Consider the following 72,089-nt stretch of genomic DNA (forward strand, 5'->3'; position numbering starts at 1 on the left):
ACCAGCAAGAACAGCCAAAAAGATCCAGCCCTTGTTTATCAAAAGGCTTCTTAAACAGCAGATATTTAAACACAGTTCCATATTTGTTGTAAATCCCTATTTGGAAACTAAAGAATCATAAATTAATCCCTTTAAGTCCTTAGTTGAAATATCAATGAGATCATCTAAGAGAACTTTCATAGCTCAGCCAATTTCCTGAACATTTTGTTCACTTGGAAATGTTTTGTACACTCTCCATTAATGTTTGTCATCTACATGCACTAGGTGACTTGTTAACAGCTTGAGAAATGTGTAAGCAGAACTATGATCAAAGCAAACAGTGAGGCCATGGCGTAGTAATATTGTCACTGGACTAGTGATCCAGAGACCCAGGGTAATGTTCAGGGGACCTGGGTTTGAATCCCATCATGGCAGATGGTGTTGGCGAAATCCAAATTCAGTAAAAATCTGGAATGAAAAGTGCGCTGATGACCATGAAACCATTGTTGTTAAAAATCCACCTGGTTCACTAATGTTGTCCTTTAGGGAAAGAAATCTGTCATCCTAACTGGTCTTGCCTCCATATGACTCCAGATCCACAGCAATGTGGTTGATTGTTAACTGCCCTCTGAAATGCCACTCAGTTCAAGGGCAATTAGAGATGGGCAATAAATACTCCCAGCGATGCCCACATCCAATGAATTAAAGGCTGATTGGCTGATAAAGTGCCACTCCTGCTGAAATCAAGGTCTAGAATACAAGCCTACTGTTTTGATTGGTAGTGGTTATGTTATCGTTTAATATTATTGGCTATTTCTTACCAAAAGAGGAAAATATTAACTCAGAATATTTTTAAAATCCTAGTTGGCATTGTGCTTGAAGGCGGATCTTAAATGCTCATGAGAAAATGCAAATTAAATCCAGTACCCACAAATCAGCTTTCTTGTGTTTGGTTTTTGAGTACAGTTTTATAAATACATTTATCGCTTATTATGTTATGTTCGATAATGTTATAGTTCTAGTGCTGCAATATCAGCCTTTCAGAAGTTAATTTTGCATTGATGCCATCTTATTTAGATTCCAGCAACCAGGCATCTGAAACTCATGTCCCAGCAGTTTTTTTGCTAAATCCAACTCCCTTATCTTGGCAGCAGACTCAAATACTGGCAAAACACTGGGTATGCAAGACTGCCATTGGGATAAAGAGAGCTGCATTTACCAGAGTAAATAGATCATGGATGACAGGCTCCTGGAATCCAAATTAAAACAGTACTAAAATAAAAGCAGCTATAATGAGATCAATGCCGCAGTACAAATGTGAGTGCTGCTTTCATTCTAAGAACATAAGAATGTAAGAACTAGAAGCAGGAGTAGGCCATCTGGCCCCTCGAGCCTGCTCCACCATTCAATAAAATCATGGCTGATCTTTTCGTGAATTCAGTTCCACTTACTCGCCCGTTCACCATTCTGCTTTCTGTCTTGTGATAAAATGACATCCTTCCTTTAAATCTTTTCAAAATTAATATATTTACTAGAGTTTGCATCCATCACTATCATCATCTTTAGTCCTAATCATCCATTCAGTATAATGGAAACATCACCCATGCCTTTGTCACTTCCAGCCTGGTCTATTCGATTGCACTCCTGTCTGTCAATTCATTCGTCATCATCTGTAAACTAACTCATTCCGAACTCCACTGACTGTATCTGTTCTCAACAAATCCTCAAAAATATAATACTGAGGATGCTGGAAATCTGGAATAAAATCAGAAAATGCTGGGAAAACTCAGCAAGTCTGGCAGCATCTGTGGAGAGAGAAATAGAGTTAACTTTTAAAAATGTTAACCCTGGCCAGGATATTTTGCTCCTGTTCACGGCGGGCCGGTTTGGGCCGGGAGAGCAGAAAATATCGCGAGAAGCCCTTAGACGTGTTTTCCAGTGGCATAAATGCAAGCACAATCGTCCCCTCCCCCTGTCAGTGGGGGCCAGCTCCTGCCGTTGAAGGTCATTATAATGCATTAACATATCATTATCAGGCCCATACACTGGAATCATACCCTCCACGTCAAATAAAGCAATTGAGGGAGGCATCAGTGAATTTGGTTGCAGAATGTTTCCCAGGTCTGGCAGCCATGACTTCCCAACCAATTCTGAAATCTGCTAAGTGTATGCAAGGGCGGCCTTTAAACATGGCACCCAGATTATTGAAGCACTGAGGTGATGGCAGGGTGGGCGAATCAGCGGCCATCTGCCCGCAATACAGTGTGGAACTTGTGCTGTTCATTTTTTTCTCTAATTGGTGCACAATATGGCAGAAAAAACTGGCATTACTGTCAACAACCCCTGCTTTCAACCAGACTCTACTGATTTGTGAGACAATTCCACCCTCTGCTCCTCACTCCACAGAGGCTCCCAGAGCTGCAGGCCGGGACTTTCCATGGTGTGTTTTGCGGCACCGTTAACTGGAGGCGGGTTCATCCGGCCACGTCGCTGTCAACGGAATTCCCATTGTTCACACCCTCTGCCGTCGGGGAAGCCATGGCATGGACCATGGCAGGACCAGAAAATCCCACCAGTAGGAATGACCGGAAAATCTCACCCGCTGAGATTTTTTCCAGCATTTTCTGTTTTTGCTGCAACAAATCCTGCTTGCCCGGGCAAGCTTTGCTGATTTAAAACATCGATTTTATCTCTGCGGCTTTTAGCGGGTTTTTGACTGCAAAATCAGGCTAAGGCAATTTGACTTCCAGGCCCCATTTACAACACTGGATGAGAAATGTTTGAGGGCCTGTGGAATACTAAACAATTCTTGGTTGCCTGTTATTTTGCAGGTGGCTGTGATGAAGGGGATTCTGGGATGGTTGGTGGAGGCTGGGGTTTTAATCTAGGGCTAGACAGGCCTAGATTTTCCTTGTGGGACTCGAAGGAACATTTCTGCTCCTCATGGCCCCACAAGGAAAGTAAAATCCTAATCTTAAATGGGAAAGGCAGAGCTGCCCGCCACTTAGACTGGCATTAAAATAGGAATCATGGTCAGATGGTGTCTCTTCAAAGGCCTCAGCAACGCTGAGTAAACAGATCATTCATCTAATCAAAGAGCTGCAGGATCTGGGTAAGCAAAACATTTGAACTGCTCATGCAACTTGGTTACTGCTGAGTGGATATGGTTAAAATCTCCCGCCCCTATATTGGATGTTGGAATCATGTAACACATTAATCCTAAATGGAAGGTTTTTTGTTGTGCTTGATGATTCAGAATAATAAATTTAGTAATATTGAATTGTATTTTTCATTAGCCACTAACAAAATTGCCGTTTAGAGATTTTGGACGGGATATTCGGGCCCTGCTAAGGTTGAGAATGGGAGGTGGATGAGGTACAAAAGTACCGGTGACAACTGGCTCTCCCTGGAATGGCAGGTAGCCTATCAGGCTGGTTAAGAGCCCTGTGAAAGGTGAGGTAAGGAAGTGAGCTGGCATTTTCCAGCTGGATTTCAGTTTCCTGACACGGCGGGAGGGGCAGATCTTGGCCGGAGTTCTCTGGTCTCTCGCAGCCCGCCACTGCTGCTCAGCTAAATCTCCATTCACAGCAGTGGAACTGGATAATCGCAGCCGCGGGCGAGGTTGGAAAATTCCGGCCCAACTCTCTGGAGGCTAGCACTCAGTGGCAGACTGTGGTGCGAGAACAGTGGGCAGGCCAAAAGATTTTCCTTGTGGGACTCGAAGGAACATTTCTGCTCCTCATGGCCCCACAAGGAAAGTAAAATCCTAATCTTAAATGGGAAAGGCAGAGCTGCCCGCCACTTAGCCTGAATCTCTGGATGGGGATAAAGTCAAAGGTTATACTTTGGATGGATTCTACCCATCCATTGAAGCAGTCCACTGGTGGGAGGACAATGGGCCCAACAACTCGAAGGAGATGAACAATGTGACAAGAAGTCACAAATAGAGTCAGCACAAACTTCATGGGGTTGATCTTCATTTGGAAGGCAGGGGGTCCCCATGACATGATCGGCATGAGGCCATCTGTTTCAACTCCCAAGGTTCATTAACATTTAAAGGAGGGTGAGCCCTTGTGATATTCTGTAGAATAGGGTAGCCCACCTGCAACTGACCCTATTGTCCCGAAATAACAATCCAACTACTTCATTCTCACTTTTCAGTTCAATTTCAGGTATCAGTTCTTGATAAAACTGAATTCAAATTCTCAAAGTGCCATAGAGGGATTTGAATTCATGGTCTGTGAATTATTAGTCCTGTCCTCTGGATTAGTAGTCATTACATAACCATTCCACTGCCATATTCCAGGGACAAGAAACACAATATAGTCTTTTGTATTGTGCAAAACCAAAGGTTAATATATGGGGCACGGCTTTCCTATTAGTCGATAAAGCAGGCAATGTCTACAGAGCTATTGAATTCTTTTTCTCAATGCTGCATAAGCAGTAACTTCTGTTCTGTTTGCAGGCAGATGACATACAGTCATAGAACTGCTATTCATGCAATGCCAATATACCTACCAAATTATTACTGCGTGAAAGAATAGAGGAAACTCAATCAACTCCATTCCTGTCTTCAAAGCAGACTGAATGTAGTCTGAATGGTTCCTCAAAGTCATACATTTTACTATTAACATTGAATAATGAGTGAAATAAATGATGGCAGTGCATCTATCACAACAGAGATACAAGGATTGCCATGGTGTTACAAATGTTGATTGTTGATGAGCTGTGTATTAACCACTTCTCCTATCCTTCTTCTCCGTGTTTGCGATGTAAATTGGCATAGCTTTTAAATTTGAAGACATACCTCTCAAGCTCTTAGTTTCAATTACATTTGAGGCCACTTTAAATGGGACTTCTATTCCAGCAATGGTCATTTTCCCTGCACTGCCATAGGCAATAGTGTCCAGACACGCATATACACAAGCCTTTACTCAAGGCAGCATCCACCTAGTTTCCCACTCACTGTACTGCTTTCAGTCTGCTGGCCTGTACCAGACCTAACCCCAGGCATCGGGGAAAAGTTGCAGTCAGAAACAAAAGTCTCAATTGTGACTTCCAAGCAGCTACACACATATAGGCAGTGCACATACACAGTTGTTTCTATGTTATCACCAGCCTCTGGAATTCACTCCACAGTATAATGGAAGCTTGTTTCAAAGCCCCAGCACATTACAGAAGCATTCGAAACGGAAGTAGCTTTGCAAACTCAGTAAAAGATCAATATGGAGCACAATGGTCAAATATATTGTACATTTTTTAATGATTCATCACAAGTTTATGAATATGTGTGAGATATCATTTTCAATTTGATAATGGTCCATTGCTGAGAGGAGATAGAAAGGAATAGACATGAGACATGTCTCAGCAGTGCCCTTACTAACTAACTCACCCTGGGACTAGAACATTGAATTAGATATTAGGTGGCAAAATCGCTCAACCCTTCCAGCATAGTCCAATGGAACTGTGCAGAAAGGCCAGAAAATTAGCTGATGTTGTCACTGTGCTTCAAAAAGTGGCTAGATGTAAGAACTCAACCCATTCCAAGGTTTGAATTTGCAGCAAGCTCTTGTGAAGGTCCATGTCTGAGTTGCAAAGTGCATGAACATAATCATTGCCTCACCCAGTTGTCTATCAGCCATGTGCGCAACATATCAGCAATACCAGAACTAATTCGGCAACATCATACTCACAGAACATATCCTCATATTCCAGGTGCATGCTCGACTGATTAAGTAGGCCTTAGTGCCCAATTTGCAAGGAAGGTGCCACATTGCAAAAATATTCAAATTTTTGATTCCTCATTAGGCATCTTAATTTTTCTATCAACTGTATTTAAGTTGGCCCAATGCCAGAATTAGTCATCTTTTTCACTTGTTAATTCATCCTGTGCTGCTTGTCATTTGAAAGCGAGTGCTCTTCTGGTCTTTCGAAGTTTTAATTTTACATGCCAAGGAGTGGAAGCAGCATGCAGTGGACAGGGTTATGCAATCCCACAGCCAATAGATCAGATCTAAGCTTTGTACTCCCATCATCGTCAGTCAGGAATGGTGGCGGACAATTAAAAAAATAAGAACTGGAGGAGGAGGCACCACAAATATCCCCATCCTCAATGATGGGGGAACCCATCAATGCAAAAGACAAAGCTGAAGCATTTGAAACCATCTTTAGTCAGAAGGGCCAAGTGTATGACCAATCACAGCCTCCTCCTGAAGTTCTCAACATCACATATGCCAGTCTCCAGTCAATTCCATTCATTCCAAGTGACATCAAGAAATGGCTGAAGGTACCACATACTGCAAAGGTTCTGGACATTGGCAACATTTCAGCAGTAGTATTGAAGTTTTGTGCCCCAGAACAAACTGCACCACTCGCCAAGATTTTGCAGTACAGCAACAACACTGACATTTACCTGACAATGTGGAAAATTGCTCAGGTATGTCCTTCCACAAAAAGCGGGATAATTCTAACCAAGCCAATTATCACCTCACCAGCCTACTCTCGATCATCCACAATACAGTGGACTACGTCATTGACAGTGCTATCAAGTGGCACTTACGCAGCAATAACCTGCTCACTAACAATTTGGTATCTGCCACAGCCAATCAGCTCCTGACCTCATTACAGCCTTGGTCCAAACATAGACAAAGGAGCTGGACTGAAGAAATAAAATCAGAATGACTGCTCTTGACATCAAGTCAGCATTTGACTGAGTGTGGCTTCAAGGAGACCTAACAAAACTGGTATTAATGGGAATAAGGTGGGGAACACTCCACTGGTTAGACTCCTACCCAGCACAAAGCATGATGGTTGTAATTGTTGGAGGTCAATCATCTCAGTCCTGGGATGTTGCTGAAGGAGTCGCAAAGGGTAGCATCCAAGGTCCAACCGGCCCTTATCCAATCCTGCCACTGTGATCAAAGATATTACAGCAAAGCACTTGGAAAACAGTGGCAAGATTGGACAGAGTCAGCATGGATTTATGAAAGGGAAATCATGCTTGACAAATCCACTGGAATTCACCAAGAGTATAACTAGTAGAGCTTTAAGGGGGTGCCAGTGGATGTGGTTTATTTGGACTTTGAGAAGGACTTCGACAAAATCCCACATAAGAGCTTAGCATGTAAAATTAAAGCACATGGGTTTGGGGTAGTGTATTGAGATGGGTAGAAAACTGGTTGGCAGACAGGAAACAAGAGTAAGGGATAAAGGGGTCATTTTCCAAATGACAGGCAGTGACTATTGGGGTACTGCAGGGATCAGTGCTGGGACCTTAATTATTCATGATATATATTAATGAACTATATGAGGAAATTAAATGTAATATCACTAAATTTGTAGATGACACAAGGATGAACGGGAAGGTGAGCTTTGAAGAGGATGCAGAGATGCTTCAGTGTGATTTAGACAAGTTGAGTAAGTGGGTAAATGATTGGCAAATGCAGTATAATTTGGATAAGTGTGAGGTTATCCACTTTGTTAGCAAAAACAGGAAGGCAGATTACTGTCTGAATGGCCATAAATTAGGAGAGTGGAATGTGTAACAAGAACTGGGTGTCCTCGTACACCAGTCATTGAAGGTAAGCATGCGGGTGCAGCAGGCAGTAAAAAAGGCAAGTCATAAGTTGGCCTACATAGTGAGAGGATTCGCGTACAGCAGCAGGGATGTATTGATGCTATTATACAGGGACTTGGTGAGGCCAAACCTGGAATATTGTGTGCAGTTTTGGTCTCCTTATTTGAGGAATTTGCTCTAGAGAGAGTGCAGAGAAGGTTTACCAAACTGCTTCCTGGGATGGCAGAACTGAAAAGTTTTAAATGTGGCATTATCCACTCAGTATATAGAATTGTACTGCCCTTGATCATTGGGGCAACGACAATAATGTTCACCTGGATAATACTGTCCAGTGATCAGAACATCCTCAATTCATGCATTGGACCCATTTAAATTGAAAACCAGGCTTCTACAACATTTCTGAACTTAACACTTTCAGAAGAACGTACAGGGTAAATGGTAGGACTCTGAAGAGTGCAGTTGAACAGAGGGATCTGGGAATACAGGTACAGAGTTCCCTAAAAGTGACGTCACAGGTGGATAGGGTCGTAAAGAGTGCCTTTGGTACATTGGCCTTTATAAATCGGAGTATCGAGTATAAAAGTTGGAGTGTTATGGTAAGGTTGTATAAGGCATTGGTGAGGCCGAATTTGGAGTATTGTGTACAGTTTTGGTCACCTAGTTACAGGAAGGATGTAAATAAGATTGAAAGAGTGCAGAGAAGGTTCACAAGGATGTTGCCGGGACTTGAGAAGCTGAGTTACAGAGAGAGATTGAATAGGTTGGGACTTTATTCCCTGGAGTGTAGAAGATTGAGGGGAGATTTGATAGAGGTGTATAAGATTTTGATGGGTATAGATAGAGTGAATGCGAGCAGGCTTTTTCCGCTGAGGCTAGGGGAGAAAAAAACCAGAGGACATGGGTTAAGGGTGAAAGGAGAAAAGTTTAAAGGGAATATTAGGGGGGGCTTCTTCACGCAGAGAGTGGTGGGAGTGTGGAATGAGCTGCCGGATAAAGTGGTAAATGCGGGGTCACTTTTAACATTTAAGAAAAACTTGGACGGGTTCATGGATGAGAGGGGTGTGGAGGGATATGGTCCAAGTGCAGGTCAGTGGGACTAGGCATAAAATGGTTCGGCACAGACAAGAAGTGCCAAAAGGCCTGTTTCTGAGCTGTAATTTTCTATGGTTCTATGGTTCTAATGTATGCAATGTAAAATCAGCCGGCAGTGGCCAAAGAGGATCTCGAAGGGTGGCACAGTAGTTAGCACTGTTGCCTCACAGTGCCAGGGACCTGGATTTAATTCCGGCCTCGGGTGATTGTGGGAAGTTTGCATGTTCTCCCTGTGTCTGTGTGGGTTTCATCCAGGTACTCCGGTTTCTGCCCACAATCCAAAGATGTGTGGGTTAGGTTGATTGGCCATGATAAATTGCCCCTTAGTGTTAGGGGGACTAGCAGGATAAATATGTAGTGTTACGGGGATATGGCCTGGGTGGGATCATTGTCAGTGCAACTCGATGGGTTGAATGGCCTCCTTCTGCACTGTAGGGATTCTATGATTCTAATTTTTTGTGATCTGGAGGCCTATGAGTTTCCTCGTGGTGCTTGATCTCTCACAATGGGAATACCAGACGACCAGCTGACACACTTTGCTAGCCAGGCAAATTTCAGTCAGGAGGAAAGTCCATCCCAGACTTACCAAAATCTACTTTGCACTTTTGCTGGGTCAATTGCAATCAGGAGACTGGAAGGTGATCCACATTTACTTTCATAAATGATTCTTGATTTAATGGTGACCCTCTTCTTTTCATGCCTGCTGCTGTCATTAAAATGCACTCGTCTCTAGTCTTGTTGATCTGGGAAGTTGCATTGATTGTGGCAGTTGGTTTTCTTCCAGGTTTTTTCAATGCATTGTTGGGTTTGAACTTGGCAATGCCAAACAGCTTCACTTTGTTCTTAAGAACTTTCTCTATAAGGTCAATCTCTGAAAACAGGCTTTGTTTTCTAACTCCACTCTGGACTGTTGCCAGAAGAGCGAAATGCATGAAGAACACTAGAAGTCCCAAGCTTCGTTAGCATGTAATTTTTCATACTAATTATGGGATTTGCACTGGGATTTAATTGGACAACATTAAATCTGCAGTGGAACAAGTTGTTCAGCTGAAGAAAAGAAGCGCGTCTATTCATATTAAAATCAAAGCAAAGTATTTTAGTTTTGAGTCAGAGATTGCATTAAGATGTTTCTAAAAACATAAACTTATACTGGAGAATTAACAAAAAAACCACACTTTCAACCCATTTTCTGCAAATGGAGGTAAATTTGAAAATGAACTTAGATTTGCATGACAATCAATTGATGTAATGGTAATATCCTAATAGGCTGAATTGTATTATCACACTAATTAAACATTTTATAATTGATTTCTGCCTATGGATGCAATTAGAGAATGTAACATGGATAGCGTTACAAAAGTACATTGAACTGCATTTCGTAAGGCTAAAAGTCATAAAATCCTATCAACATACTCCTACACACAGACTAATTATTTTCCTATTGTCAGAAACATCTTTATTTGTCCAATTTCCCATGCTTGCTTTTGATTTAAATTTCACAACATCCTCCTTTGAATGTTTAATAGTCAAATCTTTCATCAGTCTCATTAATCCTTTCTTTTCTATTGTGGATTTCAATGTCTTTAATATTTTAATCTGACTAAAGCATTTACAGAGCAATCATATGGTATAGTGGAAAAATATGATGGTAGTGGTTTTGTTTTGAATCAAAGTACAAGCATTTCAACCAGTATGAATGGAGTCAATTTCCAGATCCGAAGCATATTTACTATTGATACTGTCAGATATCAATTGCACATGTCCCTATGTGCAAAATTATAATTTAGTGTTACACACATTTGTTGCAATAATTGTGCTTTGCGGTAAGAACATAGCTGCAGATGCAACGCTTTGCCATAAACTATATAAGGTTTTCTAGAAATGCTGAACCCTAATGCATACCCCTCCAAAGGAATGCAAGTTATTTTTAATACTGTGCAGTTTTTGCCTGTTGACATCCATCTATGAATTAGGACTCAAAAAATGTTGCATCAGCAAAATTTCCAACAGAGATTTTCATTCAATCTGCATTACACTTCAAGAGCACTTCATTGGCTGTAAAGCACTCTGAGGCATCCAGTGGTCCTGAAAAGTGCTATACAAGTCTTTCTTTCTTTCTGTCTTTCAATCAGTCTGGTCTAGATTTAGATCAGGTCTCAGAAGTGAGGACAGACATCACGGACTCAGTTTTTGCCATGGAGGTGCGAAACAGGAGCTTTTTTCCAGGTCAGAGATCCAATTCTGACAAAAAACTGATCAAAGTTAAGATATCCAAGGGGGCAAGCCCTTAACTGATGTGGAGACGATTTCCTGTCCATTTAAGGACGATGGGGCGGCTCTTGAAGCTGGGAGGCCAATCAGAGGCCTTGTAGTTTCAGAGGAGCATCCAGCAACTGTACAAGGTAAATAACTGGGAGAAGGGGAACCAATCTGTGCCTGTACCTCCCCACCAAGCAGGCAGGTAGGGAGGGCCTGCAAGAAGCATTAGGATTTCAAGCACTTGATAGTTGGGTTAAAGTGAGCCCAGTCTAATTAGAAATCCCCTCAATGTGTTCGTTGTGAAGATTAGGTTTTGTTGCCTCAGTCGAATCCAAGCTTCAGTTATTTGGGGAAGAAGTCATTTGAGCATAGTGGCTATTCTCAGAGAGATCACACATAGAAAATTTAAATTTTGCACTTACACATGCTTTCCATTATTTTTCTATTTTCTTTCCTTCCTCTAAAGCTTTTTGCAGCATGAGCCTTCATTAGTCAAATGGTAACCCTCTCTGAGATCTTTGCAATTTAGTGATTTTTGTGTAACCTGTTTGTGATCTGATGGTGCACAGTCCCACTTGCAGGAGTTCAGTTAGAGAATTAATTATTGCTGAACCAAGTTTCCACAAGTGTCCATGAAACAATGGACCAGAACTTCCATGGAGTGGCAATCATTGTCAGATTGCTACTCCGCTCCTTTATACTTGGGAACGGTATGTTTCGCGCATGGACTCCATGCTGGGCTTTGTGAGAAATGTGCAGTGCAGCAGCTTCAGAGTTTTTTCTGTGCAGTGTAGCAGAGTGGGGCAGAGTCGGGGGGATGGGGGGTAGCAAAGCGCCTTGTCCCTTTTTAACAGCACTAGCTGCCATAAACTGGATAACTTTAAAGGTCATAACCACTGCCAGGAAAGAAGGTAATTGTGTAAGGTATGTGGATGCAGGGGTAGGGTCATTAGAAGATGGGGTGCATTGGATGTTAGTCAGGGGTTGGTGGTTTAGTCAAGGAAGAGGTTATTAGGGGTGAGGGATAGTCAACTGCTGGGAAGAGTAGCTGGGGCAGTGGGGGGAGTCAGCAGTGATGGGGTCATCAGGGAGGGTTGTTGGGGATGGGGGAGTTAGTTCGAGGGGTGTGGGGTGGTTGGGTTTTGCGAGGGTAGACAGCAGATGAGAATGGTTGGGGTTGTGAAGGTAGTTGGGGGTGGGGGGCTAAGGGGTGATGTGGGGGATGGATAGGGGAGGTGGCAGGTTATTCAGGGAGTCCAGTGCGTATCAATACCATAGTTAGTCAAGAGTCAAAAGTGGTTTGAATCCTTCTAATTTTCATGAGTACCTACTCTGCTAGTAGAGTCGAAACTATCTGGAATCTCCAATTTTCTGGGGCATCTCTGGAATACAACCCGAAGGGGAATGGAATATCTGGGCCAGCTGGGACATTGACCATGGAGAAATGGGATGCCAGTGCAATGTTCTTATACATACCGTAGGAATTTGAGTATTTGACTGAATGGCTACAAAAATATTCACAATCAATAGCTAGTAGCAAAAAGGAAATATTATAATACATATCAATTTGCCTTCTTTCAGCCAACTGTGATGTGAAAGCCTGAAGCAGTTTGAAAGCTAAGCAATACAAAATTCTTTGCTAACATTATTCCAACAGAACATCAAGATGTACATTTAGAAAGACAATCAGAAACAGATTTGTGTGCAATAAAATCTTAACTGTTGTTAATTTTACAATAAACATGGCTTATATGTAATCCTGTGGTATTAGTTCCTGTATTCTACAGAAGTCAAGTCTTCCCTCCACAGTGGTAGAAATCTCAAATGGAAACCAGAGTAATTTAGTGCTTTGATTACGCATCCTGTGAAAATTAAGTAGCGGTGCACACATCACGGGTAAATAATTCACAATCATTCAACTTCAGTTGGCAATACTACAGCACAATAACATCTGATTCCTTCAAGCCTTATGTCTTCACAGTATTTAAGAAAGGGCAAGAAAACCATGAAATGTACCTATAGGATTTTGTTCTCTTATCAGTGCATTATCTTTCAGATTAGGCTGCATTCCATTGAGTTCAAATGTGCTTAAGAACACAGGAAAGAGCAGCAGGAGAAGACCAAATGGTCTGCTGAGGCTGCTGCACCACTCAATACAATCGCAGATGATCTTAGGTTTCAACTTTACTTTTCTGCCTCCTCCCCATATTCCTTGATTCCGTGAGAGACCAAAAATCTGTCTATCTCAGACTTAAATGTATTCAATCATCGAGTATCCACAACATTATCAGGTAGAAAATTCCAAGGATTCACAACCCGTTTGAGTCAAGAAATTTCTCCTCATTTCAGTCTTAAATGAATCCTTATCCTGAGATTGTGTTCCCCTGTTCCAGATGCCCGTGCCAGGTGAAACAACCACTCAGTATCTACCCTGTCGAAACTCCTCCATAGTCTTGAATGTTTCAATGAGACCACCTCTCAGTCTCCTAGAGAATATAGATGCAATGTACTCAGCATCTCATCACAAGACAACCATTTCATCCCTGGGACCATTCTAGGGAACCTTTGCTGTGCCGTCTCCAATTCATTTGTATCTTTGCTTAAATATGTAGACCAAAATTGCACACAATTTCCAGGTATGGTCTCACCAAACCTCGTACAATTGTTTCTTTATTCTTTATTTCATTACTTCTTTATTCATTGTACTCCAATCCCCTTGCAATAAAAACCAACATGCCATTTGCTTTCCTAATTGCTTGCTCCACCTGTATGTTAACATTCTGTGTTGCTTGTACGAGTACAAAAATCTCTCTGAATATCAAGGTTTACAAGTTTCCCCTTTTAAAAATTATTCTTCTTTTCTACTCTGAGGGTCAAAGTCAATAACCTCACACTTCCCCACACTACACTCCATATGCCACCTTGTTGCCCAGTCACTTAACATGTCTATGTGGCCTTGTGTCCTTCTCACAGCTTGCATTGCACCTAGCTTTGTATTGTCAGCAATAGATAGAGCACTCTCCATCTCTTTGTGTTAGTCATTAATATAGATTATAAATAGTGGAGGCTCCAGCAATGATCCTTGTGATACTCCACAAGTCTTAGCCCAACAAATTCAAAATGCCTAATTTCTGCTTTATTCCTACATTCTACTTCTGTCCATGCTAATATATTACCCATAATTCTATGAGCCCTTATCTTGTGTGGCAATTAACACTTTGTCTTATCGAATGCCTTTTGAACATCCAGGTATATTACATCTATGGTTCCCCGAAACCTACCCTCCTAGTTACATCCTCAAAAAACTTTAATATATTTGTCAAACAACATTTCTCTTTTGTAAAGACTTGTTCTAATCATATGCTGCTTAAGTGCATTGTTGAGACTTCCTAAATAGTAATAGTGCCCTTATTGGAAGGAGATCCACCACCCTTACTTGGTCTGGTCTGCATGTGACTCCAGCCCCACAGCAATATGACTATTATATGCCCTCTGAAATGGTCAATAAGCCACTTAGATCAATGGCAATTAAAGTTGAAAGTTTATTTATTAGTGTCACAAGTACTTTACATTAACATGCAATGAAGTCACTGCAAAAATCCCCGAGTTGCTCCGGCACCTAATCGGGTACATTGAGAGAGAATTTAGCATGGTTAATACACCTAACTAGCACGTCTTAGGGATAGGCGACAAATGCTGACCTTGCCAGTGACATCCACATCCCATGAAAGAATAAAGAAAAAGATTCCAACATTTTCCTGATGACTGATGTCAGGCTAACTGACATCAGTCAGAATAGTAGTTCCCTATTTTCTCTCAACCTCCTTTTTTGAATAGCAGTGTTACGTCTTCTAACTTCCAATCTGCTGTGACCATTCCAGAATCTAGGGAATTTCTGAAAAACATAACCAACCCATCCACTATCCCTGCAGCTAACTCTTGTAGATCCCTTGGACATCAGATCCTGGGGATTTGTCTGACTTTCTCCAGTACTTTTCCCATGCCAATATTAAGTACCTTAATTTCCTCACCTTTATTTGCCCCGTAGGTTACTGTAATTCGGCGAGATAATTTATGGATTCTACTGTGAGGACAGACACAAAATAATCATTAAATGTCTTTACATGGTTTGAAGTAGGAAATGTGTGGTGTATTTCACAAATTTCACCATGGAGCGGCACGGTGGCACAGTGGTTTGCACTGCTGCCTCACAGCACCAGAAACCCGGGTTCGATTCCTGGCTCGGGTCACTGTCTGTGTGGAGTTTGTATGTTCTCTCCATACCTGTGTGGGTTTCCTCTGGGTGCTCTGGTTTCCTCCCAGAGTCTGAAAGACGTGCTGGTTAGGTGCATTGACCCGAACAGGCACCGAAGTGTGGTGAATTGGGGGAATTTCACAGTAACTCCATTGTAGTGTTAATGTAAGCCTACTTGTGAGTAATAAATAAATTTTACTTTAAAAACTTTAACTTTAAATTGGAATATACACACAGATGATTCATTCAGTACAATCCTCTTTTAATGGGATGATAAACATGAGCCATAGGGATTCTGCTGTGGGTTAATCATTGCCGACAATTCTATTATATCTGTGGTCATCTTAATTTCCATGGCATAAAACATTTGTGTTTTGGGCCAATATTAGAGGAGTCAGTGCTGGCAGCTTCCATAATATGATTTCAAGTCTTAAGGCTAGTTTATGTAAATAACTAAATCAACTGGATATTTAATATACATGGAAACCATCATCGCGTTTGAGGATCTCTAAACAAAGTTACAGAGAAATCCATCATGTGGAGCTTTGGTTTGCTATAGAATCAAACTCTTACCCCATCTGCATCCCACTTCCTGAGGCTCAAAGAATTAAGGCACATTGGAAAGACCAAAACTTAGAGACCCTTAGTTTATCACAGTTATACGACTGTGCCATAACCAACTCAAACATTACTGGTGGCCATCATTGAGATCTACCTTACCTGTCTAGTTTGACCTGTTAGGCCTAGCTGAAGCACAGCAGGAAGAATTCTAGTCCTCAACAACTATTCTGCCTCTCAGGTTGTATTAATGTGCCAGACCGGCTGGTCATTCATCAACAATGCTCTGGAGTATTGCAGACCCGTCTGATTCAGGTATCAGATGATCAATTGTGTCACATGACAGATGACTTGGTAGTCTGAACTTCCATCAGCAGGAATGCTTGTTTGGATTCATCTCAACCAAAACCCCCAAGGAATTTAGCTGGGTTTGTGATGTGGCTAGGTGGATAGTCAAATCAGGATTATTCAGCCGTACACCTTAATATTTTGTTAGATCTACTGGAGACTTAGAGAGTAACCCAATCATTGGATACCTTTAAAGAATCATGGAGTACATTTTCCTCAGATGCATGAAATATTCTAACAATCAATTTTAATAAAACTACTGAGTTGTTAGTCCATGATATCTGGACTTAAACTGTACTAGCTTGGAGGTTACTCCAGGCTGTGCTGTTTGATGTCTGCAATCCGCCAACAGCTGCCGCCCCCCCCCCCCCCCCCCCGCCCCCCCAGAATCTGTAAACCTGTGCAAACGATCACAGAATTTCAGGAACAAGTTACTCCCATCACAAATTGAGTTCTCACCATCTTTTGCACTAGTTTAAAAAGTATCACCCTAGAAGCCAATCTCTGTCCACAAAACCAGGCTTCCCCCAATTGAATTAATTGCCATTGTGAATTATTGGTGGCTTTTTGAGAGGGCTTGTCGTCTTCTTTAGGGGCAGGGACATTAATAGACAAATGTTAAAGGCTTTAGAATATTTATAATTTATGAAGAAACTTACCACTGTACATGAACATAACCAGGAAATAGTCCTGGGTGTTTTTTTAAAGTAATTCTCAGTTATTTCAAATTGTTCACTCACAGGTACTGAGCTGGACACCGGGTGGGATTGTCTGGCTGTTCACGCCGGTGGGATCTTCCAATCTCGCCGATGGTAACCACCACGCACCCCAACCCTCTGGTGCGGGATTTGTGGTGGTGAGGGGTGCGTTCAACAGGAATTTCCGCTGACAATGGCAGGACCAGAAAATCCCACTTCCAGCCAACTGCGAGCTGCCTTTCGGCTGTGTGGAAAATACCAACTCCTGATTTTATAGAACATAGAACAGTACAGCACAGAACAAGCCCTTCGGCCCACGATGTTGTGCCGAGCTTTATCTGAAACCAAGATCAAGCTATCCCACTCCCTATCATCCTGGTGTGCTCCATGTGCCTATCCAATAACCGCTTAAATGTTCCTGAAGTGTCTGACTCCACTATCACTGCAGGCAGTCCATTCCACACCCCAACCACTCTCTGCGTAAAGAACCTACCTCTGATATCCTTCCTGTATCTCCCACCACGAACCCTATAGTTATGCCCCCTTGTAATAGCTCCATCCACCCGAGGAAATAGTCTTTCAACGTTCACTCTATCTATCCCCTTCATCATTTTATAAACCTCTATTAAGTCTCCCCTCAGCCTCCTCCGCTCCACAGAGAACAGCCCTAGCTCCCTCAACCTTTCCTCATAAGACCTACCCTCCAAACCAGGCAGCATCCTGGTAAATCTCCTCTGCACTCTTTCCAGCGCTTCCACATCCTTCTTATAGTGAGGTGACCAGAACTGCACACAATATTCCAAATGTGGTCTCACCAAGGTCCTGTACAGTTGCAGCATAAACCCACGGTTCTTAAACTCCAACCCCCTGTTAATAAAAGCTAACACACTATAGGCCTTCTTCACAGCTCTATCCACTTGAGTGGCAACCTTTAGAGATCTGTGGATATGGACCCCAAGATCTCTCTGTTCCTCCACAGTCTTCAGAACCCTACCTTTGACCCTGTAATCCACATTTAAATTAGTCCTACCAAAATGAATCACCTCACATTTATCAGGGTTAAACTCCATTTGCCATTTTTCAGCCAAGCTTTGCATTCTAGCTATGTCTCTTTGCAGCCTACAACAGCCCTCCACCTCATCCACTACTCCACCAATCTTGGTGTCATCAGCAAATTTACTGATCCACCCTTCAGCCCCCTCCTCTAAGTCATTAATAAAAATCACAAAGAGCAGAGGACCAAGCACTGATCCCTGCGGCACTCCGCTAGCAACCTGCCTCCAATCCGAAAATTTTCCATCCACCACCACCCTCTGTCTTCGATCAGACAGCCAGTTACCTATCCAATCGGCCAACTTTCCATCTATCCCACACCTCCTCACTTTCATCATAAGCCGACCATGGGGGACCTTATCAAACGCCTTACTAAAATCCATGTATATGACATCAACTGCCCTACCTTCATCAACACACTTAGTTACCTCCTCAAAAAATTCTATCAAATTTGTGAGGCACGACTTGCCCTTCACGAATCCGTGCTGACTATCCCGGATTAATCCGCATCTTTCTAAATGGTCGTAAATCCCATCCCTAAGGACCTTTTCCATCAATTTACCAACCACCGAAGTAAGACTAACCGGTCAATTATTACCAGGGTCATTTCTATTCCCTTTCTTAAACAGAGGAACAACATTCGCCATTCTCCAGTCCTCTGGCACCATCCCCGTGGACAGTGAGGACCCAAAGATCATTTTAAATGCTTATTTTTCATGATAGACCCATTTTTAGCTAGATTATTGAAAGTCGCACTTGCTACCACTCTTAAATTTCCCAACAACTGAATGCAATTTTCTTTTTAAAACCATTCTCTCAAACGGTACCCAATCGCAGTAGTTTGTGGCAGATTCTGCATTCAGCAAAATAAAAATGTGTTGGAGCAGCAAGTTGAGAGGAAAAAACACTTCTCAAAACCAGAGTGCAATTTGCACCCAGGCAGCTGATGGCACCCAGAGTGGAAACTTTGACGGAAAGTTTACAAGATTCTCAAAAATTTTACAGAGAAACTGATCTGCTCATAATGGAACTAGCAGCGTGTCATATTTGTTCAAGGTTCAAGATTGGAGCTAATAAATAGCGTACACAATCAAGACAAAATATATAAATGAATTTCACTGTATTTTTAAAAGTCTGTAACTTCCCTCCACATCCATTTATTCAACAGAGTGGCTTTTCACATCATAAGATAATTATGATTGAGGTAGGTCATTTGACCCATTGTGATTCGACCATCCTAAGGATCTAGACTTTCCCACACTTCAGTATCAGTTCTTTCTTAAATTCTTCCAGGATTTGTGTCTTCCCTATCCTAGCTAGAAGTTTTGTCCACAGGGTGGAAATTCTTTGAACAAAGAAGAAACTACCTGGTGGTCATATGTGAGCTGAAATCAAAGAAGCAAAGCAGCAGGATCAATGTCCATCCTAGTCCTCTGCCTAATACAAGTTTGGTCTGTGCTGCCACCAATTCTCTGCTGCTCATCCGTGCTCTGTCACAATCTGTGACCCATTAATGATAAGTTCATTATCGGCCTCTAGGTTGTGTATCTCTAAGCTGATGTTTGTTTCAGGTTGCCACCGTGCACTTTCATGATACTTAAGTGTGTGAAGACCCAACCTTTTCTTGCAAAGGTTCAGCCAGGCTGGGAAAGTATCCTTTTAAATGTGAAATTTTAGCAGATGCAGGAAAGCAGTTTCACTGTGTAAAGATGTGGCTGTGAGGGAGAAACCCCTTTGTGCCAAGGTGTGATATGTGGCTATAAACAGAGCAGCCTCTGATGAAGATGTGGTCTGTGGTCTTCAAGAGCAGCCTCTTCAAATATGTGCAGCGTCTTCGCCTGTGCCTTGACTTCACTCTGTCAAAAGAACAGATGGCACATTGTTAGTATTTTGATTCAGTTATGTAAAAAGCAGCAACACTGCCAGAACTGGTTGTATCATGCAAAATTGTTTTATCATAGATGAATGCAAATGTTGCTCACAGTGACAAACACTACTCACATAGCCTGTAACTTAGCATCTTACAGTAGCACCTTTCCCTAATTTCCCTTCTGTAGCTTACTGACTGATTACATGCTTTCTTCTTCCTCGCGGTTCAGGGTTTAACACAGAAGAGTTTAACAGTGAATGCATATTCAGATTCATTGCTTATTCCAGCAATTTCTCTTGAATCAGATCCTTTCTTTTTGACTTGTTCCCTAGTTCATGGCATGGTGTGTGTGTGTCTCTCTCTTTTACTTTCATGTCAAATTTCCTTCTGTTTGTTGGCTGCTTTTGTAAAATCTAATGCATTGTTGCAGTCTCACTTCATCCATAAAAGCACAGAGAGCATTATCTTTCCTTGATATTTATTCTTCTAATGCAGTTGGCACAGTCAACATATATTGCCCATGCCTAGTTATCACTGACTCTTTCCCTCTTTGCCTTGTTTTATCCAATCTCTCTAGATCACGGCTGGAATGTAAGCCTTAAATGTGAGCCTTGTTAATGCACGAACAAGTAACCCAGTGGCTCATTTTGCGCTTTTCTATCAGCCCATCACGCAGCAAGTTGTTCTGGTAAGGAACCAACTTTAGTTTTTGGGTTGATTTGACCAGGCGAGTAGGAAGAGGAGGGTACCATCTGTGGAAGGCATGGTATCTGTAGCTATTTTGGAGTATTGTTTCATTATGTTTTGAGCATCAGAAAAATGTTATGTACGGCTTTGCTGTGAAAAATGAACTAGGCAAGCAGACTGTATGATAGAGTAGTTTGTACATTCTCTTAACCTTCACTGGCCAAAAAAGTTTATGTTGCAGCCTTTAAGTTGCATTTGTGTAAATATCATATTTTAAATTGTTTAAAGGCTGGTTTGAGCTAAAATATTGTATAGTGAAGATTACTTTTAACATTTTTAACAATATATACTATTTGTTCGAATGAAATAAAATTGTAAACTCTTGCCCCCCCATGCTGCACGAGTGTATTTGTCCTTCAGGTTAAAGCTTTTGGGAAAGTAATGAGGAAGGCTCTGCTGTTAACTAAGTTGCTTTACGAAATGGCAAAAAAAATCAGACTAACAAGCCTGCAAGATTGTTCTGTCTACAGTGGGGGCAGTGTGAAGTTTATTTTAAATACTTTACTTTAGAATCATAGAATCTTAGAATCACTACAGTGCGAAAGGGGGCCATTTGGCCTATCATGCCTGCTCCGCCAACAATCCCACCCATGCCTTAATCCCTTAACCCCGCATTTTTTACCCTGCTAGCCCCCCTAACACTAAGGAGCAATTTGGCATGGTCTATCAACCTAACCCACACATCTTGGACTGTGGGAGGAAATCAGAGCATCCGGAAGAAACCCATGCAGACACTGGGAGAACGTGCAAACTCCACACAGTCACCAGAGGCCGGAATTGAACCCAGGTCCCTGGCGCTGTGAGGCAACAATGTTAACCATTGTGCCACCATGCTGCCTTTGTCTGCACCAAGATGGCCACTTTGTCACTTCTTGTATTTCCCAACTGTTAAGGTTAAAATCCCAATGAGACGTCCATATTCAACCTAGTCGGCACTGTATACCCACAATCCTTATTCACAAAGAAAACCTCCGAAGGATCTCAGAGTTATTGGGTTACTTTACACCATGCTCATGGCTTTAAAGGTAACGCAATCCTGCCTGTGTGGCTGGAGTCCACCAGTACAAAGCTTTTAACAGGGACTAGATGTACATCATAAATCACAACCACATCAGAGGATTGGTGGTACAGGTCTGAACAGCTGAGCATGATGCCTCTTCTGTGTTGTTTATCCAGCTAATGGCAATCACCTCTAACCACCTGCTGGCAAAGGGCAAGAACAAAATTGTGTTTTTAATTAACCTTTCTAAACAACCCATGTCCTTTTTATACTCGAGAAAGGAAATGCATAAGGCACCTGTTTAAATTGGTAACCTTCTAATAATGGTGTAGAAGTCATTTTCTTTTGCAAAGAACAGTTTCTTCGAAGCACTGAATTCCTAATCCTTTGTTCAGCATTTCAATGCTGATAGAGATGATACAGAATTGTTCACTGAAGTATGCCTATTAAAAGACTTCTACTAAAAACAAATATGGAAAACATACTTTTTCACGGGCACATTAGCTTCTTGGATAAATTGTTTCCTTTTACCACAGTTTCATGAAACAAATAGCATTAAATGTACATTTTCTGGTCATTTATCCCAAGCAGAAACCTAGAACTAAATTCTAACTGGAGTTTTCCATTTAGTTCCTCAGGCCTAGGTCTCTTTCATAGTAATAGAGAAGGTATGAATTAAGCTTCAGCTGAAGTATTGTGTTTAAGGCTCGGCACCACTTTTTCAGAATGATGTTGTAGACCGAATGCTCACGTGGATGCTGGGATGACGCGGGTACAAAAGGGGTCACGTATCGAGAGCGCAGGAGTTCTCCCCTGGGTGCGGGCAGACATGCTGCACGTAGGATCTGCCGAGTATATTTAATAAACCTTTATTGCTGTTAGTCCCTAGTCACCAGTTATTACAACCCAGTACTTCTACAAATGTCTAGGTCTTAGAGAGGGAGCAGAAGCAAGTTTTAAGACTTGTATCAGGAATCACGAGCTTCAGTTAAGTGGAACGGTTGGAGAAGCTGGAATGAAAACAGAAAATGCTGGAAAATCTCAACAGGTCTGTCCGCATCTGTTTCAAGTCCAGCATGACTTTTCTTCAGAGAAGCTGGGTTGTTCTCCTCATAGGAAAGAAGGTTAAGAGGGGATCTGATTGAGAATAGTTTTGGGATAGTCTATAAGGAGGAACCAGTGGGAGAAGGGTCAGCAGTCAGACAGTACAGATTCAAGATGATTGGTAATAGAACGACACTCAACAGAGCAAGTTGTTATGATCTGAAATGCACTGCACTAAATGGTAGTGGAAGCAGGTTCAAGAATAACTTTCAAAAGGGAATTGGATAAGTACAAAGTGAGGTAGGGGCTGGTGAAATAGAGCAATGCAAAAAGAACAGGCGAATGAGACTAAACGGATAATTCTACCAAATATTCACACAGGCACAATGAGACAAATGGCCTTCTTTTCTGCTGTGTTGTTCTATAATTCAATGACATGGCACACTAGCCCTGCTGTCTTACCCTCTCCTATATAAAATCTCCAAAGTCCCAGTGCTTAGGAACTACCATAATTTACTTAGCATTTCTGGATTTTCTTGAAACTTATCTCTATAACCCTAAGTCTGGTTCCTAACCACAAAATTGGACTCAAACATATTGTTGGGCTAGGGCCAAGATCACATCAAAGGAATCTTCATTCTCATAACCTTACTTCCACTATCTGCCTTAGCCACACTAGCTGCGCTCTCTGTACCACGACTGATAGCTCTATGCTTACTTCCAAGTGCCACCAGGGAGTCCTTCTAATATTAATTTGGTGAAACTTGTTACCACATGTGTAGAGGAAAATTCAGGTTCATAAACATTTGCTGTACCAGATAGATGTGGCTTTGAAAAGGATTAGGTTATTCAGTTTAACACAAATTATTTTCGTAAGCTGCTGTCTGAAAAAAAATCGTACACTTGTAATATGTTTACTGTAGTTGTCCTTGATTGTACTGAGTTGAAAAGAAAAATATAGTGGAATATGATGAATGTTTATTAGTGTGTCACCAAACTGCTTGTTAAGTATCTACTGCATATAGTTTATAAAACCATTTTATGAGAATATTTTTCAATGCATGTTATGGTGAATAAGAAATATAGCTACACCCTTTGAAACACAGAAATAGATTTCTTTAAATCAGCTGGAGAATATTATAATGTGCCCCAGTGTGGTATAGACAGGAAATTAGGCCGAGGGTTTGGAAGACTTGAGCTTTCCTGCAGAATTCATTGAAAATGCTAATCTCGTCTTTTAGGCCCTGAAAGAAAGCAAGTTTACGCAATGAAGGTGTCTTTGTGGTAATTCTACATGATTATTAGTGCTTGCTTCTTGTTATAAATTTTGTTTTCTAACAGACGGACAAGCAGATGACTTGTTTCCAGGCCTATGTCCATGCTGCTCCGAATCAACCACTAGAGGACATTCTAATTCTTCCACCCCTGATCCCTCAGGGAAAATAGTTCTGCTCTGTTCTCACCTTCTAGGTGCAAATCGAGAAATCATCACATCAGAATCACAGGAAAGAATCAGCATCCTGTCACTCCATGGTACACATCAGAATAGAAATATGCAAGAATGTAAGAAATCAGCAAAAGAGCGAAGACCATTCTGACGATCACGTCTATTTCTTCCATGATATTATGCACGATCTGCCTTTCCATACATTCCATCCACAATATTTTACCTCCTGAAAAAAATTCTGCAAAGTTTCTCTTTGTCTCTTAAAAGTAAGTTCATGCAAAAACTCTAAACTATGGTCTAGATTTTGACGTTAGCAACAAAGCAATGATGCTAGTCACTCTTTAAGAATGCTTCCTACAAAGCTCTGATAATCTCTGTGGCACAGGGTCTCCTGCCCCACCCCCTCCACCCCACCCCCACATCCCTTACTACAACAGTTTGTACCAACTGCAGAGGATTTCCAGGCATGCAGGAGCAATGATGTCAGTGTACAGGGTAAGGAGCCAATTATTTTGAAGTATTCTCACAGACAGCAAATCGGGAAGTTAAAAGCAGTTAATATAGTCTTCACTTCTAATATAAATGTTTAGATAGCAAAACAAAACTCCATGATTAGACCTGGATATAAACTAAAAATGTAATAAAAAGGTTTACATTTTTTTTTAGGAATGGTTGGAAATGTTTATCATAATGGAGAAATTTGACATTCCAAGTTGACATTTAAGAGCCAATAAGAATGTTTGCAGTAATTATGAAATTAATGTACTGTAAAAAAAAAATTCCAATTACACATCAATCAAAAAGGTGCAACCTTTTGAAGTGTTTTTAGATGTGTTTTTAGCAGCATAAAAATGGAAGTTTTAGGATTTAGCTCTTGCTTGGGATTACAATCTGGGACGATCTCAACATTGCAGTCTTGAGGAATCGAGAGTCACTAACAGCAATTCCCGGATTTCCGCTTTACTTTGCGCATGGGCAAACTCCCACAGTTGCTGTCAGTTTCAGTAAATGGTGAATGCTGACAGTTTTGTCATTGTTACCACTGCAAAATGTGGATCCATGTATTGAATCTTACATTTTGCACTGTCCATTCTTTGCCTTTCCTTCCTGCTAATTCTAGTAGTCTAGGAACAGCATGCTCCACCAACTAATGGCTTTCTGTCTTAGAGGTAGGAAAGTAAATGGGATCCCTTTGGAGTCAAGTTGCTTCCACTGTGGCAGACTGCTACAGGTACATAGTTTTCCAGGACACTGGTGATTAATTACCAGGCAGCATTTTTGAGAGGTTGTAGAGTGTTACAGCTGTTACTGCAAACTAATGTACTAATGAGTAGGATGGGCCTCATTGCACAAGCAGCAGGAGCTTTGTGATTGTAGCTGCATGGAGTTAGGTTAAAATCCAGTAGTTTTTTTTCTGTGAACACGGAGGTGGCCTTACTACTTAGCTTTTGCAAATCATGCCTCGGTTTACTGTGCTCAAATATGTTCACCCATTATCAAGTAAGTAAAAAAAACCATGTGTAACTGCTTTTTCCTTCATTTTAAGGTTGTGGGTATCACAGGCAAGGTCAGCATTCCTCACTCCTAGTTGCCCTGGGATGGTGATGGATTTTTTTTTGAATTGCTGCAGTCCATGTGATGAAGATTACTTTCACAGTGCTTGTTACAGTTGATTGGTTTGCAAGGCTGCTAGGGCAATTAAATGTCAAGCACATTGACATAAGAGTGGAATCACATAAAGGGCCAAAAGATCTTCTGGACTACTTTTCAGCTTCATAATCTCATTTACTGATACCAGCAGTTTATGATTTTTTTAAAAATTAAATTGAAATTTTTAAACTACCTTGGTGTAATTTGGAGCCTGAAGTTTAGCCTGGAGATAAGTTGTGTGTGGGGTTAGGAGCTTTTGTGAGGTTGGGAAGTACAGAATAGGTATCCAGAATGTTCCGTGGAATTCAACTAGAAGGTGTTGCATGGTGTTGGGTACCATTCAAGACTTGATGAAGTCTCCATAACGTCTTAAGTACGTTAACTGTATATTTTTATTAACTACAAGAACTGTGTACATATATGGAATAAAGGGTTCAAGGTAGGAACTACCTCCACGCTTGCTTGTGCACACAGTTCTGTCCAAAACTAGACTAACCCTTCGGTGTGGGTCATGTCTTCTCTTACTGCATGGGCCACATTATACTCAGTCCCATGTTGGCCCTATATATGCCAGACCTCTACACTACACCTCTGACAAGTCTTTGTCCAATGTATTTCAAGTTATTCTCGTTTACCCATGTATTTACATTCTGAATTTGGAGGGGGTTGCTTTGCACCCACAGCCATCCTGATTAAAGGCTATAGAAATTTCAACTGGAAAGCCTACATCATGAGGCTGAGCGATAGAAACCATGGCAGTGGGTCCAGTTAACAGTGAGGGATTGGTGCCCAGAGCATGGGAAACTTGCATCAAGGGCCGGGAGGGAGGGGGACGGCAGGTGAGATGTAGATTGCAGGGTGGGTCCCAATTGCTGAGGGTTCTGATTGTGGGAGTGGGGGGCAGCTGGTGCTATGGTAGCCAGGGTGGCCAGGACCAGATGTTGGTTGGGAAGGGGAGGAGATGGCGATTGGTCAGGAGGGGGGAGCAGATGATGGTTGGTGCTGTGTATTCATGTTTGTTTCCAATTGGAACAAGTTCAATCAAAGAGTAAGAGTTTTACTGCAATTGTATAGGGCATTGGTGAGGCCACACCTGGAGCATTGTGTGTAGTTTTGGTGTCCTTATCTGAGGAAGGATGTCCTTGCTATAGAGAGAGCGCATTGAAGGTTTACCAGGCTGATTCCTGGGATGGCAGTTCTGCCATATGAGGAGAGACCAAGTCAGTGAGGATAGTATAGAAGAGCAAGAGGGGATCGCATAGAAATTTATAAAAATCTAACAGGATTAGACAGGGTAGATTCAGAAAGAATGTTCCCAATGGTGAGGGGGGTCCAGAACTAAGGGGTCATAGTTTGAGGTAAACCTTTTAGGACTGAGGTCAGGAGAAATTTTTTCACCCAGAGAGTGGTGAATCTATGGAATTCACTACCACAGAATGTAGCTAAGGCCAAAATGTCGTGATTTCAAGAAGAAATTAGATATAGCCTTTGGGGCTAAAAGGATCAAGGGATATGAGGGGAAGGGAGGATCAGAATATTGAATTTGATGATCAGCCATGGTCAAAATGAATGGCGGAACAGGCTCGGGGGGCCGAGTGGCCTTCTCCTGCTTCTATTTTCTATGTTCCGATGTTTATTTTGTGATCTATTAATGATGTCATCGGCTGTTTGCACAGGAAAACCGGCATTCTATCCTAACAGCATGTAGAGTAAACACCTTTACAATTAAGCTCTTGTTTGTGGTCTGCAAACCTATCCTTTAAAAATACTACAAAGAAAACAGGTGTCAAGGAGGTCAGAACCACATTGGCAGAGAAATATTGAAAAATTGTCGATCCATGCTGCAGATATCGAAAAGGATTAAGATGATAAAAACATTGCTGCACCAAAGCTGGCGATGGAGGAGTGTTTCAAATATGGGTAGCAGCCATTGAAGGAAGCAAAATTTAAACCAGGAATTTGAGCAAAAGGAAGCTTGCCACGTGCTCTGCCTGGAAAGATCCTGGAATAGTACAGGGAGCATGTCAGTAAAAACACGACCCTGCAACAATAGTTTAGAACTGGGGGTGTTGCAAAATTCAGAAAGAAACAGGCTGAGCTCAGGGTGACCCTGTTTGAAAGAAAAAGAAGCGAGGTAATACTAAAAATGTTGTGTCACATTGTGCTTGCGCAAGTCTTTCCCATAGTAAAAACTGTGGGGGCTTTTGTGCTCTGGGACCATATGATGAGAACACTGAGTGGTGAAGCTCATACATTGAAAGATTTGAATACTTTGTCCAAGTGAATAAAATTGTGGCAGACATAATAGTTCCAACTTTCCTATGCATCGTGGGGGGAAACATTCAACCTCCTGTGAAGTCTGGTGCAGCCAGAAAAACCAGGCTCGAAAACCTACGATGAGATTGTGGAGATATTTCAGGGTCACTTCTCACCTAAACCTTTGATCATCGCCGAGAGATTCAGGTTCCATAAGCGTAACCAACAAGAAGGTGAATCAACCACATAATTCATAGCTACTTTAAAGAAATTACCTGAATACTGTGAATTTGGAGATGTCATGAATGACACCATTAGAGACAGACTAATGTGCGGGTTAAGAAGTGAAACTATCCAGAAAAGACTGTTAACAGAAAGTAACTTAAACCTAAAGAAGGCTTTAGAAGTCATGATCTCTATGTAATTAGTAGCTAAGGAAGCCCAACAATTCAGCTCGAGCACTAAAGTTCATTAGATATTGGCTGAAAGCCAAACACGGACACAGGTTCGAAATTGCCACTGATGTGCAGAAAAAGGCACACAGCAGTAGATTGCTGGAGCAAAAATACAAATGCAGAAATTGTCATTAAAAGGGGCACATCGAACAAGTGTGTTAGAGAAAGAAAAAAGTTCCAAACAAGAATTATAAAAAGCAAGAACCAAGTGTATCAAATGGAAAACTGAATAGAGGGGAAATGATCCATAGGATACAAAAAAGGCATGAAAAAGGGCCATAATCAGTCAGAGGATGAATTGTCATTGAATATACTGGAATCCATTATTAAAGAGGAGATAGCAGGGCATCTGGATAGAAATGGTTCGATCAATCAGACGCAGCATGGATTCATGAGGGGAAAGTCGTGCTTGACGAACATGTTGGATTTTTATGAAGATGTGACTAGGGCGGTTGATGGAGGAGAACCGGTGGATGCGGTGTTTTTGGATTTCCAAAAGGTGTTTGATAAGGTGCCCCATAAAAGGCTGCTGAAGAAGATTAGGGCACACGGAGTTGGGGGTAGTGTTAAAGTGGATTGGGGACTGGCTATCCGGCAGGAAGCAAAGAGTCGGAATAAATGGGTGTTTTTCCGGTTGGAGGAAGGTAACTAGTGGCGTGCCGCAGGGATCGGTACTCGGGCCGCAACTGTTTACCATTTATATAGATGATCTGGAGGAGGGGACGGAGTGTAGGGTAACAAAGTTTGCAGACGACACAAAGATAAGTGGAAAAGTGAATCGTGTGGAGGACGGAGAAGATCTGCAGAGAGATTTGGACAGGCTGAGTGAGTGGGCGAGGATATGGCAAATGGAGTATAACGTTGAGAAATGCGAGGTTATACACTTTGGAGGAAATAATAACAAATGGGATTACTTTCTCAATGGAAACAAATTAAAACATGCTACCGTGCAAAGGGACCTGGGGGTCCTTGTGCATGAGACGCAAAAGCCCAGTCTGCAGGTACAACAGGTGATCAAGAAGGCAAATGGGATGTTGGCCTATATTGCGAGGGGGATAGAATATAAAAGCAGGGATGTCTTGATGCACCTGTACAGGGCATTGGTGAGGCCGCAGCTGGAATACTGTGTGCAGTATTGGTCCCCTTATATGAGGAAGGATATATTGGCATTGGAGGGAGTGCAGAGAAGGTTCACCAGGTTGATACCGGAGATGAGGGGTTTGGATTATGAGGAGAGGCTGAGGAGATTGGGTTTGTACTCATTGGAGTTTAGAAGGATGAGGGGGGATCTTATGGAGACTTATAAGATAATGCGGGGGCTGGATAGGGTGGAGGCGGAGAGATTCTTTCCACTTAGTAAGGAAGTTAAAACTAGAGGACACAGCCTCAAAATAAAGGGGGGTCAGTTTAAGACAGAGTTGAGGAGGAACTTCTTCTCCCAGAGGGTGGTGAATCTCTGGAATTCTCTGCCCACTGAGGTGGTGGAGGCTACCTCGCTGAATATGTTTAAAGCGCGGATGGATGGATTCCTGATCGGTAAGGGAATTAAGGGTTATGGGGATCAGGCGGGTAAGTGGTACTGATCCACGTCAGATCAGCCATGATCTTATTGAATGGCGGGGCAGGCTCGAGGGGCTAGATGGCCTACTCCTGCTCCTATTTCTTATGTTCTTATGTTCTTATACTGGCCATTGTAGGTGCAACAAACCATAACTGGGTTATTCCTTTACTGGATAGACAACCAGTAAAAATGGAAATGGATACCAGAGCAGCAGTTTTGTTGGTACCAGAAACTGTTTACCTAGAGAAAGTATGACATATTGCCTTAAAACCCTCAAACATAATGCTGAAAACCTATACTGGGGAAGGGGTTCTGTTCAGCGGCCGCATTCATGTAAATACAGTAAAACAGACAGATGCAGACTTGTCCCTGAGCGTTGTTAAAGATAACTATCCAGCCCTAGGAGAGGGAACCTGGCTACAGGGAATCAAACTAAACTGTGCCGAGGTGAATCTTACCTTGGAGTCCGAGCAGGTCTAACAAGATTTTAAAGAAATATGTTGGGAAGCATGAAAGAGATCTCAGTCAAGCTAAAGATCAAAGATGAAAGCCAAGCAAATGCTTAAAGGCTAGGTCAGTGCCATACACCATCAGGCCTAAGGACGAGTCAGAATTAAAGAGGTTGCTCATGACAAATCCGTTGATGTAAGTGATTGTGCCACACTGATAGTACCCACGATGAAGAAAGATGGTTTGCTATGCATATGTGGCAATGTTAAAATCGCTATCAATCCAGTTCTGTGTGCAGAGCAGTGCTTTCTGCCTTTAATTGATCATTTGTTTGCTGGGTTGGCTGGAGGCCAGCATTTCAGTAAGGTTGACTTAGTCAAGCTTATCTCAGAATAAATGTGGATCCTGATTCACAACAGTATTTGACAATTGTGACTCATAAAGGGCTATTCAGATATAAAAGGCGTCCATTTGACATTATGTCCTCGCCTGCATTGTTCCAATGTGCCATGGATCAAATTCTAAGCAGGTTAGAATGAGTCCAATGCTACTTACAGGTTATCTTAGTTACCAGAAAGAATGAAGACCAGCATTTTCACAATTTAGATGCGCGCCCACAGACAAGTAGATAACGGACTGCGAGTACGGAAGAATAAACGTGAATCCTTCAAATCTTCATTAAATACCTGGGGCAGATGATGGATTGGCCATGCTAAATTGCCCCTTAGTGTCAGGGGGACTAGTTAGGGTAAATGTATGGGGTTATGGGGATAGGGCCTGGGTGGGATTGTGGTTGGTGCAGACTCATTGGGCCAAATGGCCTCATTCTGCACTGTAGGATTCTATGATTTCACCTCATAGATGCAAAGGGACTGCATAAATCACCTTCAAAAGTAAAAGCCATAATTGAGGTAACTGCATCTTAAAATATAAATCAACTTTGGTTATTTTTGGTCTTATTAAACTATTATGAAAGGTTTGTCCCTAATCTCGCAACTATTTTCAAACCTTGACAACTTATTGTGTCAAAACAGGAAATGGAAGTGGGTGGATCAGTGTGAGAAGGCCTTCAGACAAGCTAAGGAGGCATGATTAAAGTCAGACGTACTGACATAGTTTGACCTGAAGTTACCTTTACAACTGGCTTGCGATGCATCACCTTACGGGGTAGCAGTAATGGTTTCTCACGTAACGCGCTATGGTGAAGAGAAACCAATTGCTTTTGCATCAAGAACTTGAGCATGCACACATAGGGAAGGAAGCTCGAGGCATCATTTACAGGACCAAACATTTTTACCAACACTTATATGGCGGAATATGGATCATTTGACTACTGACAACAATACTCGGGCTGCACACTGGTATTCCATCTCTAGCAGCAAGCCAGATGCAGAAATGGGCATTGCTGTTGGCAGTACGTACATATACAATAAAATATCTTCAATCAAATCTCCATGGGAACACTGATGGACTCAGATAACCTTTACCTAATAAGTCATCACTGAATAGTTCGAGTGTTAAAATGTTCTATTTCGAAGAAGTTGTTAGCACTCCTACAGCCGCAGGATACGAAGCATAACAGGAATGATCCACTACTGTCAGGAGCTATGGACACGGTACTCTGTGGTAAAACTGCGGAAACAAACCCATATGTTACCCAAAGGTTCAAACCATCTGTGTAGACTGGATGTCTCCTCTGGGGAATAAGGGTCGCCATTCGACCATTGTTAAGGAAATGTGTCCTAAATGAACTTCATGAAGGTCATAGTGGGACAGTAAGGATGAAGGAGATAGCCAGAAGCTATTTCTGGTGGCCAGGGCCCGATAGCAAAATTGAGGAGGAGGCTGGTATGTGTTCACCTTATGCAAAATTCGAAGCCTGCCGCCACTAGCACCATTACATCCATGGGACTGGCCAGAAGGGCATGGCAAAGGGTTCATATAGATTATGCCAGACCATTCGAAGGATGAATATTTTTCATTGCGGTAGATGCATAGTCAAAATGGCCTGAAATCGTTATTATGGAGACTGCATCCTCAGAAAGAACGATAGAAAGACTGGGTGAGATTTTTGCAAGATTATCCTGAACAGCCTGTGAGTGACAATGGGCCACAGTTCATTTCATAAGACATCACAAGTTACCTCAAGGAGAACAGAATCCAACACATCCAATCCGGTCCTTATCATCCTGCCACAAATGGGCTGACTAAATGGTTTATTCAGACAATGAAGCATTCCTTGAAGGTAACTCATGAGCTAGGATCATTGTCTAATGAACAAAACCAATTCCTGATGACACATAGGAGTACAACACATTTGACAACCCAAAGTTCTCCTGCGTTACTCACGTTAAATTGTCAGTTACGCATAACATTTCATTTGCTGAAGCCGCCTAAGGCAAGAGTTGTTGTTGAGAGGAAACAGCGAAGTCAGGTTTTGCGACGTGAGAGCAGAGTTAAATGTCATGTTTTTCAGAAAGGTCAGGAGATATTGGCAAGGAACTATACCACCAGTGTGAAGTGGATACCTACATTCTATTATTACAGACAGGACCAGTCTCCTACACGATTCAAATTCAGAACGATGTAGCGTGGAGAAGACATGCTGATCAACTTTGAGCAACTAGAACTAGTTTACCAGTGACAGAGTCAGCCAAAAGTCCGCAACAAATTGTGCCAAGTGAAGACCTAGACATTCCTGAGAACCTGACAATACTAGAAACAATACCTCAGCTGAGGACACTTCAACTCCAAGTAACCTTCAAATCCTACATCGACTCTGGTTGAGACAACTGCGAACGATGTCCATACGAAACCAAAAACGCCAGAAGTTGCAGTCAACACAACAAAACAAGTGCCCGAGGTTCACCAATAACCACACAGGAATCAGTGTCCTCCAAAGTGTCTAACTCATTGACTGTTGCGTTTATTAATTGTTTATATTGAAAATTTTGATTGTTAACGTTATGTTGGGGGGAACTCCCCGACTGTTCACACTGGCAGGATTTTTCTGATCTCTTTGGTCCCACTGGCAACACAACCCCTCCCGTGAGTTTTGCGGCAGCGTTGGGTGACATCAGTGGGAAATCCCATTAATAGGGGCGGGACCAGAGAATACCGCCGCCAGTAAACAGTGTGTAACCTCGCACTGCCTAGTTAACATGTGGCTGAAAGGCCAGAGAATTCCCCCCATTATGTTTCATTGCAGGAACCTCAAATGTACAAGGGGGAGGAAATTGTTGTGCATTCTTGTTTGTTCCTATTTCCCCTTTAAGAGACCAATCACATGATGTATTGATGACATCATCGGCCAATCGTGCTGGCAAACGGGCAATCTATTTTAAGAGCCTGTAAACACCTTTCCAATAAAACTCTTGTTTGTTCGTACTTTCGAGGTATGCAAGCATCTTCTTTAAAAATACCACAGTTGGAGGGTCCATACAGGGGAGGGTAATAGAGGGATAGTTTACTGGATAATGTGTTAGGCTGAAAGAAGCATTCTTGCTCCTCTTGCAGATGTTATGTTATGTCACATTCAGCCCTTCTCACCTTCTTTCAGCTCCCGAGTTTTCCAATCCGGGAAACCTGGCCACCTGTGGTTAAAAATAGTCTGACTGTTAAAATGAAGGCCTACAGCCTCATCATAATATTTAAACATCCAACTCATTTCCTGTGAGCAAATTGGTTATGTGTCCCTCAGCCTGCCTCTGTTAAAACTGAGAGTGAGCATGTTCAAGGCAAGTTCAGTTTCAAACTTTTCATATTCTAACCTGTAGCACATCCCCAATGCACCTGTTTTCAGGAATTAAGTTTCAGAGCACATTCTCTTGAGTACTAGTCCAATCGTGTACTCCTGACACTATCATGCCCAAATTGTTTTGTGTCTGTCAAATGCCTAGTGAATCAAAAAAATATATATAGCATACTGTTTAACTATATATGTCTATTTATTATTTTGCCTCTCAATACTTCCCTATATGGCATTGCATTGAAGTCTTTCATTTTTAAGCTGTTAGCTGATGCAGCATTAACTGCCCAAGATCAAAGTTTATTTCACTATATCCATACATTTGTCACAAAGAGAAGATTCTAATCTCAGCCTTTGACATGGGTTCATTGTAAATTGTACTTTAGTTCTATGCTCACATCTTAAAGTAAATAATATGACTCTATCTATATTATCAATTCCTCCCAACACATTAAGAATCAGGTACATGTCTCCTCTCTATTGATTTGCTGCGCTGTCGGGGTAATTGTATTTGGTATTTACACATCTTAATTAATGGCACTCTTGTCTGTGAGTCAGAAGATAGTGGGTTCAAGTAACACTTTGGTCTGGCATATATATTCGAGGAAAGAGTACAGCATCATACTGCATTATTAGAGGCAGACTCTTCCAGATATGTGGTTAAATTCAGGCTCAATCTATGTGGATATAAAAAATACTATGGCACTGTGTGAAATAGCACAGAGTTTCTCTAGTTTCATGTCTAAAGACCCTCCCACACCATTCAGTTTAACTGATCATTCATCTCATTGCTCTCCATAACTCTTCCTGTCATGTAATTGGTTGTTGTATTTGCTTGTGAAAAAATAGTGACTGCACTTTAAAAAAGGATTGGTTATGAAGTGTTCTGGCATATTCTTAGGTTGAGTTAAAGTGTTCTAAGCTTTTGATCACCTGTCGAAATATCTTCTTACACGGTATACTGTCATTTTTTTTGTCTCGTAACACTTCGGGGAAGTGACTTTGGAACGTTTCTGTGGGAATTACTGACCACTCATTGACCCTATTCTGGCTAGTTTCCAGAGTATAAGCAAATCATGTTTGGGTGACAACCATTCAGCAAACCTACCAATGGAAGAATTGAACTGATGAGGCAAACAAAGTAGTAGCTGGACGAAGGAGATATTTAAAGTACAGAATCACAGAATTATTATGGCACAGTAGGAGGCCATTCAGCCCATCGTGTCTGCAGCAGCTCCCTGAATGAGAGACTGACCACGTACCATTCCCCGGCCTTCTCCCCGTAACCCTAAACATTCTTCAATTTCAGACGACAGCCTGACTACCTTTTGAATGCCTCGATTGAATCTACCTCCACCACAGCAAAGAACAAAGAAAATTACAGCACAGGAACAGGCCCTTCGGCCCTCCAAGCCTGCACCGACAATGCTGCCTGACTTAACTAAAACCCCCTACCCTTCCGGGGACCATATCCCTCTATTCCCATCTCATTCATGTAATTGTCAAGACGCCCCTTAAAAGTCACTACCGTATCCGCTTCCACTACCTCACCCGACAACGAGTTCCAGGCACCCACTACTCTCTGTGTAAAAAATCTGCTTCGTACATCTATTTTAAACCTTGCCCCTCGCACCTTAAACCTATACCCCTTAGTAATTGACTCTTCCACCCTGGGAAAAAGCTTCTGACTATCCACTCTGTCCATGCCTCTCAAAATCTTGTAGACTTCTATCAGGTCTCCCCTCAACCTCCATCGCTCCAGTGAGAAAAAACAAGTTTTTCCAACCTCTCCACATAGCTAATGCAACATCCTGGTAAATCTTTTCTGTACCCTCTCCAAAGCCTGCACATCCTTCTGGTAGTGTGGCGACCAGAATTGAACACTATATTCCAAGTGCGGCCTAACTAAGGTTCTATAAAGCTGCAACATGACTTGCCAATTTTTAAACTCGATACCCCGGCCGATGAAGGCAAGCATGCCGTACGCCTTCTTGACTACCTTCTCCACCTGCATTGCCACTTTCAGTGACCTGTGTACCTGTACACCTAGATCCCTTTGCCTATCAATAGTCTTAAGGGTTCTGCCATTTACTGGATATTTCCTATCTGTATTAGACCTTCCAAAATGCATTACCTCACATTTGTCTGGATTAAACTCCATTTGCCATCTCTCCACCCAAGCCTCCAACTGATCTATATCCTGCTGTATCCTCTGATGGTCCTCATCGCTATCCGCAAATCCACCAACCTTTGTGTCGTCCACAAACTTACTAATCAATCCAGTTACATTTTCCTCCAAATCATTTATATATATTACAAACAGCAAAGGTCCCAGCACTGATCCCTGAGGAACAGCCAGTTTTGTATCCGCCTTGCCAGCTCACCTCTGATCCCATGGGACTTCACCTTCTGCACCAGTTTGCCATGAGGGACCTTGTCAAAGGCCTTACTGAAGTCCATATAGACAACATCCACTGCCCTACCCTCATCAATCATCTTCGTCACTTCCTTGAAAAACTCGATCAAGTTCGTGAGACACGACCTCCCCTTCACAAAACCATGCTGCCTCTCACTAATACATCCACTTATTTCCAAGTGGGAATAAATCCTGTCTCGAAGAATCCTCTCCAATGATTTCCTTACCACTGATGTAAGGCTCACCGGCCTGTAATTACCTGGATTATTACAAATGTGTTGTTTGTATCTTAAAGACTTGATTAGCTGTAAGTATTCGCATTCCAACCATTATTCATGTCAATTGAGTTTGTATCTTTATATGCCCTGTTTGTGAATAGAATTCCCACTCACCTGAAGAAGGGGCTTGGAGCTCCAAAAGCTTGTGTGGCTTTTGCTACCAAATAAACCAGTTGGACTTTAACCTGGTGTTGTTAAACTTCTTACTGTGTTTACCCCAGTCCAATGCCGGCATCTCCACATCATGACCTCCCCTGTAGCCAGTGAGGATACAAAGATTTCTCTCAAGGCCCCAGCAATTTCCTCCCTTGCCTCTCTCAGTATTCTTGGGTATATCCCACCAGGCCCTGGTGACTTGTCTACCTTAATATTTCTCAAGAACTCCAATACCTCCTCCTTTTTGATCTCAACATGACTCAAACTGTCTACACATCCTTTCCCAGATTCATCATCCACCAAGTCCTTCTCTTTGGTGAATACTGACGCAAAGTACTCATTTAATACCTCACCCATTTCCTCTGCTCCACACATAGATTCCCTCCCTTGTCCTTGAATGGGCCAACCCTCTCCCTGGCTACCCTCTTGCTCTTTATATAAGTATAAAAAGCCTTGGGATTTTCCTTAATCCTGCTGGCCAATGCTTTTTCATGACCCGTTTTAGCCCTTCTTACTCCTTGCTTAAGTTTCTTTCTACTTTCCTTGTATTCCAGACAGCAGCAGACAGTGCATTCCAAACTCTAACCACTCACTGCTTCTTTGACTAATGACTTTAAATCTGTGCCATCTTGTTCTTGATCTTTTGACAAGTGAGAACCGTTTCTCCTTATCTACTCTGTCCAGACCCCTCATGATTCTGAATACTTCTATCAAATCTTCTCTCATCCTTCTTTTCTGAAGGAAACAATCCTAACTTCTCCAATCTATCTTCATAACCCAAGTTCCTCATCCCTGGAACCATTCTTGTGAATATTTTCTGCACTCCCTCTGGCGCCTTCTTCTTGCCTGTATAGGTTGGCCTGAAGCATAGTTAGCTGCATAGAATTATCCACATTCCTTGAACTTCCAAAGCTATTTATTTGCTTGAGGCACAAGGTACCAACACTTTTTTAAAATTTATTTTCTTGTGTCACAAGTAGGCTTACATTAATACTGCAATGAAGTTACTGTGAAAATCCCCTAGTCACTACACTCCGTCGCCTGTTCAGGTGCACTGAGAATTTAGGATGGCCAATGCACCTAACCAGCACGTCTTTCAGACTGTGGGAAGAAACTGAAGCACCCACAGGAAACCCACGCAGACACAGGGAGAACGTGCAGACTCCGCACAGACCGTGACCCAAGCCAAGGATCGAACCCAGGTCCCTGTGAGACAGCAGTGCTAACCACTGTGCCGCCCTAGAAGGGAGAAAATCAAGTGGAGGAATTCCAAATCACAACGATTTTTTGGAAACTTCTCCCAGTGGCAGGATGAGAATTCTATCTGCCCATGAGACTCTATAGAAGTACAGTCACTATTTTAAGGTTAGTAATGCAGGAGCCAATATATACATAGGTCCCCCAAACAGCAATGAGGTAATTATCAGAGTCTTTTTTTTGTTCTGCTGATAAGGAACACTGGGTGAATTACCCTGCTCATCTTCAACGTAAGGCCACATGAGAGGGCAGATGGAATCTTAGAGTATTGTGTAGGGTAGCATAGTGGTAATGTTACTGCACTCGCAAGCCAGCAGTCTAGACTGAAGATCTGGAGATATGAGTTCAAATTTCTTCAAAACAGCTGGGAAATTTAATTTTAATTAATTAACTAACATTTGTAATTAAAAGTTAGCAGCAGTTATGATAACCATGGAACTACTGAATAGTCATGAAAATCCATCTGCAAAGAAATTGCATATACGTTTGGCATATATTTCAGATCTGAACCAATAAATTGACTCTGAAATGGCCTAGCAAGCCACTCATTAATATTCAAGAAAGCTTCTTAAGGGCAATGAGGAATGGGTAATAAATGCTGACCATACCAGCGATTCCCACACCTGTGAATGAATAAAAAAGTTTTAACGTTTTCTCCGAAAGGTAGCATCATTTGAAATGTGCTCAGTACTGCACTAAACTGTCAGGCTAGATTTTATGCTCATGTCTTTGATGTGAGAAATAGGGCTGGATTTTTATCTCCATGAGCACTGGGAGGATAGAGAGAATGGGGAAGAAATCTGGAGAGTGAAAGATGAATGGAATAAGTCTGAAGTGACATCCAACTCCATAAGCTGTGCAGCCCAGGGAAGTGTTCAATCTGAATCGGGTCGTAAAATGTTGAACTTAGCTTATTTTCCTGGAAAAAAGGTTTACCTGTGCCTTCCTGACCAAACATCACTTTCACTTGACTTTTGGCAGATGGGGAAGGTCTTGAATGCAAAATGCACATGCACCTTTTCTGAGGTCAATTCCCCATTGTGAAAACTACAGGAAAACTGCATTTCCTCCCGCATGGGCTATTTTAATGTGCTGGGTTTGGTAAGTTCTAAAGAGAACATTTCCTTGAAAGATTTGTGACCATTGGGGAAATCTGCTGAGGACTCAGGAATATTCCAAAAGGCAAGTGTCAGTTACTTGGACACATTCAAATGTCATTATTAGATGCTGTATTAAATTGCAGATGTGTTTTAATGCAGTGATTCATCATGTAGGGTTCTGTCCTGTAAGGTAAGTTGGCCCTTACATTGAAGTGTTATCATGCATTACAATACTTTTCCATTGTACAAATTTCCATAATGCATTCAAAAATGTTTTTAAAAAGTCCTACTAGCCACTGCTGTCATGTTTTGTACTATGATTTAAATTGACTGGCTGTTAAAGAACCTTGCTTTTAAAAGCTGAACAAATTATTTACATCTGCTCCCTGCAATGGTTGACAGGCACACTGCTTTGAAATGGAAATGTGATACGATTCTGTTTTGTCAATGTCAGGCCAGGTAGCTGGAAGCTTTTGTCATGATAGCTGTAGCCATTATGAATATCTGGATGGGTTTCTAAAGCTGTAGTGGCATCTGTTCAGCAGATGATGTATCCATCCAAGAATGATTGCAACTTTCAAGAGGGTATAATAACAGAATATGCCAATGATGTGGTTTCCTGTTTGTTTACAAACCCAATAGGGATTTAAAGGATTACAATTTTGCACATGACTGTTTTTTTACAAGTACCAATAATAATGTGTTTGAAATCTGGATTTTATTAGATTTTTAGAGGATTTTTTCCCTAATGATTTTAAAATAATACTCATTGCTATTGCATGACTCCTGACAAATGTACAGAGTACATCCTAGGTAAGTGGCTGTGGAGGATACAGGGAGGGCATGAGGTAGCATGTCATAAATTAGAGGCATTGGCTGGCATGGGGGGGTGAGTTGGAGATGAGGTGATGGGTTGGCATGGAGTGTCTGAGAGGGCACGAGGTGGCAAGGATGATCTGAGGAGGTAGGGAGTGGTATTGGAATGGATGGTGGTATGTGGGGTGAGGTTGAGGCAGTCTTTAAACAGTATTTGGAGCTAGACTGCTGTGTTGGAGAACTGAGGTGGGCCTTCTAACCAGCCAATCTTAACACATTGCTGCTTACAAAATGCACTGCGAACAAGATACCTGTTTGAAAAGACAAACATCACAATGGGCAAAGTCATAGTCAGATTGTCACTGCTGAGCCAATGCTAACACCGATAAGTTGTATCCTTCCTGTACATCATTATGTTGTGGGAATAGAAGTCATTCCTCTCCCTATCTTCAGTGTCCCCTTCAACTTCAGAAAGCAGCAACTGTTTTTCCATTGTTATTTGTACAGTATGCCTCAATGATTTTGAGACCTTTTCTGAGCTCCATTGTAGGCCTCTACCTGGAATGAGATTTCAGAATGCCTATAGGCCATTCCATGACACTTGTTATACGAACCTGGTCTCATTATATCTGTTGTTGCTCTCTTTCTGAAGATGTTTTACTGCATTCATAAACCATAGCTACAGGAATTAATTCTGATCAATCATTCACCTACATTGTTCTGACACATCTGGATTGTTTCAAAAATTCTTTCTGGATAAGATAATTGGCACTACGCACTAACTACACATTAACTGAATTAAAGCTACCTCTGTTCCTATAATTGAGGAGACTCTTGTATGGGCCTCTGATCTTCAAATGCATTCCATCAATTGCTCCTAGCGCCTGTTAGAATCTTTGCAGGATGTAAAAGTTCCTTGCTGCATCTGTAATTCCACTGGGACAGGTCTGAGTTGTATGACACTCCTCAAGAGATCATCAGTGATCTTTAATGAAGCGGTGATCTACTGCCTGATTAATGTGGCGAATAGTCACCAGTTGTGATTTCTAGATAGGTAATTAGCCATAGTCCACAAGAGACCACAAACATCTCCCTCCATTAGAGAGAGACTATTGCTTTCATTGCTTGAGGGACACCATTCTGAATTAAGCATGGGGTAGGTGAGGAGGCAGGCCCTTGTAGATGGTACATACTGCTGCCACTGTAGTGGAGTGAGTGAATGTTTGTGGATGGGGTGCCAATCAAACAGGCTGCATATCCTGCCTGGTGTCAAGTGACTTCCGTCTCGATGGAGAGTATTCCGTTACACTGCTGACTTGTGTCTTGTAGTTGGTGGACAGGCTTTGGGGAGTCAGGAAGTGAATTATTCACCACAGGATTCCTATCCTCTGAACTGCTCTTGTAGCCACACTCTTTATATAGCTAGTGCAGTTAACTTTCTGGTCAATGGTGATCCCAGGATGTTGAGAGTGGGGGATTCAGCAGTGATAGTGTCTGGGACATTATGTATAAGTATGATTCTGTGAGTAAGACAATGTCAGGCTGTTGCTCAACTAGCCTGTTGGACAGCCCCAGATATTAGTTAAGAGGTCTTTCCAGGGTCAACAGGCTGAATTTGCCATAATTATTTCTGGTGCCTTGGTCGATGCTAAGTGATTGGTCCTGTTTCATTCCTTATTGACTTGTTTTTAATGGTTTGATACAACTGAATGGCTTGCTAGGCCATTTCAGAGGGCAGTTAAGATTCAGCCAAATCACTGTGGGTCTGGAGTGACATGTAGGCCAGGCAAGTTTAGTAAATTTCCTTCCCTAAAGAGCACCAGTGAACCAGATGGGTTTTAATGATAGTGGATAATGGTTTCATGGTCATTGTTAGATTTTGAATTCCAGGTATTTATTGAATTCAAATTCCACAATCTGCCAAGGTAGATTCAAACCTTGATTCTCCAGAGCATCACCCTGGGTCACCAGTCCAGTAACAATACCACTTTGCCACCTACCAGTGGTGTTTTTTTTATGGTGGAACTGGGCTGCGGGATCTTTAGCCAGCAGCTGATACAGATCTGATCAGCAACCTCGCTTAGGCTGGGGTCGTGGGATCATGAGGTAGGATTGTGTTGCTTGGATGAAGCTGAATGTTGGGGAACAAGAATTTGCCTTTTTGAAGCACTGGCATGCTAAGAAATCTTCGGACAACCTTTTTCGTCTGTAAACTTTGTTGAGTGAGTATCTGTCTGCAGGGAGTAAATGTCATCTGCAATGCATCACATTGAAATGGTTCCAAACTATCCATCTCTTCATCTTCCTTACCTCCAAAACATTGCACTTGTCAAGAAACCCATGTCTCCTCCTGCATACCCCTCATGCACAGCAATTCTTTTGATATGGCTGATTAAAAGTTTTTGACAGAACCTTCAAAGAATCAATCAGCTAAAACTAATATTCAGGCAAAGATAGACTTTCAATTAATTTGCACACAAAATGGCCTCCTAAACGTCAGGTCTGGGTTGGGATGAAAGTTGCATTTTAGAAAGCGCATGAGTGCACAGTTTAAGTTTACAAAGCCCACATGAAAATGCAGTCCATAAACTCTCAATCTTCTGATCCAGAGGTGAGATTGCCACTATTGAGCCAATATTAACATCTATAAGTTGCATCCACCTTGTGCAAGATTGTGTTGTGGCGATGTATGTCAATACTGTCCCTATCTTCAGCGACCTCTTAATTCCTAAAGCAGCAACTGTTTGTTCATTGTAATTTGTGCAGTATGCTATAATGATTTTGAGACCCTTTCTGAACTCCATTGTAGGCCTCTGCCAAGCACCTGAAACAAGATTTCAACCAATAGGCTGTTCAATGACTCTTATGCTAACCGAGCCTCATTATCTGTTGTTGTTCTCTGTCTGAAAATGTTTTACTGCATTTATAAAGGGAATAATTCTGATCAATCATTCATGTATATCATTGGGTGGAAGTTGGAGAACATTGAGTAGAAGACTAGGTGATATGGATATGTTACATAGTCATCGACTTAAGAATGCGTAGTGGAGACATGCCCCAGTCTACATCAATGAGGACAGAGTAGAAATGGTCAAGAGCTTCAGGTTTTTAGGTGTCCAGATCACCAACAACCTGTCCTGTCCCTCCATGCCGACACTATAGTTAAGAAAACCCACCGCCTCTACTTTCTCAGAAGACTGGCATGTCCGCTATGTCTCTTACCAACTTTTACAGATGCACCATGGAAAGCATTCTTTTCGTTGCATCATAGCTTAGTATGGCTCCTGCTCTGTCCAAGACTACAAGAAACTACAAAGGTCGTGAACGAAGCCCAGTCCATCACTCAAACCAGCCTCCCACTCATCTACACTTTCCGCTCCCTCAATGGCAAGTATATCCTTTCTTAAATAAAGAGACCAGAACTGCACACAATATTCCATGTGTGGTCTCACCAAGGCCCTATGCAGCAGCAGTGAGACATCCTTGCTCCTCAAGTGCTCTCAATCCTCTTGTATTGGCCCCTTGCAAGGCCAATATACCATTTGCCTTCTCACCTGCTTCCTGTATCATCATGTTTGCTTTCAGTGTCTTGATGTCACTGTGTATAGAGGATAGGTAGGTTTTTGGAGATGTGTCACTCAGTCACATCTTTGGACTGTGGGAGGAAACCGGAGCACCCGGGGGAAACCCACGCAGACACGTGGAGAATGTGCAAACTCCACACAGACAATGACCCAAGGCCAGAATTGAACCCAGGTTCCTGGAGCTGTAAGGCAGCAGTGTGAACCACTGTGCCACCGTGCTGCCCATTGTAGGCCTGGAAGAGGCTACGCTATGAGGGACAGCATTTTGTGTACATGGATGCAGAAAGTTACAAAGGGACACATGCTGATTAATGAGTGAGCAAAACTGTGCAGATTGAATTAATCTGGGGAAATATGAGGTCGTCCACTTTGGATCCAAGAAAGACAAAATGGAATATTTTCTTAATGACAAGAGATTAGAAACTGTGCAGCAGCAAAAAGATTAAGGTATTCTGACATACAACTCACTAATAGCTAATGTACAGGCACAGAAGACAAAGCTAATGGAATGTTGACTTTTACCCCAAGGTGGATGAGAAACAAAGGGAAATAATCATGCTTTAGTTGTAAAGTCTTTTCTTTATTAATTTATGAGATGTGTGTTTCGCTGGCTTGAAACCACAGAAGTTCATCTGATGTAGATACATCCACAATGCTTTGAAGAAAGTTCCAGAATTTTGACCCAGCAACAGTAAAGAAATGGCAATATAATTCCAAGTCAGGATGGAGTGTGGCTTGGAGGGGTAGTTGCTGGTGTTCCCATTAACCTTTTGCCCTGGTCCTTCTTGGTAATAGAACTCATGACTTAGGTAGGTGCTATCAAAGGAGGCTGGGAAAGTTGCTCAGGCCTCAGCTGGAGTATTGTGTTCCGTTCTGAACAGACCACCTCAGGAACTATATTGGCTTTGGAAGGGGTTTCCTTTTAGTTTAGAAGGTGGAGGAGTTATGTAATTTAGATGTTTAAAATTCTGGAAGGATTCAATACTGTAAGTACAGAGAAACCATTTCCTCTGGTGGAAGAACCCTGAATAAAATGTTCAGGAATGAAAACATCTCCACAGTGTGTGAAACCAGGAATTTAGTGAGTGAGAGAGTTTTAAAAGTTAATTTCTCTCTAGTTCTTCCTTTAATTCAGCAATTAACTAAAAATTACGGTTTAAGTTACGAGGTAAATTAAGTGTATTTCAGGGATATACAAGCATTCTGAGAGCAGCTTTAGCCAGCTTCAACTGGTTTCTGAGCTTTAGCAGAGCTTGACTCATTTGCTTTTCAGAAAGTATAAATAGAGTGGTTTCTCAGTGCTGATTGTCTGCACAGAGTGTTAAGCTGGGAGTTTAGTGAGTGAGGAAGTTCGGTGAAGAAGGGAACTATAAATTAATTAAGAAAAAATAAATTTAATTAACACAATGAAGATGGCAGGATAGGTGATGTGTCACGAACACAGCATGTTGGAGCTCCTGGCCACTGCAATCCATGGCAACCACAACTGTAGTACGTGTACATGGCTTGAGGAGCTTTGTCAGAGTTAATAAACTGGAGGCTGAGCTACCGATGTTGTGATGCACCCAGGAGGGGGAAAGTTACCTGGACACTTTGGCTGGAATTTTACCGTCCCGCCCACCACAGGAATCGAAGCGGGCAAGGGACGGACAATGGGAAGGTCCACTGACCTTGGGCGGGATTTTACGGTTTTGGGACGAGTGAGACCATAAAATCCCGCCCTTTGTTCCAGAAGGAGTCACACTGCTTAGGTTAACATAATCTGATTAGACCAGTGCTCAGTGACATGAGAGTGATGGCAAGACAAGGGGATTGAGGTAGGAGTGGAGGATGCTGAGTGCTTGCAATTGAACAACAAATTTAAGGTGTCAATGCCTTATTAACTACTTTGTCAAGGTTTGATGGTAATTACATTATTAGAAAGGCGATGAGCACATGTATACCTATAAATGGGGCCAGTAATTGGTTCAACTGAAAAGAGTATAAATGGAGCCAATGAAAAGTCCAATAATTCACCTGTGTTGTTCAAAGTTAAAGACAATATAAAAGGGACCATTTTAAGTTAACGTTTTAAGTTTCCTTTGATGCAGTATCCATTTAAGGAGCTGCTTTTTTAATTTGTCCCTTTGTTTGTTTAATTGCTGTATATTTCACTCTGAATGAGTGTGAATAGGGTCAAAGGGTGTTGTTCAGCCTGACCGTCTGTCCCTTTACCAGGGCTACATTTGCAGCTAGCTGTCTTTGGAAAGGAAGCACATGGTGTTCACCAGCACCATCGAGGCTTTCTGTGTCTGGTGGGCAGCCTGGGAATTGGGGTGCGTTGTAAACCCTCTTAATCCACATTTTGGTTTAATCTTTTAAGTTTGGTTTGTGATTTGTTCTTGATTGATGCAGTATCCCTTTAAAGGGGCTGCCTTTTTCATTTGTCTCTCAGTCCTGTTAATTTAGCTTAATTGTTTGGTCCAAAAGAGTATTAATGAGGCCATTGGGGTACATCATCACACTCAAAAATGATATCTTGTTTTAGTTTGCTAAGTTTCCTTTGATTTGATTTCAGTTACGGTGCCTCATCAGGGGTTGTTACCTCCATTCATTAACTGATTTATAAAGTGTATAAATGAGGCTGTGCATCATGTCTATACAAGTTGTTATAGGTTACAGCCCCTCTAACCTTTTAAAGGCTATAATTAAATCTTTGGTTGCACTTCAGCCCCACACTGCTGATCTTTGGACACCCGGTGTGGAGGGGAGCAAGAAGGGAGGCGAACCTCTTTGTAAACCTACTCCTGGCCTGTTCAAATTGTGCTTAAAACCTGTTCAAACCTGTGCTTAATGCTCCCTCCACCCACATTGTCTGTATCTTTAAGATCTGGCTGGTTGTAGGGATTCACATTCTAATCAGTATTCTGTAACTTGATTTTTGTGTCTCTGTGCCCTGTTTGAGAGCACATTTCCACTCCATCTGACGAAGGAGCAGCGCTCCGAAAGCTAATGGTATTTGCTACCAAATAAATCTGTTGGACTTTAACCTGGTGTTGTTAAAACGCTTACTCTGTTCAAATTGGCCAGTAATTGAGGGTGCCTTCCAACCCAACTGCCTGCCCTATTCCACAGCATGTTCACTGTTGGCTACCCTTGGAGAGAGACCACACGTGCCCACAGGCATGAGTGAAGCTTTCTGTGACTAGAGGACACTACGGGAGCTGGGGACATCGCCAACCCTGCGAGTAATATTTTGATTTAGTTTGCTGAGTTTCCTTTGATAATTTGGTTTTAGTTAGTGTCTCTTTAGGAAAGCTATCCCCACATTTGTTTTGTTAATTTGTTTAATTTGTGTTAACTTGTTCATTTGATTTCATCAAAAGAATATCAATGGGGATAGCTGAGCCACTGGTGGTTTGCATTATTATTGATTGTGAACGAAGTGAATACACTCCCTCCAGCAAAGAAAGCAGCTGTGTCTTAGTTTTAACTTCACCAACTGGCAAGGTAGTACAAGATTCTTGAAACTTGTAGCGACTGGAGCGAGGATTGCGAAGTGGATGAGGAGGTTCACCATGGAACAAGAAGTCATTCAAGTGAAGGGAGTTAAAAGGAATGTAGTCATAGGGGACTGTATAGTTAGGGGGATAGATGCTGTTCTCTGCAACTGAGAGCAAGAATTCAGAAGGTCGTGTTGTCTGCCTGGTGCCAGGGTTCAGAATGTCTGCTCAGGACTGGAGAGGAACTTGCAGTGGGTGGGGGAGGATCCAATTGTTGTGGTCCATATAGGTACCTATGGCAGAGGTGGAACTAGAAAGAGGTTTTGCATAGAGAGTATGAGGAGCGAGGCATTCAAATAACAGCAGAACCTCAATGGTAATTATCTCTGGATCAGTTCCAGGACATCACTACAAATGTTCCTCAGGGTAGCATCCCAGGCACAACCATCTTAAGCTGCTTCATCAATGACAATACCCAGGCTTGGGCTGACAGTTAGCAAGTAACATTCATGCCGCACAAGTGCCAGGCAATGACCATTTCCAGCAAGAAAGAATCTAAACCATCATCCCTTGACATTGAATGGCATTACCACATGAATAGGCAGGGAATAAAGGCATACAGACCACGTAGAGGCAAAAGGTCCTTAGTTTAGAAAGGTATCATGTGTTGACGCAGGCTTAGTGAGCCGAAGGGTCTGTTCCTGTGCTGTACTGTTCTTTGCTCCCTGCTGAATTTTTTTTATTATTCTTTCATCGGCATTGTAGGGTGTGGGCATTTGTTGCCCATCCTTAATTGCTCCTGAACCGAATAACACTTCAGGCGGCACTTAAGAGTCCGCCACGTTGCCCCCACTATCAACATCCTGGGGGTTACCATTGACCAGAAAGTGAACTGGACCAGCCATATAAATACTCTGGCTGCAGGAGCAGGTCAGAGGCTAGGAATTCTGCAGTGAGTAACTTGCCTCCTGACGACTCCCCAGAGTCTGTCCATCATCCACAAGGCACAAGTCAAGAGTGTGATGGACTGCTCTCCACTTGGCTGGATGAGGGCAGCTCCAACAACACTCAAGAAGCTCAACACCATCCACTAAAACAAAAGCCTGTTTTATTGGCACCCCATTCACCAGCTTAAGCATTCACTCGTCCCACCACTGACGCACAATGATAGCAGTGTGTACTGTCTACAAGATGCAGAGCAATAACTCACCTAACAGCATCTTCCAAATCCTCTATGAACTCTATCACCGAAAAGGACAAGGCAGCAGATGCATGGGAACACACCACTGCCATTTCTCTTCCAAGCTGCACACCATTCTGAATTGGAACTATGGCCGCGATTCTCCCATCCCGACATGCAACTTTTCTGGCGGGTCAGGGTGGGAGATGCACGTCGCCGGCCTTGTACCAAGATTTGCACATGTGCCAGGAATGCATGCGCATCTCCCAGAACCGGAGAACAGTCACAGGTCAGACCACGCTGGAAACCAGCAGGCAGGCAGATAAGTAATTTGAATCTGTTTTTAATATGTTTTAAATGTCTTTTACATTTCATTATCGTGAACTTACCAGTCCCGATTGAATCTCCCACCCCGCCAGGAGTACTTCATTCCAGGAGGGTTTAGACTGGCTCCCCACATTTGGGGAACTAGCGGGAGACCCTGCTGGAATGAAGGGGGGGGGCAATCGGAGGCCTGTAGGGGGTCGGGTGGCGGGGGAATGGCCAGCCCGGGACCTCTGCAGTGCTACCCCCCACCCCCCCCACCACCCCCCCCCACCACCCCCCCCCCCCCCACCACCCCCCCCCACCCCCCCACCACCCGCCCACCAATCACCCCTAGGCCCCACCCACAATAGGCCCCACCCCCTGGCACTGCCCAAGGGGCAAAGTGTTCGTGCCCAGGGGCACCTTGGCACTGCCCACCGGGCATTGGGCAGTGCCAAGGGGGTGGGGCCTATTGTGGGTGGGGCCTAGGGGTGATTGGTGGGCGGGTGGGGGGTCCCGCTACCAATCTGCATGGCAATTGGTCTAGGTTGGAGGGAGGGCAGCGATTGGGGCGGGCATGGGGTGGGGTCGGTCTGCCGGGGGTGGCCTGCTTCCTAGGGGGGGATCTGCCGGGGTGAGAGGGTGGGAGGATCGCCACTGCTGGGTGCAGGGGGCTGGACATCAGGGTGCTCCGGGGTAGGGGGATATCAGGGCTGGCCCGGGAATTGGTATGGGGGCCACGATCGGGCCATGGGTGGCGGGGGGGGGAGGGGGGTGGGGGGTGGTGGGGGGGTGGGGGGGGGGTGGTGGGGTGGTGGGGGGGGGGGGGTGGGGGGGTGGGGGGGTGGTGGGGGGGGGGGTGGTGGGGGGGGTGGGGGGTAGCACTGCAGAGGTCCCGGGCTGGCCAGCAATTGAGCTGGCCAGCAAACGGGGAGTCTGACAGATCGGGACCACTGCGCATGCGCAGAGTTCCAGAACTGTCAGACTCCGGCGCAAATAGGATCCGCCCCCCTGGGTTTTTAATGAGATTCACGATTGGGACCTCTGCAGCGCACAGAGTGGGAAGATTTAGGTGAGAAGTTGATGTGACGAAACAGTCAGGATCTAGAACAGTTTTCCTGCCAATTCAGCGTTTTTGGGAGAATCGCCCCCCCATATTACTGTTCATTCACTGTCCCTGAATCAAAATCCTGGAACTTGCTTCCTAACAGCACTGTGGGTGTATACATGGATTGCAGTGGTTCAATAAGATGGCTTACCACCACCTTCTCAAGGGCAATTGGGGATGGGCAATAAATCCGTGGTCATATCCAATGAAAGAAAGCAAAAAGAGGAATGCTGTCCTAGATTCCTATTCCTAACTGCTATTCAGGGACCACATGATTTCTAAGATGGTACTGGAGTGAGGCAGCTCCTTGTAAGCTGTGCCCAGCATCCCCTCTAATTCTATCTCTCACTCTCGCTCTATGCTTCTAAAACTCTATTCTAACTTTTTTTAAACTCTCTAACAATGCGCTAATCTTTCTCAACACCCTAGCTATGACTGCAGCACTACATTCTGCACTGTCTCCTTTCCTTCTCTATGAACGGTATGCTGTCTGTATAGCGCGCAAGAAACAATACTTTTCACTGTATACTAATACATGTGACAATAAAAAATCAAATCAACTGCTGAAAGGGTATGTGTGAAAACTGGTAATTAGGTAATCGGTCTTGTCTATGATGGTCTGATGTCGCAATAATTCACCAATATTCATGGGCTGAAATTTTCCTGTTGGGGGCAGGAAGAAGGAATTGGGATTAATCCCGATGATAACAATCCCTCTGCCATTCCAGCAATGCTGACAGGCGTGATTTTTCATCTCTTGCAGCGCAGGATTGCCTGGAGATGTGCCTAGTACTTAAGATGGAGATAGCAGGTGGGATCGGGCAGGAGAGCCTGGAGCCGGGCCTACTACTTTAGGTGGAGATAGCTGGTGGGATCAACCAGATTAAAAGTCACTGCTATGTCTGTGTTTGTTAATGTGAGTCATAGCCATGCTGTAGTTGGAAAAGGTAAATGATCATTAAATCATGTGGTTGCCAGGTTGTTACTTCTGACAACTGGCAAACTGTCATGTGGAAGAACAGCAATGTAAAAATGGAAAAGTTCCAAATTCTATAAAAGGAAGTAGTCCACTTGTAACCTTTTGTGACTTCTAGTTGGAAGATTAACTACATTTCCTATAGGGCACCACCATGATGAAACTGCAATTATCCCAACATATTTTGATATCAGGTGGATTTTTGCAAAGCACCCAAGTCACCAATCTGCTTTTGCCTTATGGAGAGTCAGAGGTGTGGTATAGTGATTACATTACTAGGCTATACAGAAGTACTGACTAATGATTAGGAGACATGAATTCAAATCCCACCAGAGCAGCTGGCTAATTTAACTTCAACTAATTAAATAAAAAGGTCACATCAGTAATGGTGACCATAACATTTCTGATTGTCATAAAAAACCATCTAGAACAAAGAACAGTACAGCACAGGAACAGGGCCTTTGGCCCACCAAGTCTGTACCCACACAGATGCCTCTCTAATCTAATATTGTCCTGCCTCTATGTGGTCCATATCCCTCTATTCCCTGCCTATTCATGTATCTATCCAGATGTCTCTTGAACCTTGTTATAGAATCTGCTTCCACCACCTCCTCCAGCAGCACATTCCAGGCATTCACCACCCTGTGTGAAAAACTTGCCCCTTACATATCTTTTAAACATTCCCCCCGCTCACACTCAACCTATGCCCCTGAGAAATTGACCCTTTGACCATGGAAAAAAGACTCTGCCTATCCATTCTATCCAAGCCTGTCATCATCCTGTAAACCTCTATAAGATCCCCACCTCATCCTCCGATGCTCCAATGAAAACAATCCAACCTTTCTTCATAGTCCATATCCTCCAAACCAGGAAACATCCTGGTAAATCTCGTCTGCACCATTTCCAATGCATCAACATCCTTCCTATAGTGTGGTGACCAGAATTGTACACAATATTCCAAATACAGCCTAACCAAAGTCTTATACAGTTGCAATATGATTTTCCAGTTCCTATATTCAATGCCCCAACCGATGAAGGTCAGCATGCCATATGCCTTCTTGACCACCTTGTCCACCTAAGTTGCCATCTTCTGGGAACTGTGGATCTGCACGCCTAGACCCCTCTGTATGCTAATATTTCTAAGGGCTCTACCATTTACTGTACACTTCCCTTCTGCAGTAGACCTTCCAAATCACATAATCTCACATTTGTCCGGGTTAAATTCCATCTGCCATCTTTCGGCCCAGGTCTCCAGCCAATTTATATCCTGCTGTATCCTCTGACAATCCTCCTCACTATCCACTACTCCCCCAATTTTTGTATCAAATGCAAACTTATTAATCAGACTACCTACATTTTCCTCCAAATCATTTAAATATATTACACACAACAGAGGCCCCAGCACAGATCCTTGTGGAAAACTGCTCATCACAGACCTCCAGTTAGAAAAGTACCCTTCCACTGCTGCCACTCTGCTTTCTAAGCCCAAGCCAGTTTTGTATCCATTTTACCAGCTCACCTTGGATCCCATATGACTTCACCTTCTGTATCAGCCTGCCATGAGGAACCGTATCGAAGGCTTTACTAAAATCCATGTAGACAACATCCACTGCCCTGCCCTGGACAATGTTTCTTGTCACTTCCTCAAAGAACTCAATCAAGTTTGAGAGATACGACCTCCCCTTCACAAAACCATGCTGCCTATCACTAATAGGCCTAATCTCTTCCAGATATGAGTCCATCCTGTCCCTCAGAATCTTCTGCAATAATTTCCCCACCACTGATGTAAGACTCACAGGCCTGTAATTTCCCGGATTGTCTCTTCCTAAACAGAGGAACTGTGTTATCTACTCTCCAATCCTCTGGTACTTTACCCGTGGCTAAAGAGGATACAAAAATTTTGGCCAAGGCCTCAGCAATTTCTTCCCTCACCTCTCAGTATTCTGGGATAGACCATTTCTGGCCCTGGGGACTTGTACACCTTAATGTTTTTCAAAACCTCCACTACCTCCCTCTTTTCATCTCAACATGTCCTAGAATGTCAACAACCTCCTTTCTATCCACCACATCCTTCTCCTTCATGAATACTGATGTAAAGCACTCATTAAGGACCGCACCCACCTCATCTAGCTCCACACACAAATTCCCTCCACTGTCCTTGAGTGGACCCACCCTTGCCTTAGCTACCCTGTTTCTCCTGATATACGCATAATTCTCCTTAATTCTGCCTGCAAAGGACATTTTATGGCCCCTTTTTGCCCTTCTATATCCCTGTTTAAATTCTTTCCTGCTATCTTTGTATTCCCCAAGAGCCTTATCTGTTTTCAATTTCCTGAAATTTATGTATGCCTCCTTCTTTTTCACGAAGCTCACAATCTCTCTTGTCATCCAGGGTTCCCAAATCTTGCCATCTTCATCCTTCATTTTTACAGGGACATACTTGTCTTGAATTGTTAACAACTGACTTTTAAAAGTTTCCCACATATCGGATGTGGATTCACCCTCAAACAGCCGCCCCCGTCTACATTCTCTAGCTCCTGCATGGTACTGTAGTTAGCCTTCCCCCAGTTTAGTACTTGCACTCTGGGACTACTATCCTTTTCTACAAGTATCTTGAAACTTATAGAATTGTGGTCACTGTTCCCAAAATGGTCCTCCACTAAGGCATCAATCACCTGCCCAGGCTCATTTCCCAGAACTGAGATACCACTTCCCGAGTTAGACTTCATATTGCCTCAAGAAGCACTCTTGGACACACTGAACAAACTTTGCCTCGTCCAAGCCCCTGGCATTTAAGGAATTTAAGGGCAAGGAAATGGCAGATGGAGTTCAATCCTGATAAATGCGAAGTGATGCATTTTGGTGGGAATAATGTAGGGAGGAGCTACACGATAAATGGAAGAACCATAAAGGGTGTAGAGACGCAGAGGGACCTGGGTGTGCAAGTCCACAGATCTTTGAAGGTGACGTCACAGGTGGAGAAGGTGGTGAAGAAGGCATATGGCATGCTTGCCTTTATAGGACCGGGCATAGAGTATAAGAGTTGGGGTCTGATGTTGCAGATGTATAGAACGTTGGTTCGGCCGCATTTGGAATACTGCGTCCAGTTCTGGTCGCCACACTACCAGAAGGACGTGGAGGCTTTGGAGAGAGTACAGAGGAGGTTTACCAGGATGTTGCCTGGTATGGAGGGGCTTGGTTATGAGGAGAGATTGGGGAAACTGGGGTTGTTCTCCTTGGAAAGACGGAGGATGAGGGGAGACTTAATAGAGGTGTATAAAATTATGAAAGGCATAGATAGGGTGAACGGTGGGAAGCTTTTCCCCGGGTCGGTGGTGACGTTCACGAGGGGTCATAGGTTCAAGGTGAAGGGGGGGAGGTTTAACACAGATATCAGAAGGACATATTTTACACAGAGGGTCGTGGGGGCCTGGAATGTGTTGCCGGGCAGGGTGGTGGAGGCGGACACACTGGGAACGTTTAAGACTTATCTAGACAGCTATACGAACGGAGTGGGAATGGAGGGATACAAAAGAGTGGTCTAGTTTGGACCAGGGAGCGGCGCGGGCTAATTGTTCCTTGTTTCTCGTTTCAAGGCTTCATTCTATGATCATCTTGCTGGTGCCAGTACAGAGCGAGACTGCGGATAGTTGGGAACCTGTCTCGGGGGCAGGGAATTCATATGGTGTTCGTGGAAGTGGAAATGACTAGGGTTGGGAAGCATTTTCCGATCAGGGCCAGTGTGATCTCCTGGACTCGTTTCGATCGCCTCAGGGGGTCGGAGAGGAATTTCCCAGATTTTTTTTTCCCCATATTGGCCCTGGGGTTTTCACTCTGGGTTTTCGCCTCTCCCTGGAGATCACATGGTCTGGAATGGGGGGGTGGGGGTGAGTTAATAGGTTGTGATGAACAAAGCATCGTAGCTGTGAGGGACAGCTCGGTGGATAGGATATTGGTATGTAGATAGGCTGGAAAATTGGGCGGGGATCCTGGATTCAGGATTCAATCCTGGACCGGGGAGCGGCGCGGGCTTGGAGGGCCGAAGGGCCTGTTCCTGTGCTGTATTGTTCTTTGTTCTTTGAATCCCAGTCTATGTTAGATAGAGATAGAACAGTACAGCACAGAACAGGCCCTTCGGCCCACGATGTTGTGCCGAGCTTTATCTGAAACCAAGATCAAGCTATCCCACTCCCTATCATCCTGGTGTGCTCCATGTGCCTATCCAATAACCGCTTAAATGTTTCTAAAGTGTCTGACTCCACTATCACTGCAGGCAGTCCATTCCACACCCCAACCACTCTCTGCGTAAAGAACCTACCTCTGATATCCGTCCTGTATCTCCCACCACGAACCCTATAGTTATGCCCCCTTGTAATAGCTCCATCCACCCGAGGAAATAGTCTTTGAACGTTCACTCTATCTATCCCCTTCATCATTTTATACACCTCTATTAAGTCTCCCCTCAGCCTCCTCCGCTCCAGAGAGAACAGCCCTAGCTCCCTCAACCTTTCCTCATATGACCTACCCTCCAAACCAGGCAGCATCCTGGTAAATCTCCTCTGCACTCTTTCCAGCGCTTCCACATCCTTCTTATAGTGAGGTGACCAGAACTGCACACAATATTCCAAATGTGGTCTCACCAAGGTCCTGTACAGTTGCAGCATAACCCCACGGCTCTTAAACTCCAACCCCCTGTTAATAAAAGCTAACACACTATAGGCCTTCTTCACAGCTCTATCCACTTGACTGGCAACCTTTAGAGATCTGTGGATATGGACCCCAAGATCTCTCTGTTCCTCCACAGTCTTCAGAACCCTACTTTTGACCCTGTAATCCACATTTAAATTAGTCCTACCAAAATGAATCACCTCACATTTATCAGGGTTAAACTCCATTTGCCATTTTTCAGCCCAGCTTTGCATCCTATCTATGTCTCTTTGCAGCCTACAACAGCCCTCCACCTCATCCACTACTCCACCAATCTTGGTGTCATCAGCAAATTTACTGATCCACCCTTCAGCCCCCTCCTCTAAGTCATTAATAAAAATCACAAAGAGCAGAGGACCAAGCACTGATCCCTGCGGCACACCGCTAGCAACCTGCCTCCAATCCGAAAATTTTCCATCGACCACCACCCTCTGTCTTCGGTCAGACAGCCAGTTACCTATCCAATCGGCCAACTTTCCCTCTATCCCACACCTCCTCACTTTCATCATAAGCCGACCATGGGGGACCTTATCAAACGCCTTACTAAAATCCATGTATATGACATCAACTGCCCTACCTTCATCAACACACTTAGTTACCTCCTCAAAAAATTCTATCAAATTTGTGAGGCACGACTTGCCCTTCACGAATCCGTGCTGACTATCTCGGATTAATCCGCATCTTTCTAAATGGTCGTAAATCCCATCCCTAAGGACCCTTTCCATCAATTTACCAACCACCGAAGTAAGACTAATCGGTCTATAATTACCAGGGTCATTTCTATTCCCTTTCTTAAACAGAGGAACAACATTCGCCATTCTCCAGTCCTCTGGCACCATCCCCGTGGACAGCGAGGACCCAAAGATCAACGCCAAAGGCTCTGCAATCTCATCCCTTGCCTCCCACAGAATCCTAGGATACATTTCATCAGGCCCAGGGGACTTATCGACCTTCAGTTTATTCAAAACTGCCAAGACATCCTCCCTCCGAACATCTATTTCCTCCAGCCTATTAGCCTGTAACACCTTCTCTTCCTCAAAAACATGGCCCCTCTCCTTGGTGAACACTGAAGAAAAGTATTCATTCATTACCTCGCCTATCTCTACTGACTCCATACACAAGTTCCCACTACTGTCCTTGACCGGCCCTAACCTCACCCTGGTCATTCTTTTATTCCTCACATAAGAGTAAAAAGCCTTATGTTGGAGAAGTTAAAGTTGCCCATCACAACAACCCTATTGTTTTTACATCTTCCCACAATCTGCTGACAGCCTTAGAATAAAAGGGAGTCACTTTAGAACAGAGATGAGGAGAAATTTCTTCAGCCAGAGAGTGGTGGGTCTGTGGAATTCATTGCCACAGAGGGCTGTGGAGGCCGAGACGTTGAGCGTCTTCAAGACAGAAATTGATAAATTCTTGATTTCTCGAGGAATTAAGGGCTATGGGGAGAGAGCGGGTAAATGGAGTTGAAATCAACCATGATTGAATGGTGGAGTGGACTCGATGGGCCGAATGGCCTTACTTCCGCTCCTATGTCTTATGGTCTTATGGTCTTATATCAGTTCCTCCACTTCACGCTGGCTGTTGGGAGGTCTGTAGTACAACCCCAACAGTGTGATTGCACTGCTCCTGTTCCTAAGTTCTATCCATATGGCTTCACTGCATGATCCTACCAAGGTGTCCTCCCTCTGTATAACTGTGACATTCTCCCTGATTAGTAAAGCAACACCCCCACCTCTTTTGTCACCCTCTCTATCTCACCTGAAGCATCTAAATCCTGAAATGCTAAGCTGCCAGTCCTGCCCTTCTTTCATCCAAGTCTCTGTAATTGCCACAACATCACAGTTCCATGTAGTAATCCAAACTTTAAGTTCATCCGCCTTACCTGTCATACTCCTTGCGTGAAAGCAAACACACCTCAGACTGGTACTCTCCCTGTGTTTTATTTCTCTTCGCCTTACTGGATCCATTCACTGAGTTCTCCACAGTCTCTGTATTCTGTACTGTGGCCCTTTTTGTTTTGTCTTTGGTTTCTCTGCCGACCACTTTTTCCCTTACTGCCTTTTGTTTCTGTCTCCACCTCACTTCCCTCTGATTTCCTGCATCGGTTCCCATCCCCCTGCCACATTAGTTTAAACCCTCCCCAACAGCAGTAGCAAACACTCTCCCTAGGACATTGGTTCCAGTCCTGTCCAGGTGCAGACCATCTGATTTGTACTGGTCCCACCTCCCTCAGAACCACTTTCAATTTTTGATCCTCCAGAAGGAACACTTCAGTTGTAGGCAATAAAACAAAACTTAGTCCAACTTACAAATCAAAGAAAAAGGTTTAATAAAGAACATAGAACATAGAACAGTACAGCACAGAACAAGCCCTTCGGCCCACGATGTTGTGCCGAGCTTTATCTGAAACCAAGATCAAGCTACCCCACTCCCTATCATCCTGGTGCGCTCCATGTGCCTATCCAATAACCGCTTAAATGTTTCTAAAGTGTCTGACTCCACTATCACTGTAGGCAGTCCATTCCACACCCCAACCACTCTCTGCGTAAAGAACCTACCTCTGATATCCTTCCTATATCTCCCACCATGAACCCTATAGTTATGCCCCCTTGTAATAGCTCCATCCACCCGAGGAAATAGTCTTTGAACGTTCACTCTATCTATCCCCTTCATCATTTTATAAACCTCTATTAAGTCTCCCCTCAGCCTCCTCCGCTCCACAGAGAACAGAAAGAAGCTTCATTACTCCAACACTTGAGGCCTCACCCTGGGCTATTCCAACCTCCCCACAATTTTCAATAGATTCTTATTTATACTGATTCAGCTGACCACCATATCATTTTGTCATTGGTTACATAGTTTACTGGGTCAGCTGATCCTCACAGCTAGTTACCATTGGTCACATTAACAGATTCAATGTTATGGTTACATTCTAACATCAATGTCCCAGGAATTTGAATCCCTCACTCTTGCACCAGCCCTCAAGCCATGCATTCATCTTAGCTATCCTGACATTCCTACTCTGACTAGCATGTGGCACTGATAGCAATCCTGAAATTACTAGCTTTGAGGTCCTACTTTTTAGTTTAACTCCTAACTCCTTAAATTCAGCTTGTAGGACTTCATACCAGTTTTTACCTATATCGTTGGTGCCTATATGCACCACGACAGCTGGCTGTTCACCCTCCCCCTCCAGAATGCCCTGCAGCTGCTCCGAGACATCCTTGACCCTTGCACTGGCTCACTAATTTCCTTTAGGAAAGGAAATACGCCATCCTTACCTGGTCTGATCGGCACGTGATTTCAAGGGCAGCAGATACATGGGAACAACCCCACCTGGAAGTTCCCCTCCAGGCTGCTCAGCATCCTGACTTGGAAATGTATTGTCATTCCTTCGCAGTCACTGAGTCAAAATCCTGGAACTCCCACTGCTGCAGCGTTTCAAGAAGGCAACTCATCACCACCTTTTTGGGGGCAACTACTGATGGGCAATAAATGCTGGCCAGCATGCGACACCTTTGTTCCACGAATGAATAAAAAAAAGACCTATATCAATATCCTTGACTCTTAATTGTCTGGCTCAAACATTTCTTGTACTCAAAATGGTGGTTCACCAGGACCTTTTCAAGCACAGTAAGGAATGAAGAATAAATGCTGGCCTTGCCAGCAACACACAACTCTTAGAAACACAGAAACATAGAAAAACTACAGCACAAACAGGCCCTTCGGCCCACAAGTTGTGCCGAACACATCCCTACCTTCTAGACCTACCTATAACCCTCCATCCTATTACGCTCCATGTACTCATCCAGGAGTCTCTTAAAAGACCCTATTGAGTTTGCCTCCACCACCACTGATGGCAGCCGATTCCACTCGCCCACCACCCTCTGTGTGAAAAACTTACCCCTAACATCTCCCCTGTACCTACCCCCCAGAACCCATACCTGTGTCCTCTCGTAGCAGACATTTCCACCCTGGGAAAAAGCCTCTTGTGAATGAATTAATTTTAAAGAAAAATGTATTGAAAAAGAAGCGCCCAGTTTGTTTAGAACTGGATAAATAGATGTTAAGACTCGGAGAGGAGGGGTGGGGATAGAATTGGTCCACACCAGTGCAAAATGGACTTGGACAACTAGACATCTGATTTTTCACCATGCCAGTTCCTATTTTCCATTGACTTGGAAAATATTGCCAAGATTAAGTGACTGCAATTCCAGGAAATGCGTGTCCAAAAATCATTTCAATTATTATTTTGCGAACTTAATTAGAAAAAGATCGAATGCATTGGAAAAAAAAAATCAGCCATCGATTCTCTCAAGCCCATTTCACGTCGCAGGAATAGGCAATTTCTGCCCCAAAGTTTTAAAGACTCTCTGAATATAAATCCATGTGGCAACAAATGGTTTAAATTTCATGTTATGTTCCTTGCAGAGTGGCACAAACTGAAATTTTCGAGAATGGGATGGGGAATGTTAACCGAAACTCCAGCAAGGAATATATTCTTTAAGTTCTGTAAATCAGCACAGTTAAATTTTTCTTTAAAGCATTTAAGTGGCAATAAAGCTGGAACACTATTTTCAGTGCTGTGCTCCTCACCTGTAAGTAAGCGTGGAACAATTTCAAACAGTGGACAGTAGCTGGAATTCAGTCTCGTGCCATTATCAGCACAGCTGTCTCAGTTCACACCTCTGAAGCATGCCAGCAGTAACTGGAGGTTGAATTTCTCTGGCATGTTGCTCTCTGCCTCATTCCACTCAATCCTTCAGATGCTCTACATTTAACTACTTCAATACAAGTTGCAAGCAGCGACTGCCTTTTAGATTTTTTACCTGTCTTAACAATGTATCTTAGAAAGCGTTCATCAAAACCAAGATTTCAATCCACAAATTTGGAAGTAGTTCGACCCACTCCACATCCATAGCTTATCTCTCTGTGATCAAAGTGGCAACATTTGCATTGGGAAAGCTTTATGCATTATTTCAGGAGACTAATTGAAATGGGTCGCACTGAAAAAGTCTGTAATTCATGTAATGGTTGTACTTTCATCCCTAAAGCATCATTGCTCATAATTTGGAAACTATTCTAATTAATTCAAAAATGTTTTCCCCTGCGAGTCATTTGCTACTGCCACAGCTGCCACTAAAGCATCTTCTGATCAAATCGATAAATAACTACGAAAGACACCCCTCCTCCAGAAATAGGTTCCGCAAAACTGAAAGCCTGAACTGCAGTATTTATAAAACTTCTATTCATTGTGCAAATGGCTTCCACTGGTACTTATGCATTGTTCTTGCCATACGTACAGGGATCTTAATGTTGTTTAAACTCCTCACTGGGTTCAGAAAGCTGCAATATTCTTTATTTAGTATCAGATGATAAGCTCTGTATGATCCTCCCCTTGGAGTCAAGTGTGATTTCTAAATATACAGAAATATTGTTGGAAGCTGAGAAGAGTTTTCAAAGTCCTTAAAGTTCATTACTTTATGCACAACCATTTTATTTTGTGCCTCTCGCATTGAGGTTTTGAATACAGGGGTGGCTCTTATACATTACATTGAGCTGTGGCAGTAGCAAATGACTAGCAGTGGAAAATATTTTTGAATTAATTAGAATAGTTTCCAAATTATGAGCAATGATGCAACAAAAAAACTAACAATTCAGGCCTGGTACATAGAACACAACAAGGGTGATTTTGCGTCCGTTTGAGCCGTCAGCGAGAACAACAACGTGGGCGCAAAATATTGCAAGCGTTGGAAAACATGATTCTCGCTGGTCAGATTCTGATTTTGGGATAACAGGGATGAAGTAGAAAAAGTCGAGAGCTTCAAGTTTTTAGGTGTCCAGATCACCAACAACCTGTCCTGGTCCCCCCATGCCAACACTATAGTTAAGAAAGTCCACCAACGCCTCCACTTTCTCAGGAGGCTATGGAAATTTGGCATGTCAGCTACGACTCTCACCAACGTTTACAGATGCATCATGGAAAGCATTCTTTCTGGTTGTGTCTCAGCTTGGTATGGCTCCTGCTCTGCCCAAGACCTCAAGAAACTACAAAAGGTCATGAATGTAGCCCAATCCATCACACAAACCAGCCTCCCATCCATTGACGCTGTCTACACTTCCTGCTGCCTCGGCAAAGCAACCAGCATAATTAAGGACCCCACGCACTCCAGACATTCTCTCTTCCACCTTCTTCCTTTGGGAAAAAGATACAAAGGTCTGAGGACACGTACCAACCGACTCAAGAACAGCTTCTTCCCTGCTGCTGTCAGACTGTCAGAATGGACTTACCTTGCATTAAGTTGATCTTTCTCTACACCGTAGCTATGACTGTAACACTACATTCTGCACTCTCTCATTTCCTTCTCTATGAACGGTATGCTTTGTCTGTATGGCATGCAAGAAACAATAATTTTCACTATGTTAATACATGTGACAATAATAAATCAAATCAAATTTTCCATGCCCTTCACCAATGATGTAATGAGGCTCACTCCCACATCGAGCGAGAACCTCATTGTAATACACTTTAGTAAATTTTCATCTAATTAGCGATTCCCCTGCCACATGATCCCTTCTGACTGAGTATTCACACTTTGCCGATGTGATCTGATGTTGGCAAGGTTTGCAACAGCTATTTAAAAGCTCGAAGGGATCCCCCTTGGGGCACAAAAGTAAGAATAACTCCCCGGGGAGAGGGATATGCCTGCACAGTGTCCTGGCACAGGTTGGCATTGCCAAGAACCTAGCAGTGACAACCTGTGCCAGGAAACAGTGCCGGGGTGGACACTCTGGGCAGCCCCTTGGCAGTGCCAACCTGTGCCAGAGAACAATGCCGGAGTGGGCATTCTGTGCAGCCGCACGGGAAGGGTTCCCCTTGTGTGTTGGGGGAAGAGCTGATGCCCTGTGGGGGGGGGGGGGGGGGGGGGGGGGGATTACTGCTGAAACTGCAGTGCTGGGAGTTAAGTGAGGGGAGATTCGGGAGAAGGGAGAGAATGCCCCCAACACTGTAGTGTTGGGGGTAGGGGTTATCCCGATGTTGGCGTTATGGGGGGGAGGGGGTGTGCCCTGATTCTTGTGAGGGGGGTCCTCTGTGTCGGTGGAGTGGGGGCTGGGGGCCGTTTACTTACTGCGCTGATTTGGGCCCCATTAAAGATGGCATTCCGATCACTGTGGAGTCGGTCTTGCCGGATCTATCAGGCCACACCCCGCCAGTCTGATGCCATGAACCCCACCCACTCATTTTATTTTTCCCAGAGCCTGAATACCTGGACTAAATACTCTGCTGTGCAACTGAAGAACTCCACACCGGTTTTCAGTCAGAGTCTGATACTTGCAACTGAATTTTCCGACCGTTCACACCAGTGGGATTTTCTCATTCCTCTGCAGCAAACGGGTATTTGGCTTGTCGCCAAAATCTTTGTCTTCACTCCAGCAGGGGCATGGCATAAATGGGTGGTAAGATTGTGCCCTTGGAAAAAATATGGGAAAATTCTGCCCAATATTTCCAAAATACAGATTGATATATTGAACAACTGCAAGTATATTTGAACTGCTTTGCAGATTCGAGGAGTGGCACGGTGGCACAGTGGTTAGCACTGCTGCCTCAGAGTGCCAGGGACCCGGGTTCAATTCCCGGCTTTGGTCACTGTCTATGCGGAGTCTGCATGTTCTCCCTATGTCTGCGTGGGTTTCCTCCGAGTGTTCCGGTTTCCTCCCACAAAAAGACGTGCTGGTTAGGTACATTGGCCATGCTAAATTCTCCCTCAGCGTACCGAACAGGTGCCGGAGTGTGGTGACTAAGGGATTTTCACAGTGACTTTATTGCAGTATTAATGTTAAGCCTATTGTGACACTAATTAAACTTTATTCTTATCCCTTTTTCATAAATGTAAGTTCGGATTTTCAAATGTATTAGTAAGTTTGTATTAACTAGAAAGTTTTATTTTTTTTAATGTTGTTGCATTATGTGCTGGAAGAGATTTGGGAATGATAAACTCAGTGGATGTTGGTATACACACATAATAATGAATGTCTCCTTTCCATAGATGTCAAGCTCACAAAATGTTCTAATATTACAGAAATGAAACAGTAACTACAAAATTATTAAGTACGTTTCTCTGACCATTGATTAGGTGCTACTGGTAAATAGATTGTCGAGGGAAAATTTGTGGAAACAAAAATGACTTATTAAATCATGCGCCCAAATTCTAACGAAGCCCTCATATTTGAGTCTGTGGAAGACAGTGAGGATGAACTTCCTTGCTATTTTTGGTGACTTTCACCTGCTGGAGTGGTGCACGAATTGTTTGAGAAGCAGAAGTGGAAACTACTTCTGCCTTTGAAACATTTCTGCCACCACCTCCACCCTTTGGGTTTACCCTGTGTTTTTGAACACTCCTGTGAACAGCCAACCCAAGTCAGCAACTGTTTCGTTTGTATATCTCAATGTGAGAGGTGATGGTATGGCAGCTTCCTGGGTGTGTACAGCTCATATACTCAGAGTGGTTTTCACTGAACTATATAAGACCCAGCAGCTGCCATGATCCATTGTGACAAACGGTAGTGAGGTGTCCCTGACACACAAGAATCTGGAGAACTTCAAATACACGTTTCTGCAGCTGGGAAAACGCATACAGACACCTGCATTTCTTTCTGCTGCTTCTCTTCGGATTAGACCACCATCAGATTTCAGACCACCAACCCCTTAGCCACAGTTGGGGACTTCTCAGGAGCAAATGTGACAGTTTCTCTGGGCTTAACCTTATTTGGTATTGTTGTGGAGTGACAGTACAACAACAGAATTGAGCAAAGAAGACTTGGGCAAGAGGCACCACAGCACATGTCATTACCAAAGACTTCCTCTTGTGTGAAACAAAGTCAACCTTTAATGTCATACTTTCTCCCCCTCCTCCCCACATTCAAATAAAAGGACATTTCCTGAAACCAGTACCCTTCTCTCACGTGTTAAGACTCCACTGGAGTTTAGAAGAGTGACTGGTGACTTGTTTGAAGTATATAAGATTCTGAAGTGTCTGAACAAGGTGGATGTGGAAAGGATGTTTCCTCTTGTGGGTGAGTTCAGAACTTGGGGGTACTGTTTTAAAATGAGTGGTCGCCATTTTAGGACAGAGATCAGGCAAATTTTTTTCTCTCAGAAGGTTGGGTGACTTTGGAACTCTCTGCCCCAGAAGACCATAGAGGTGAGGTCACTGAATATTTTTAAGGCGGAATGGACAGATTCTTGTCGGACAAAGGGATCAAAAGCTATCAGGGGTATTTGTGAAATTCGTAACACAAACAGATCAGCCATTATCTTATTGAATGGCAGAGCAGGCTCGAGGGGCCAAATGGCTTACTCCTGCTCCTAGTTTGTATATTTGTATATATCTTTGTTTCTTCAACACTAAACCAATCATCATCACCTTAATGAAGATATCAGCATCAAAAATGTGCACTCTTTCCTTCAATGACTATATGATTTATGCTATGATTCCATATCAAAGCACCAAGTGAGTGCATGTTCCATTCCAAAGTCCACACAATCAGCTAATTCATTCTTCATTCTGTGCTTTCCCTGAATGTCTCATACCTGGCACAAAGAAAGATGGTTGTGTTAATTGGAGGTCAATCATCTCAGCTCCAGGACATCACTGCAAGAGATCCTCAGAGTAGTGTCCTAGGCTTCAACTGCTTCATCAATGACCTTATGACAGAGGGAAGGTCATGAAGTCAGAAGTGAGGATGTTCACATGTGCAATGTTCAGCACCATTCGTGACTGCTCAGATACTGAAGCAGTCCATGTTCAAATGCAACAAGATGTGGATAATATCCAGGCTTGGGCTGACAAATGGCAAGTAACATTCACGCCACAAATGCCAGGCAATGACCATCACTAATGAGAGAAACTCTAACGGCCACCCCTTAACATTCAATGGTGTTACCATCGCTGAATCCCCCACTATCAACACCCTGTTGGTTACCATTGACAAGAAACTGAACTAGCCATACTGGCTACCAAAGGTTAGAAATCCTGTGGAAAGTGACTCACTTCCTGACTCCCCAAAGACTGTCCACCATCTATAAGGCACAAGTCAGGAGTGTGATGGAACACTATCGACTTGCCTGGATGAGTGCAGCTCCAACACCACTCGAGAAGCTTGACACCGTCCAGGACAAAGCAGCCTGCTTGATTGCTACCCCTTTCACCAATATTCAATCCTTCCACCACCGACAAACAGTGGCAGCTGTGTGTACCATCCACAAGATGCACTGCAGGAATTCACCAAGGTTCCTTAGACAGCGCCTTCCAAACCCATGGCTATTACCATCTAGAAGGATGTGGGCAGCAAATACCTGGGAACACCACCACCCATAGGTACCCCTTGAAGTCACTCATTATCCTGACTTGGAAATGTATCACCATTCCTTCACTGTCGCTGGGTCAAAATCCTGGAACTCTCTCCCTAACAACACTCTGGGTGTACCTCCACATACAGACTGCAGTGGTTCAAGAAGGCAGCTCACCACCACCTTCTCAAGTGCAACTAGGGATGGGCAATAAATCCTGGTCTGGCCAGCGATGCTCACATCCCATAAACAAATTTTTAAAAAGGTACCTTTTTGAACTTGTTCTTGTGCTCATTCCAGATGTCATATAAAAGCCAGATTTGTATGGGATGATTGTCTGCTCATGCTATGTAGGAGGCTTGTGGGACTGAGGTGCCTCCCTTGTTCCACTGATAGAGCTTAATGAGGGAAACAGTGTGAAGCTTGGCTGAGAGATGACAGTGACATACAGCTGAGACTCCTGAGTGGCTTGGTTCTCATTAGCCTCTTCATCATCATTATTATCTTCATCCTCCTCTGTCAGTCATTGCTGCGGTGTATCTGCACAAAAGGGAAATAGAAGCCAAGAATGGCTAAGCATCATTCTTGGATTTAAGGGGTGGAATTTAATGCCCCTACAGGCCTTTTATTTAGGTGTGAATATGCGGAGTGAAGAGGGTGCCAAATTCCTGCCTCCATCCAATTTAGTCCAGGTAGGGAAGGCCTTCTCACCCAAAGCTAACTGAGACCTTAAGTAACCACTTGAGGATTACTGAAGGGCCACATCAGATTACCCCTGGGTACCAGACCACCAGCCTGGTGATGGGGCCCACGACACAAGGGTTTACCTAGTAGATCTGGAGGGGCAGGGGTCTGTTCTACCTGGCAGCACATGCCAAAGGAGAGAGCTGTCAGAGGCTTGGGCTGCCCTGAGGACCCTGGCTTGCCCTAAATACGTATTACCTTCTTTACACTCCACCCCGCATATTGAGGTCTCCATGTCTGGTCCGGGTGTACCTGCCCCTCTTACCTTATTCCTGGGGCTCCAGCATTAACACACGGTGTAAGCTGTGCACCGGACCTGCAGTGGCCACTGTCTCTGATGGCACTGCCAGCATTGGAGACCTGCCGGCCTCTGGTGGGCAGCTCTTGGAGATGGGACATTGGCAACACACTCGGGTTTTTATGGGGGGTGGGGATGGAATATTCCTCTCAAAGGAGCAGGGAAACCTGACTACAGGAAGTAAGGGCCTGATTGGGACTTAACCCCATTGGGCATCCTGAAAATGCTCCCAGTGGGGTTGCCACTTCTTTTCCAACCAGTGCCCATTAAATTTCACCCAAGGGATCAGAGAGTGAGGTGAAATGCTTTGACAGTCTGATCCTTCCGGGGCAATGGTATAAATGCTCAATTGGTAACCTGGGGTGGAATTTTCCATTTTTTGTTCAGAATGCTGACTGAGGTGAGAAAACCAGTGTGCAGCACTCTGCAGAAAACAAATCTGCTGGTATGGCCCGTGCTGTCACGCAGGTGAGGGAGGTCTGGAAAAAGCTGGCAATGAGGGGAATGCCAAGCTCAGGGTGCCCTGGATGGGCCAGTGCCAGGGTGCCTGGGTACTGCCCAGTCATGTCTCTTTCCCTCTGGGAGCTGTACTTACCTGTACTACCTGATGGGTTCCCTCCACCTGGTTCCCATTTTTGAAAACTTGTTGTAAACTTCGTCGATGCGATGTCATATCAGCGAGTGAGGAGATCCCAATATGGGGGAACATATGGTGGGGAAGCCCTTAAATGGGTTTATAATTTTTAAATATGAGATTCCCGACCTGTCCGGCCAGAAACTCGTTATATGTGGTTAGCACTCCTGCCTCACAGCACCAGGGACCTGGGTTTAATTCCCGGCTTGGGTCACTGTCTGCGTGGAGTCTGCACATTCTCCTCGTGTCTGTGTGGGTTTCCTCCAGGTGCTCTGGTTTCCTCTCACAGTCCAAAGGTATGCAGGTTAGGTGCATTGGCCATGCTAAATTCTTCCTCGGTGTACCCGAACAGGCGTCGGAATGTGGCAACTAGGGGAATTTCACAGTAACTTCATTGTAGCGTGAATGTAAGCCCACTTGTAGTGAAAAATAAATTTTAACTTTATACCACCGGTGGGGGTTGGGGGGTGGGTGCGGGGAGATGGAAGAGGTGGGCAGGAAGAATCTGAAAACGAGATCATGCCGGCGAGATTCTTGTTTTCAGAATCTCACAGGACTTTCTGTCAATGTCACCATTTGCACCTGTAGCAACCACAGAATCCCTACAGTGCAGAAGGAGGCCATTCAGCCCATCAACTCTGCACTGACTCTCCGACATAGCATCCCACCCAGGCCCTATCTCCATAACTTCACATATTTTCCCCGTTAATTCCCCCAACCTACACATCTTTGGACATTAAGGGGCAGTTTAGCATGGCCAATCCTTTTAACTTGCACGTCTTTGGACTGTGGGAGGAAACCGGTGCAACTGGAGGAAACCCACGCAGACACGGGGAAAACGTGCAAACTCTACACAATCACCCAAGGCCAGAATTGAACCCGGGTCCCCACAGTGGCAGCAATGCTAACCACTGTGCCAACCGTGCTGCCCAAGTGTGGCGAAGGTGTGCGCAAAGTCTCGGCCCTAGTGCTGGCAAGGTGCAGCCTACCTTTCCATTTTCCATACAAAAGCTTTGCCTCCCTCTGCCCCCACCTCCTTTACAACTGTCTCCTTGAAGGAAGTGAAATGTGTGATCTTGGTCTTGCCAGCTAGAGTCTGGTTGTTCCACCTTCAATCCCCTTCAAAAGGATTTGGAATTCTGAACGAGTGAAGTTTTACACTCTCTTTCACTGGCTTAGCGTCTCTGGGTACACTTGGTACTTAGTTGAGTGTTTGTAATTCTGCACAAGCATATTAAAAATTATTACTGACATGCATTGAAGTTATCAAAGGCATGATTCCAGTCTCTGCCCCTGTTTTATTAAATGTCTGGTTTTGCACTTGGCGAAACATTTAGGGCCAAAGTGATAATGGGTAAAGCAATAGAATGTTATGTTCATTTTCCCTAATATTTCTGGTTTCTCTCTTAGGATGAATCTAAAACGTTTTGGGACAGTTTTCCAGCTTAAAATTTGGTGCGAATCATTTTTAATATGCAGGTGCATTCTTTAAAGTGCTGTTTGAAAACTGAATTTTATTCATGATGAAATATGAAAAAGCGAGTTTAAAATGTCAGCTTTCACCTTCAGCACAGCAGAACTTTAGCAGAATTAAAGAATGGAGCCAATGACAGGTTTAAAATGTGACAACCATTTCCTCTCTGAGTTGGATAACCTTAACTGATAAAGAAACACCGTTTTAAAATGAAATGCATTGGCCGTGCTTCACTTGGGTTTCATTTGGAGGCAAGTTTCATACTTATGAAGGGTGAGATTATCAGAGATTGTGTCAGATTTCTGTTGCCTCTGCGTTAATACTGCACAAACTGCTTATTTACTGGCTTATCAGAAACCTAAATGTGGCATGACAAATTGTGGGAGGAGAGTCCAAGAAATCATGGACATGTGCATAAATGCATCTGTACCAAACCATTCAAAGCAAATAGCATTTAACTACAAAGCATGCAATTGAACACAGAACACTAAAATTCTGCTCATTTTTGCAAAACTGTATTGATATGAGGCTTGAAGTAAACCAGAAAGTAGCAGATACATTGAAGTAGGAAACACCAGAAGCAGCAAACATGCTAACTAACAACCACACCCCACTGACCACACACAATTCTAGAAAAACAGATCCAGACGGTCTTCTGAGTTTGCACAAATGAGATACAGAACTCTTAAGTGCATTTAGATTTTAAAATTTAAAATTGACTTTCTATACACTAATGGAGCTTTAAAACAGAAATCATCTTTTTAAAGCTACAGTAAAATTGACTTTCGATACACGAATGGAGCTGTATGACGGAAATCACATTTCAAAGCTGCAGTCCTCATTTGAAGCTGTTCCTGAAAATCACAATTATAAGAGAATCATGGGTTCGATCAATGTTAAAGTCAGAAGTTGCAGTTCCATTGGACACTTATCAAACAGAAAGAAAATGTAGAAATTGAAGTATTGTGCCATACATGTGCAGCACTGTATTTCTAACTGAAATAACTGGCAGATTCAAATAAATCACTAAATATAAAATAAATGCTGTATAAATTCAAAATTATGGGGGGCATGCCGGAGGGTGGTTCTCCCCATGTCAGCATGGGTTTCCTTCGGTTGGTCTGATTTCCTCCCACAGTCCAAATATGTGTAGGTTAGGTGGATTGACCATGCTAAATTGCCCTTAGTGTCCTAAGATGCGTAGGATAGGTGGATTAGCCATGATAAATGCGCAGGGTTACAGGATAGGGTAGAGGGTAGGGCATGGATGGGATGCTCTTTTGGAGAGTGGATGCAGACCCGATAGGATGAATGGCCTCCTTCTGCACTGTAGAGATTCTATGGTTCTCTGACTCTATGGTTCTCGATAACACTCACCAATTTCTCTTTGGCAATCCCTCATGTTGAGGGATGACTTGGTTCATCCGACTCCATGGGTTCTCAGGAGGTTGATAATGTGCAATCCCCAAACTCTGCCACAGATGGGCAAGTTTTGTGTGGAGGGTCAGTTGGAGGAGTTGCTTGGATGCTTTTGCACTCTTTCCAATGCCATGACTTAGCCTCAGCATAGACTCAATGAAGTCTCTCTGCATTCAGTGCCTTAAATGAACCTTCTCCCATCGATCACTGTGGGTTGGTGCAGATGTTTGACCTCAGGGATGATTTGAGGACATCCCTAAAGTGTTTCAATGGAGGTGGCTTTGAGTGATTTAGATGCTGGGTGGCTTGGCCTGGGGGGACACCTTACTTTTGCACCTCCTTTCTTGTCACTGGACTTTGAAGATCAAAATGGCTCACCTGCTGCAAATGTCACTGGTTTTAAAATGGCTGCTCTTCTTCGGATCTGAACAACGACCACACTTGGGCCCTCCAAAATTGATCAGATGTTTGCAGAGGTAGCCTCTTGAAGGGTAGGTAGTGTACTTCTTTTATTTTTCATCCAAATAAGGCCCAAGACAAGAAAAGCAATTTTACCTGTGTATATATTAGCAAATACCTCTCTCATAGAAGGGCTTTCATGCCTCACCCACAGCCAACACTCCTGGGGCTTCAAAATTGAAATCAGCCTGTGACTCAAGAAATTGAGCTAGTTTTCACAGCAATGAGTAACTCAGGCTTCAACATTTCGCTTGCAAGGCAAACCTGTTGGTTTGGATATTCTTTCTTCAGAATATGCTTCAGTGTTTTAAAAAAAAGATCAAAATTCCCTCAAGTGTAAACAACACCTCACTTTCTTTGCAATGGTGTTGATCAGATTACCAGGATCCAATGATAGGTCAACGTTAAATGTGCTGACACGTGTTGACGATGTGCAACTTGGTCAATGGTGACACCGATGGCGATGACAATTAAAAAATGTAAATTACGACAGAAATCAGAGAAAAATGACCCTCATGAATAAACAACTTTAAAACAAAATGGTATTAAGAAGAGCGACTTAAAGCGAGGACTGCACATTTAAAGATGATTAGCTGTTCCTTGTGTCAACATGCTGAAGCCTTCCAATCTGCTGGTGTCTGTGAGGACGCTTCATTTGAAAAGCAATTTAAAAATTAAAAGTGCTTACGCATTATCAATAAAACCCAATTGTCCATGTATTTCTTTGAATCTCAGTACTGTTTGACCTTAAGAAAAAGGCAAAATACTGTGGATGCTGGAATCTGAAACAGAAACAGAAAATGCTGGAAAATCTCAGCAGGTCTGACAGCATCTAAGGAGAGGGAATAGAGCCAATGTTTCGAGTCAGGAGATTGCTGCTGTTTCTAAGCAGGAAATGCAGATTTTACAAACACAAAATCTCTGAAAATGCCTTTCGATAATCAATGACATTTCTGTTCGTATTTGTCTTTTCTAGATCCAATATTTTCTAGTCTATGCAACAGTTTGCTAATATAATCCATTTACACTATCAGCAAAGTTACGCCCCCTTCCCCCCACCATGGGTTCAAAGAAGTTACCTAAAATTCAGTTCAAATAAGCACTTACACTTAGAGGGGTGGCAGCGATGACTGGGCTGGGAGACAGAAATGTCATACTGATACAGCAAGAGATGTTTTTCTGAGTTGAGATTTAGGCACATAATTGGAATAGAGAAAAGACAGCTTCAATCTGCACTTAACACAGGTTTCAGCAAAAGTTGGTGCGTTTAATGATGACAGGAATGCAAATATTGA

Source organism: Mustelus asterias, chromosome 6 (assembly GCF_964213995.1).
Source record: "Mustelus asterias chromosome 6, sMusAst1.hap1.1, whole genome shotgun sequence".
Taxonomy (NCBI): Eukaryota; Metazoa; Chordata; class Chondrichthyes; order Carcharhiniformes; family Triakidae; genus Mustelus; species Mustelus asterias.